Source organism: Eleginops maclovinus, chromosome 14 (genome assembly GCF_036324505.1).
Source record: "Eleginops maclovinus isolate JMC-PN-2008 ecotype Puerto Natales chromosome 14, JC_Emac_rtc_rv5, whole genome shotgun sequence".
Classification (NCBI taxonomy): domain Eukaryota; kingdom Metazoa; phylum Chordata; class Actinopteri; order Perciformes; family Eleginopidae; genus Eleginops; species Eleginops maclovinus.
Window position 1 is genome coordinate 10,235,556 of NC_086362.1, and position 72,089 is coordinate 10,307,644.

The 72,089-nt window shown below is 41.6% G+C and overlaps 1 protein-coding gene across 1 annotated transcript; it reads right to left on the minus strand.

Moving 5' to 3' along the window:
* Nucleotides 1-7,707: 7,707 nt before the first annotated feature.
* On the minus strand, nucleotides 7,708-53,930 carry dnah2 (dynein, axonemal, heavy chain 2). Its single transcript, XM_063900389.1, is given in 89 exon segments — nucleotides 7,708-7,945; nucleotides 8,091-8,241; nucleotides 9,084-9,158; nucleotides 9,585-9,761; nucleotides 12,229-12,343; nucleotides 13,605-13,756; nucleotides 14,093-14,247; nucleotides 16,283-16,355; nucleotides 16,870-17,061; nucleotides 17,274-17,465; nucleotides 17,586-17,776; nucleotides 18,179-18,362; nucleotides 18,579-18,727; nucleotides 19,105-19,291; nucleotides 19,534-19,660; nucleotides 19,814-20,013; nucleotides 20,114-20,258; nucleotides 20,347-20,480; nucleotides 20,604-20,752; nucleotides 20,833-20,983; nucleotides 21,342-21,408; nucleotides 21,551-21,699; nucleotides 21,858-21,980; nucleotides 22,066-22,230; nucleotides 22,348-22,464; nucleotides 22,825-22,994; nucleotides 23,200-23,341; nucleotides 23,588-23,704; nucleotides 23,810-24,020; nucleotides 24,116-24,255; nucleotides 24,877-25,009; nucleotides 26,072-26,211; nucleotides 26,827-26,987; nucleotides 27,258-27,425; nucleotides 28,022-28,171; nucleotides 28,281-28,411; nucleotides 28,609-28,694; nucleotides 28,822-29,010; nucleotides 29,657-29,761; nucleotides 29,888-30,112; nucleotides 30,744-30,939; nucleotides 31,059-31,150; nucleotides 31,548-31,700; nucleotides 31,863-32,021; nucleotides 32,115-32,252; nucleotides 32,411-32,547; nucleotides 32,782-32,899; nucleotides 33,514-33,732; nucleotides 33,929-34,054; nucleotides 34,288-34,440; nucleotides 35,056-35,183; nucleotides 35,287-35,467; nucleotides 35,561-35,750; nucleotides 36,291-36,394; nucleotides 36,705-36,893; nucleotides 37,094-37,204; nucleotides 37,424-37,549; nucleotides 37,641-37,730; nucleotides 38,062-38,279; nucleotides 38,373-38,511; nucleotides 38,638-38,818; nucleotides 39,591-39,673; nucleotides 39,838-39,994; nucleotides 40,175-40,278; nucleotides 40,615-40,776; nucleotides 41,048-41,211; nucleotides 41,444-41,618; nucleotides 41,763-41,919; nucleotides 42,397-42,597; nucleotides 42,696-42,888; nucleotides 43,032-43,176; nucleotides 43,285-43,473; nucleotides 43,893-44,022; nucleotides 44,204-44,313; nucleotides 44,685-44,841; nucleotides 45,218-45,364; nucleotides 45,542-45,756; nucleotides 45,941-46,123; nucleotides 46,317-46,446; nucleotides 46,624-46,829; nucleotides 47,358-47,445; nucleotides 47,564-47,721; nucleotides 48,128-48,319; nucleotides 48,471-48,706; nucleotides 49,125-49,235; nucleotides 49,355-49,577; nucleotides 49,743-49,907; nucleotides 50,059-50,112; nucleotides 53,869-53,930. Coding segments are annotated over 88 exon segments (13,326 nt in total). The 5' UTR covers nucleotides 53,869-53,930; the 3' UTR covers nucleotides 7,708-7,790.
* Nucleotides 53,931-72,089: the final 18,159 nt, after the last annotated feature.

Here is a 72,089-nt window from a genome sequence, read left to right on the forward strand (position 1 = left end):
ATGACAGTCACTGTAATGGATAATGTGATATATCTGCTAAACAAAGGACCAAAAGCTGTTTTTAGAGAAAGTCACTTTTAAGCAATGGATTGATTGTAAATATGTACCTGCATGATAGAACTACACGTATAATGGACAAAAGGTTGCATAGTTTGTTAAAAGATGTTACATTTGTAACAGTAAAGTGAGTGAGAAGAGAAATACTATTTTGTCACGGCTCATGGTATTCTTTTTCCATCAATAGGTCCTCGCTCCCTCCTTTTACTCGGCTCGGGAACATATTTCCTTACAGCAAAGGTTCCAGACAGGCTGCACTTAATATGTGTGTGTATTTGTCTGCAAGCATAATGGAGGGTGTCTACTTGGTCTTAAGCAGGAGTGTGTGTATATGTGCATTTATGTGTGTAATGGATCTGATTCATGGGCAGCAGTAAATGTGTGTAATAAAGCTGAGCAGGCGGTGTGATGGAAAACCCCAGGTGTGTGAGGCGCAGCGGGGTCTTGAGAGATGCTGACATTACAGAGTGTGTGTGTCTTTGTTCCTCAGAGGGAGATCAAACCAGTGGGTGAAAAAGGTGTGGGGGTGTGTGAGATGTGTGTCAGAGTGTATGAGGACTGTGTGTGAAAATGAAACAGAGCTGGTGTTAGGTTAGGTGTGCTACGACTAAGTAAGGGTGTTGAATGTGTACAGCTCAATTGACACCTGTGTGTGTGTGTGTGTGTGTGTGTGTGTGTGCGTGTGTGTGTGTGTGTGTGTGTGTGTGTGTGTGTGTGTGTGTGTGTGTGTGTGTGTGTGTGTGTGTGTGTGTGTGTGTGTGTGTGTGTGTGTGTGTGTGTGATTGCTTGTCTCTGGCCTCAGTTCCAATAAATGCAGTCGCTGTGGTGAAAAGGGCAACTCCTCTACAGACCAACACTAATATCTACAACAAAGACAGGGACACTAGTGTAAACCTTTTATATTTCAATACTCAACAGGTCTCGACTGTAATCCACCGACAGAGCCTTTCTAAGAGGGGACGATACAGAACCAGCAGGTAGCAGGAAAGCATATCTGCTGGGGAACACCCATCACATAAAAAGGAATCAAACCAGTTTTTGGGATGAAATGTTCTGGTAACACAGAAAGAAAATAGAAGAAAGCTTTGAGTGATGCCATCAGAAACTAGCCGTCCTAATGACTCTGCTTCAAACCAAAGGTAGCTTCTATAAGCAAAACACACCCCAAGGCCCAAAACAAGTTGTATTGCAGATACAATGGGGGATTAACCAAAAACAGTGTTAATCATTGGAACTTGTCCTTTCAGGGGCAAATGAGATGCAATCCCCTACAAACGCTTCTTTGCTGAAGCAGTGAGGAAAGCCACGACGGTTAAACTAGAGAAAAGAAGCTCCTACAGTGTGTAGGAATTCATATTTGTAAACTGAATGTTGAACTAAACGGTATCAGAGATTGCCAACAAACTTCCTGTACTCATTTGCTGGATTTTTCAATGTATTCAAGACGGCATCAAAATAACTGAACGGTCAAATCCTGGATTACTTCAGGCAGGCCATGGGAAAAGCTCAAAGGTCTTACCTGGGCAGGCGGGATCTTGCAGCTAAATACAGGTGGCTCCCCTGCAGAAAAACACAGTGTGTAAACCAAGAGTCTGATAGTGATCAGTCCAATTAGTCTGCTGTTATTTATGATCAGTTATCAGCTGCAAGGCACCTGTGGAAAAATGCCTTTCAAATGCTTAGTGAATTTGAATGACTATGTTCAAATATATTTCACTTTTATTAAAAACATCACTTGTATTTCAAATTAAAATGCTATGGATTACATAATGGATTTATTTTTTAATGTTTGCTACAACCTATTAAATGAAACATATTACAGGTTTGCTTTGTCATTAGGATTTACTTTTTGCTTTGTTGAGGTGAAGTGTACATAATGTAGATTGTTCATATGAGGAAAGCTAACCAAAATGTTCATCTTACCATTGATCTGGAATGTCATCACCGTTTTCCATTCCTAAGCTGTGCAGTCCATCTTCACAGGATGTACTGGCAATTAAAGGTCCTGCCTACAGTAGTTCAGATGTTTCACTTGGGGCTTCAGTCAGGTGCTGGTGGTTCTTCAAACATAGCACAACAACTGTTGGCCATGGTCCTCAGTCCTTCTCTGTGAATGAGGAATATATATATATATTATCCTTTGTGTTAAGAGATTACAAAAAGAATAAAAAATTGATGCGGATATGTATTCAGACACATACATGGCCATTTTAGTCATTAAAGCTTGTACCCAAATTGTTGTGGATTGCATTAATCTCAAGGTCAAATTCAGACAATGGAACAACAACATCTTTTCAAAGACCTCTGATTTCCATCCCTGCACCATGAGAAATTGGCAGCTGTTTACAAAGGTCACACACAGAGCAGTGATGGACTGCGAATGTGTCGCCATCTAGGGGTGAATACACACTTTTCTGCAGCAATGTGTACAACTAATAACTTTGTCACTTTGTAAACTAATGCATACTGTTCATGTAGTGCTAGAAAATAGAAGAACTACAGGAACCATTTATTCAGTGTTGGCGTGTTATTATTCCTACCATGAAGCACACAGAGGCTGTTAATCTATTTAAAAGCTTTAACAACTTATTGAGTTCCCTCCTCAAATAAATATCTACCATACAGCAGGAAATATATAAAGCAACATGCAGGAAACACAAGGGATTTGAAAACATTTAACTACTGAGGTATGCATAGGGAATGTATTCGATAATATACTCATTGTACATGCAATGTGCAATACATTAAAAAAAACAGGTTCACAGCATGCCAGCAAACCAGTAAAGGGATGCTTATTCAATGCTATTTTATCATGTTTTTTGTACCGCTAAAAACAGAAGAAGCACTGAGGAGGGATAGGGCTGTTACTGTGTCCACTGCAATGCAGATTGGAATGACAGAAAACTTTTGTATATAGGGAAATGTCACTGTTACTGAGGATAAAAGATTTGAAGAAATTGTCCGTTTAGCATAACGCCTATGTAGTAGACTAGTGTTTTAAATGGAGTAGTTTCAACGATGTTGCATTTCATTGTAGCAAGTGTAACATTTAATGCCAAACGCAAGTTTAATTCAACCTGAAACATCAGTCAACGTTCTCGTTTTCATATTTATAGTGAAATACAACTGTCCAGCATGCGGTTAGACTAGAATTTGTGGGGCCCAGACTTTGAAATATGCGTTAAAAGTAGATTAAACCGGGTAGCTAGCTAGCGGATAATAAGTGTTGCTGTGGGATGTTTAGAGAGTTACACCTTCCGCTACCTGGGCAGAGGCATTGTTGTGTACATTAAAATGTTAACTTCACAGTTTGTGTTGCATTTAATGTAGGAAGCTACGGTACAACAAAGTTAAAATAAAGCGTTTACCCCCACAAAAAAACACTTTTTGTTGTTGATTTGTCCTACCGGAGCTGGCCAGCCACCGTAATTAGTTTGATTTGCACCTGCGTGTAAGTCCCATAGACTACAGAGCCCCTCGAGTGGCATTGCATTGTGGGACATCAACAACACCGTCAAAACATTGAATTTTTTTTTTTCGTTTTGACATTGAATTATATTTAAAAAGTAATACTTTTTTTAATGTAGAGTAAGGACATAGCGTTGTTAATACTGTGTTTAAAAATAGTGTTATGATAAAACACCGAAATTGTGAAAAACGTGCGCAGACTGTACCAACAGTGTGGCACTTACAAGTTTCAATTGTAAACATTAAAACCCTTAATACATTCCTGCTCCAGGTGTGTATCCTAGTGTTGCTGACATGAAACATGCTGCTCTGTGGATAGCCAAAGATGCCCAATACTTAATAATGTTATTTAATAAAGTTTAGATGACGTCTTTACTGACTAATTGTATTCTATTATCTAAAGGCAAATGATGTGATAATGTCTGCGATGAAAGCTCTGGTTAAGGTCTTACCAATTGTACTACAGTCCTGGGTCGCCATCCAGTGGCAACATTTCGGAGGTGCTACAGGAACAGCCAAAAAAAAAAGAGGGGTGGGGACAAATAAAAATTCAAGGGAAGAAAATTCAAAAGCTCTTCCTGGAAATAGTGGAGAACCCGCCACAACTTCACCACATGACATTTCAGAAGGAAAATGGAACAAGACCCTTCCTGCAACGCACGCGATAGTGCATTTCATTGAAGAAGCCGCTGTTACATTCCTCCTCTAACCAGCACGTTATCAGGCCACGCGCTATATATCACACCCACAGACACGATCCATTGCCGTTTTGTGCATTTACAAACGTGTAACCGTCATCAACGCCAGTCGATTGCGACATCACCAACTCTAGACCTACCTTCCCGTAAACTATTCCCTCTTTACCGTAAAAACGTGACATCACCATACATACGGTTATATATATAACATTTGGGAAAGCAGACTAAACAGCTGTCAGCAACACACATATGAAACTTACCGCCTATTCGTGCAAAGTTAGAGTAGTATACTAATCACACAGTTTTAGGCATTATGTAATGGTCTACCATCAAACCATCCTCTTAAAAAGCACAGTATTTTGGCCTTCTGTTTTCATGACTACTGTTACTGTTCTTAGTTAACCAGATAAAGGCCTATAATAGTCTCCTACAGTAATGCAAACTGTATTTTTGCTGTTATGTTGATCGCCATATTACAGGAGGAGGATAAGGTAGTTCAGCTTGTTTTCAATGGAGTAGCATTGGTTGCAATTAGATAACACATTCTGTACAGCCTCACATGCCAGCATGTATGCCAGATAACAATATGCGTTATGCTTACCTTCTATGTGTAATGCAATATCTGCTGGGGAGGTACCGTGCTGACTGTAATAATGGAAAATCTGCAAATGTCCATCTCCTTTTCCAGCCACGGATGACGCAGCCCCCTAAAAAGCCCTCTCCCAAAAAACATGAAACCCCATTCAGCATCCATAACGCGTTTAGGTGCAAACGTCGACACGGGGAGCACTGTACACGCAGATAGATCACAGCCCAGGCTGGGGAAACGTTCAAGTGTTCGCCCATGGGCAAGGCATGACGGATGGACTCCTCACTGATCTTGCATCTTTGCACAGTCATATCGCCTTTCTGAAACATTGCACAGCTCGTTTCCTCCTCTGAAGACCATCTGGTAAAAAAAAAAATCGCCAGCTCCTGTAACCTCCAAAGCAGCAGCGGGTGTAGCAATGGGCACGGATTCCCTAATCATCAAAAAACACAACTGATCCGTTTCCGAGAGAGAACTGGTTCACGGCGATAAGGGCAGGGAGTCCTCAAAGAAATTGCGCAGTTTATATTCCACTGGAACGGAGACTCTTTCCCTTCTGTCCCCGTTGAAAGGCTCTTTCCCTTCCTCCTCCTCCCTCCTCTCTTTTTCTCTCTCTTCCCTCATGCAGGTTTATTTTCGGTGGAAGAGTCTTGGACATTGCCTGCCCCGCCTCCATAGTCACTGGCAAACACACTGTGCAACTTGCCCAAATTCCATTATTAACTACAATTCAACGGAGAACAACAAGACCCCAGTGTGTCCCTTTATAAGTGTTTAGTTCAAGAGTCAAGCTCCGTGTTGAAGGTAAAGGGGCCAAGAGCCACTTGGGGAATCAAAAGTTGTGCTTTGGAGATGTCTGGTAATCTTGTCAGGTTCCGGTCAATTCCCAAGAAAATGAAAACTAGGCCAAGAGCATGTTTGGAAATCAAATTAAAGCCCAAGCCATTTAGCTCCCACACAGATGGCTCCTCAGGGTGCCTGATGTGTTGTAAAGGGGTCCCCAATAAACTGCAGATTGATTTAATTTCACTGGTAATGCGTTCAAAAGCATTTACTGTAATCTGATTAGACATTTCCCATGCTTTTTCTCTAATGTGACAGTACAATTTCAACTACGTCGGTAGAGAACAGTTTTCCAGGTTTCCTATTACATGGGAAATGTTGGATTCCCCCATCAAAGATATTCAATAAATGTCCACACTTCTTCAATATTTTGGAAACTGCTGTCTTACAGTTTCTGAGTGGATAAGCAGATGGAAGAAGTTGGCTGGAAATGCCCTTAAATATTACTTCTTCAGAGCATTTTTAAATATTTGCTCCAAAACAACACATACCACCTATTAGAAAAAGGAAAAACAAAGCACGATGTTTAACTTTTAAAACTGAGTATACGGTTTTCCTCTAATCCAATCAATTGTCAGACAGGAAGGTTAATTACCATTGCATAACAAATATATCTAAATTGTTTCCTCACCATATTTACATTCAAGTTAATTATAGCTGCATTTAACCATAAAAAACAGAGTCTGATATCTTTGTTACCAGCATGCTTGAGAATTAGCCAATTGAAATTTTAATTCAACATGTTGCTATGAGCCCCCCCTCCATCTCCCACCCAACTTGAGACCACCAGTGTGCACACAGAGACTTGGGTCTGATAAAGAGGCTCTTAAACCCAGAGGAAGTTCGTGTTTGGTCTTTCATGGGGACAATCCTTACGTCTGAATACAAGCTCAGCCCCCCCCCCCCCCCCTCCGGTTCCCCTCTCTCATTACTGGACCATTCTTCCCCCCGGCTCACTTTCTCCAGGGTCCTTCTCTTGTTTTTCTCTCCCTCCCTTTCAGGAGTTTGGGTTGAGTCCTTTTCCAGTGGGGAAGTCCGGGCCTTCTCCCTCACAACGCTGAGCGTCTCCAAACGTCTTGTGTGAGGCTTCATTAGAATTCATTTGTTTGAAAAGGTTCATTTCTCCTCCAGGCACTCCCTCTCTCTGCCTCTGTCCTCCTTTTCCGCTTGGGGGGGGGGGGAATGCATATTAGCATAAAAACATCCTTCACCTCACCTTGATTAACTGCATTGTTTGCGTGTTGTTACTGTGTGACCGTGAGGGCCAAACCAAGCACAAATCTAATATTCACAGAAGGACATTCTCTGATTTATGAATGTACCAATAAAATACTTTTATTCACAAAGATTGTGAAACAACTGATTTGTGTTTCCAGGTCTGTCTGGTGAATTAGCCAGAATGGGATACACTATATTATGGGAATTCAGTGTATTTCCAAACAGAAGCTCTCCTTTCCAACGATGTCATTTCACTCATATTTTCAACATATTATCTAGAGGCCAGGACTGTCTTCACGCATTGCACAACAGCTCATCAGATTACCAAAGAATTCAATGAGAACAGCAGACAGTTAGATGACCAGACAGACACTTGATCCAGATGTGCCAATAAGCAAGTTTCCAGTGAAACACAGCGCTTACGAGAAGGAGACTATTCCCTGTGTGTGTGTGTGTGTGTGTGTGTGTGTGTGTGTGTGTGTGTTTGTCAGTTGTGGATGTTTGAGCAGGGTAAAAAGGGGGAACAGCGTGGAAAGAATGATGCAAGTCTGTAAGGAGGCTGACAGACGAGACTAAAAGGAAGTGTAGATAAAAAGAAACCTTACCAGAATTGAGTCAGACCAACTTCAAAGTATGAAAGAATGACTCGGCATTCATTGTCAGAGCCCAGGTGTGATGACCTGTTTCATAGAATGCGAAAAATTTGAGAAGTAACACTGTGTTTTCATTTAAGACATTTATTTTCAATGGAAGCCATTTAAATCCAGTAACTTACAGCTAAAACAATAAATAATATACAAAAGAATCAGTGCGTGTGTGTGTGTGTGTGTGTGTGTGTGTGTGTGTGTGTGTGTGTGTGTGTGTGTGTGTGTGTGTGTGTGTGTGTGTGTGTGTGTGTGTGTGTGTGTGTGTGGCCTTTAGTTGTCTAGGCTCAACAGTAGAGCAGTCCCTCTCTTGATCCAGTGGTCTGGGGTGACAGCTCCGGATTTGAGTTCTACACCGACCACAAAAGATGGCCGGCCTGCCCCCCCCGAACGCACCGGGAAGTAGTAACACGGACACAGGTACACACCTGCACGCACAAGAGGAACAGACAGAGTTGAGACAGGCACACCACAGTGCATGACATCACCGACTATAGGCAAACAGATGGGGAAAATTAGAACCAATGATGAATCATGCAGAAATCTCCCCCAGAAAAGTCCCTAACTACTCACCCTTGGCCGCCTTCTTGCGGTTCTCCACGGGCTTGAAGTGGATGGTTGGGATGGGACAAACCATCTGCATGGGCTCAGCCTCCACCAGACAGGAGTTCTTCTTGTCCCAACCAGCCCCCTCCAGGTACAAACCTCGGATAAACACTCCATCCTGTAGGGGGAGGCAGGGAGGTGAGTAGGGAAACAAGGGAGAAAAGGGAGGGGGAAATCATGAAGGTGAGAGATATTAACACTTAGTTGGAGGTGACGTTTCACAAACAGCTTTGAAGGAAATGTGTATGGCAAACAGTCAGCCGGTAAACGGTTAACGGTAAGTGGGAGGGGTGTAAACAAAGGAAAGATAGAGGCTGAGGGGAAAGGAAGGAGAGAGGAGAGAGGGAAGAGGAGGAGATGAGATGAGAAGGAAGGATAGGGAAGAGATGGTGTGGGAAAAAGCAGATTGAGGGAGAGAGTGGAGGAAGATAACTGCCAAAGAGAAAGATGGAGGGAGGAAGAAGGAAGAGACAGGACACAAGAAGAATGAGGAGGGGAAGAGAAGAAGGGCTGAGAGGAAGGAAGAGACGCAAAAACAAGGAAAGATAAGTATAGCGTCAGAGAGCTTAAAAGAAGTAAGAAGGAAATAGCACAAAAGACAGGAAGTGCACAAAGGAGAGAGGAGTGAGGAGAGGAGCTGACACAGAAGACTGAAACAAGATGAAGAGAGAAAGAGAACTGCAGTGACAGACATTCTGAGGGGGGGGGGGGGCAACAACACAAATAAACATTTTCAAAAAAAAAAATCAAATCTGAATTGTAAAAGTGCTTTGTAAGAGAATCCAAATGCAAGAGCAGATTTGAGGATGAGCTTTGAATGACAATGCGTTTTTCAGGAAGAAAACAATGTTTGAGGGGAAATGAAAAATGTGATGAAAAGTGCTGATGACAGCTGAGAGCTAATGGCTCAGAGTGTATTGAAATCTTTATGGAAATAGAAGCGTGTGTGCAGGGAGTCACCTTGGGCGGGTAGAGGAGGTTGCTGTCATCTACAGTGGACACTATGAACTCCCAAGACAGTGTGTCCACTGATATCTGCAACACCAGATGGACAAGTAGTTTATGAACAAGGTAAGGACATTTCCACTTATTGCATGCAGACACATATTTAAACAAAAACGGGTTTCTTCAAATAAACAGTGTGTAAGTGTTAATGCATGCATGTTAAATATATATTGCTGGAGGCAGCTAATGTGCAGTTAAGTGCAGTCGTTGTTGGCTGTGAGGTGCTGAGAGGCTGAGATTAATGTATGGACTCAACAGAGCGAGAGAAAGGAGAACTCAGCAGGTTCTCTCTGCCAAACCAGCACAGGGGGAGAGTGCAGTGCTTTTTTTGTGTGTGCTAGGAAATGTAACATAACTTAAACTGTTGTTATTTAAACATCTTGTTTTACAGTTCAAGCCTCTGTTGTAGAACACATATGTTCCTGCCCATGTGGATGCGGTTGTGTGAACCCTCACGTTGTGCTGTCGAGCAGAGGACTGCAGCACAGCGGTGAGGAAACCATTGGGAAAGGTGAAGGCGGAGAGCCAGAACAAGGTGGGGGGCTGGGCCGTCACTGCCCAGTGTGCAAACTGATTGACTCGCTGGCAAAGATCCCGGGTCCACGCTGCCAGGGGCTTCAGTGAGGGGTAAGCCTGAGAGAGAGAGAGAGAGAGAGAGAGAGAGAGAGAGAGAGAGAGAGAGAGAGAGAGAGAGAGAGAGAGAGAGAGAGAGAGACTTGAACATCTACAGTCATTTCACAATGCAGCTGTGGGCAGCCAATTATGATACACGGGGGGAGGTGTTGTATGAAATTGCTCGGGTAAGGTGTGCACAGAGTTAGGTTTTGGACTTTTACTTCCTTTGGTTGACATCATATTACATGATATAAAGAGAACCACAAAAGATTAAAAACACCCAATCATGATGTAGTAAAAATACTAACTGTCATAGCTCTTTAATAACTCAATTACACAGTTTTTGAATAGGTGACAGAATATAATCAGAAATGAATGTCAAAGACATGCATTTCATTCATAAATAATAAATACATAATTAAGAAAAACATGTTATCATTACTCAGCTGTTGCGTGTAGGAAGATTTTGTAACTTTAGGAAGGTAGTCATATATTCTTTTTTCTTTTGTCTGTGTCCATTTATTTATTTCGTTGACAAAACACACCAACACTTTATTGCATGTTCACACAACGATTTACACACACATTCCATACTAGGTGGACTGGGGGATGAGAGCATGTGTTTGAAACCAAGGGAGGGAGCACCCATATCATCAGTGATGTCATCACCTGCCATACATTGCAATATGTCCATGCGCATCTCTTCCAAATTCTTTACATGCACACATGCTATACAGCCCCAACAGTTACAAAGAACCCCCCACCCACCCACACACACATGCAGCAGAGCCTTGAGACGAAACCAGATACGAAATGGCCATAGACCGAGAGGCAGGCAGGCCAAAATTAAAGCCATGAGTCTGTGAGTTCAGAGCTAATGACAGGCTGCCATGCCAGGGAGGGGCGGAGAAGAGAGGGATGGAGGGATGAATAAGGACGGAGAGAGTGTGAGGGGCTGCTGTTGCTGCAGATGAGGCATATTGAGAAAGAAGAGAGCTGAATGGAGGGCAAGCAACAAGGAAGTAAAAAAAGAAAAGAAAAAGGAATAAGATAGAGACAGAGATGAAGTAGACTGTGATTAAACCAAAGTACGCAAAAAAGAAATTGAGCAGAGTGGTCTGTTTACAAGTGGTCAGGAGAATATAAAAGAGGAGCTCAGCTGGAGGCAGGGGGCCTAATAGCTGTCCAATATCGCTATAAAGAGAGAGACACACACACACACACACACACACACACACACACACACACACACACACACACACACACACACACACACACACACACACACACACACACACACACAGATGCACATACAGTACATCCAGCAGTAATAAGCCGCTGGCTGTAGCACAATGAGCTCAGGGTCTCTTTAGGAAAGTGGAGCAGTCCATGCTAGGTTTACTTTGCTTATTACACTACCATTAGTTCACAGACTGTGGCTTTGTTCTGCCACTGAGGGCCAGGGTAAGCTCCACCTGATGAACCCACACACACACAAATAGACACAAATACACACACACAAGCATCAGCGTACATGCTCTAAAGCATAGCCTATAATGAGGGCAGAATCTTGGAAGAAACTCGAAGAAAAGCACAAACTGCCCTGAATGACCCCTGCCTGGTGGACACACACATGCGCACTCACAGACGCACACACACACTTTGATGGGGCTCTGGCAGCATTCCAGCTATTATCCTCTCCGAACACTTCATTATCACTGGAGCTCTCTCTGCAGTGACGAGAGAACACAGGGTGCTGTCAGCCAGGGTCCAGAAAAGATTCAGGCTACACATAAGCGTGAGTGTGTGTGTGAGTGTGTCTGCTGTTAGATAGAGGAGGATAATAAGTGTGTGTCTGTGCTGCCAGACAGGGTGATGGCTAAATACACCTTTAATAACAGACCAGTACAGACAGGTTTCCAGCTGTTAGACTGACTGAAGGGAGATTAGTGCTGCTCACAATCACAAAGATCAATACACAATGAGTCCTGAGTGAGACTTTGAAGGGCCTCTGTTCAACCGCAGTGCACCACAGACATATGTATTCATTATCCAGTCTGATCGATGCAGGCTGCACATGTTTTACTGTTACCTTGGTGTTTCAATGATTTGCTATATTTTCACAACCTTCTTTTCAGACTTTTAATCCGTCCCTGAGCAGTATTTTTTGTGTTGAGTTGCTCAAGTATACTCTATTCTCCAGAGAGTAGCTGTCTCAATATTGTTGATCCTAGCGGCACTTCTTCATTGTAGTCTGTCTGCCCACTTTATGAAGTGCGATAAAAGGACAGTAGCAGGTGCAGCCTCGTGTCTCATTTCAGAAGGAATAAGCATCGTATATACATTCAAATTATGCCTCAAGCAGCAGAGAAAGGAGGAATGCAGGGAGCAAATAAAGTGTTAATCTATTTTCTGTAAACTCAAAATAACTCGTTTTGGAGGTACACTTTGTGTGGGTTAGTGTGTATGCGGGTGTGTTTGGTACCTTTTCCCACAGCGGGGGTACACGGGCATCATAGATGTAGTTGAAGGTCTCCTCCAAGCTGGGTGACATCACCACTAAGCCTTTGATCCCTTTCTCCAGCTCTGCCAGGGATGAACTAACACACACACACACACACACACACACACACACACACACACACACACACACACACACACACACACACACACACACACACACACACACACACACACACACACACACACACACACACACACACACACACACAGTTATAGAACAAATCAGTCACTGTAACACCCTTTTATTGTCGGCGTCTAGTAGTCACTGCTTTTCTAGTCTGGATCTATTGCAATTACTGTGCACTCAGACAGAGAGGTACACGGGCTGGGTGATTGGCCATTGTTTGCTGATTTGAATGGTTGATGGGAGGTGTAGCAGGTTTCCCTTCAGAATTACAGGTTCTGATTGTGTAGCCACTACATGTGGACATTCAGTCTTTTGTGAAATGTTAGCTACCGAGGTGCACATTGATTTGCTTTGTTCTTACTGTACCTGTTGATGACTTCCTACTGATCCCATGCTTGTCTGTGTTATCACATACACTACTTGAGTGAACTGTTTTGGGCAAGCAACCTGTGCATATACAGCATACAATTATTTCTGAATACCATTTACCAACCCAAAAAAGTGACTGAAAATGGTCTTTCTGATTCAAAATAAATTGAAGAATTTATAGAGGAAAGAAAGAGTAATGTTATTATTAAAGCTAATTATTTGTAAAAAGGCAGTAATATTTTATCATTAAGTGCTGGAAAAAATATCTTTTGATAAGTTTATGTTACAATTCACTGTAGTTTGCCATATATTGCCACATTTTCAAGTCTTTTACTAGCTTTTAAGGTTCTTTGTTTATTTAAATTTAAATGTGGTGTAAATACTATCTTTAGCATTTTCTTTTTAAATGCTAAGTAGTTTCTTAAAAATATTTATTATCTTTCTATTTACGACCTACTTTTACAAGTTATTTTCTTAGATTGTTTATGTTGGCACCACCAGAGACCGACTTATATTCCTTGTATGTGTAAACGTACCAGGAACTAAACTAGATTCTGATTCTTATTCTTCAGATTCAGAAGCGGACAGTATTTTTCTTACATTATTTTGTGCTTTTTCGCTATGTTACACTTAAGACTCTTACATAAATTACTTGTCTAACAATTTTGGCACTTATAGTACCTTAATATTTGCATTCACATAATTCCAGTCTCACTTTAAGTCGCCTAATTGCACTACTACTAATAGTCTGGCTTCCTCACATCTCTATTAACTCTGTTTAAACAGGCACATGATTTGCTGCTTTTAGAGTACCACTATCACATGAGATGTGGAGTTCATACATGATGGTGTCCAGCAGCGAGTTGTATCTCTGGATCTCTTGCAGCAGCACCACATTAAGAGGGGAGGGGCTGTCCTGGAGGAGGGACCTGGTGCCCTCGTAGTCGATCATTGCTGGGATCTTCCCACGAATGTCTGCCAACAAGTCTAAAACCTGCAATGACGTTCCAAAGAGCATACAAACGCAGATGAGACTCGAGGCTCTGAACACAAGTATGTGCAGCTGCGTAGAACTGGAGGACTTATAATGGTTCAGACTAAGGCTCTTGATAAACACACACTTACAACAACAACAGATATAAACCATGCCACAACAAACACAACAAAGGAGCGGGATGGGGAGATTACATTGTTGAAATTGTCATATGTAAACCCTTTATGTTTAAACCTATAATAAGTATTTCTGTGTGGAGCCTGAGATTGTTGAGCATCCTGTATCAATTAAATTGTTGGTCTCTTCTTATGCCTCTCTGACTTCCTCCCCCCTCACCTTATCTTCTCTACTGGGCCCAGCAGCAGAGGAACTGGTGACCTGGGGCTGCAGGGAGAGCAGGGTGTCAAACAGCTTCCTGGTCTCAGCGATCTGACTTGCAATGTCAGCATTAGAGTGCTGGCCGAACACCTCGGGGTGTCTCTTGGGCGGCACTTCTGATGTAGTCTGTCTGCCCTTGTATGAATGCGATAAAAGGACAGTACCGGTGCAGCTCGTGTCAATTTCAAGGATAAGTCGTATTACATTCAAATTGCCTAAGCAGCAGAGAAAGGGGAATCAGGGAGAAAAAGTGTTAAGTATTTCTGTAAACTCAAATAACTGTTTTGAGGTAAATTGTGTGGGTTAGTGTGTACAGGGTGTGTTTGTAGCCTTTTCCCCAGCGTGGTACAGGGCATATAGATTATTGCAGGTCTTCCTCAAGCTGGGTGACATCACCACTAAGCCTTTGCCCTCTCCAGCATCTGCAGGGATGAACATCAACACACACACACACACCACACACACACACACACACACTACACCACTTACGACACACATAAACAGAGACACACACAGACATACACACAGCACACAACACACACACAACACATTCACACACACACACAGTTATAAAACAATCAGTCACTGTAACACCTTTATTGTCGGTCAGTAGTCATCTTTTCTCAGTTGGATCTATCTGCATTACTGTGCACTCAGACGGTGGTACACTGGCTGGTGATGCCATGTTTGCTGCATTTGAAGGGCTTGATGGGAGGTGTAGCAGGTTCACCTTCAGATTAACAGGTTCTGATTGTGAGCGACTACATGGGACATTCAGTCTTTGTGAAAATTTAGCTACCGTAGGTGCACATTGTATTTGCTTTGTTCTTACTTACCTTTGATGACTTCTACTGATCCCATGCTTGTCTTTTACACATACATGACTGAGTGAAGCCTGTTTGGGCAAAACCTTTATTATCAATAGATTATTTGAATACCATTTACAACTCCAAAAAAGTGACTGAAAATGGTCTTTCAGATTCAAAATAAATTGAAGGAATTTATAGTAGGAAAGAAAAGTTATCTATTATAAAGCAAATTTTGATAAGTTTAAGTTACAATTCCTGTAGTTGCCATAATGCCAAAATTTCAAGTCTTCTAAGCTTTTAAGTTTTGTTTATTAAATTTAATGTGGTGTAAATACACTTTAAGCATTTTCTTTTTAATGTCTACCAAGTAGTTTCTTAAATTTTTGTATCTTTCATTCTCACGACTACTTTAAAGAGTTATTTTCTTAGATTGTTTCGCTGGCACACACGGACTCGACATATTCCTCGATATGGGTTAAACGTACATGGAAACTAACTAGATTCTGATTCTTGAAATCTTCATTCAGAAGCGACGTCTTTTTCTTACCACTTTTTTGGCTTTTTGGGATATGTTACATCTAAGACCTACATATTACTTGCTATCAATTTTGGCACCTTATAGACCTTAGTATTTCATTCACAAATTCCAGTTCACTTAAGTCGCCTAATTGCACTACTACTAATAGTCTGGTTCCTCACATCCCTATAATCAGTTTAAAACACAGCACATGATTTGTGCTTTTAGAGCCCCATCTATCACATGGATGTGGAGTTCTTACAGATGGGTCAAGCTCGATTTATCTCTGGATCTCTTGCAGCAGCACCACATTAAGAGGGAGGGGCTGTCCTGGAGGAGGGACCTGGTGCCCTCGTAGTCGATCATTGCTGGGATCTTCCCACGAATGTCTGCCAACAAGTCTAAAACCTGCAATGACGTTCCAAAGAGCATACAAACGCAGATGAGACTCGAGGCTCTGAACACAAGTATGTGCAGACTGCGTAGAAACTGGAGGACTTATAATGGTTCAGACTAAGGCTCTTGATAAACACACACTTACAACAACAACAGATATAAACCATGCCACAACAAACACAACAAAGGAGCGGGATGGGGAGATTACATTGATGAAATTGTCATATGTAAACCCTTTATGTTTAAACCATAATAAGTATTTCTGTGTGGAGCCTGAGATTGTTGAGCATCCTGTATCAATTAAATTGTTGGTCTCTTCTTATGCCTCTCTGACTTCCTCCCCCTCACCTTATCTTCTCTACTGGGCCAGCAGCAGAGGAACTGGTGGACCTGGGGCCTTGCCAGGGAGAGCAGGGTGTCAAACGCGCATGCTGATCTTATTCCTTGTTGTGGCCTGGGCACCGTCCCGGGGGATGTAATAGGAATCAAGGAGGACAACCTGAGAGAAAGGGGGTTTACAGAATACAAAGTCAAGGATCCTGTACGTAATGGTTGAAAGAAATATTGGATGACCATTTCTTTAGTTCCCTGTAGAGATTATTTTCCTCTTACTGAATGTACTTCAATGCCAAAATGCAAGGAAAGCATCAAAAAAGTGGTACACACCAAATAAAAAAACAACTATTTCACCTTTATTTTTGTGATTGGTTGGTTTGAAATTAAAGGAGTGAAAAGAGAATGTTAACAAGTAAATAATAAAGGAAACAGTTGCCCCGGAATAATGGTAATTAAACGTGTGCAACAATGTGTCAGCATTTTTCAAGTTGTGATCTTCTGATCGTGCACTGGGTGGTGCTGGCACTCTGCGAGCTGCATGGAGCTGCAGTTTGAAGCGGCCTCTGTCACATCGACACGGCCACACTTGCTTTCAACGGGGAAAATATCTTTTGAGGACGGTATGCATTCAGAGATTAAAATATGTCGAAATATCAGTGTAATGTGTGTGTTCCAACGTCTTACCTGAAGAAGGGCTGGTTTATGGCAGCATCACAGAAGTAGTCATTGATGTATGTGGTGAGAAGACGTCTGTCCCAGTCATCTGTCACATGACCTCCATAGTTGACCCCAGCAATGAGGTACTTCAGAGCATCCCAGGGAGTCTCTTCATACTCATCCAGGTAGAGACTCAGCAGATTCTCACTCACCTAGAGGGCATCGAGAGGAACATCTCAACAGGTTAACTTTGAAATGCGACGTACAAAACATAAATAAAGCACGTCAGAAATCCTTGCTGCATGAGTTATTAACGGGAATAAATGAATTTGAAATAGATTGTCATGATCAATTATTGTAACAAGCAGTCGCTATGACAATGGCTTTTCTAACTTAAGCTGTCAGTATCAGAAGAGGCTCTGACCTCAAAGTCAGAATCGTTGAATCCATAGATAATGTTCCAGCCCAGCTGGAGAAACTTCTTCCTTTCCAACAGGATGCTGTGAAAAAAGCAGAGGGAGAAGAGCATCCTCCTGTAGAATACAGGTTTTGAGCAGCGGCTGAATTGAGCGTCCGTCACCAGCTGGTACAGACGCTTCATGTTGGCTTTCACACCCTGAGGAGGACAGAGGGCAGAGTGAACACTACGGAACGCTAACTGTAGGATGTTTATCTTACTGTTACCATGTGTGGACAATAACCCTCAAATATTTCACGACTGCGTGAGCGCCTGCACCTTTGGTGGTTCAGTGGTCATCTTTATGCCAGCCTGCAGGATGGTAATGGGAAATTCGGGGTGTGGTGACGAGCTGAGCCAGAGTCTGAAGTTTGGGTGGGGCTTCTCCACCTCTAGCTGCTCCACCAGCTTGTCCAGCTCAGGCATCCACGAGAGAGAGAGGTGGCAGTTGGCAAGGAACACCCAGTGACCTGAGCAGAGAAAAACAGGGTTTGAGGTCAACAGGCTTCAGATGACAGAACCACACAGTCACCTGACGGGAATACTTAAACAGAACACAATAGCTCAAGTTCAGATCCCTGAAGCCTCATTGAGAAATATTAATAAGATTAAGATTAAATATCTACTGAGGCTTTTCCAGCCCATTCTCCATGAGGTTGCACTTGATATCCTCCACTGGTGTTCACATAATTACAGACTTCATCTGGAATGCATATCTCAGTAGTTTTGTGTGTTCAGGTAATTTTGTGGTGATAAGAGGAATAAATGCCTGTTCCAAGTACACTCTGTCAAGCACAAGTGACCTTTAAGACTGAAAGAAACACTTTTAAGAAACTTAATGAAACAAAAAGACAGAACAATGTGTGTCTTACCGTTCTTGGCGCCCTCCTCTATCATACTCTTGGCTATCGGAGCCTGTCCCTGGCCCAGAGAGAGAGCGTGGAAGTTTTTGCTCATACCGGAGGCCTCAGCCAGCTGCAGCAGGGATGCTGTGGGGTCCACCCCAGGACACAGGACAAAGACTAAAGGAGTCCTGCTGGTGGATTCCTCCACAACCTAGGAACAGAAAAGAGTGAGTAGAAAAAGAAGAACAGAGAAAGAAAGTGAGAATGGATGAGCCAACAAGGTGTACATTTTTAAATGAGCGACAATCAAACAGAATTACGTACTTAGAATGTTTGAAACATTTGTTTCATTCAAATCCAAAGTTTCAAAGCTAACACTGGAGACAGAAGAAGCAACAGGGGTTGATATATTACAGCAGACACTCACCGCCTTCATGTCGAGAACAGGCGGCTCCACAAAGCGAGAGCCGAGGTTGTTCACTATGAAGGAGGTGACGCACACAGAGACCCTGTCCTGACGCAGAGAGCGCACTATCAGCATCTTCTGGAGCTCATTGCAGTTAGCGTCCCAATCACCTGGGGAGGAACAAAAGAGAAGAAGGGGAAAACAGGGGGGAATAAGGAGGAAAATGTGTTATTAATATCAGGAAATCGTTCTGAACAAAGACTTTAATGAGGGCGAAGGCTAATAAAAATATAAAACTGTTACATATTTCAGCAGAAATGTTCATATTGAACCATCTCAGTCAATATAATTCTTACAAACGAAATAAAACAAGACAAGTTCATCACCAGGGTATAATATACTGTGTGTCCTTTATGTTTGCAATGATATGATATGCTGTGTACCTTCACAGCCCCTCCAGCTGTACAGAGATTGTTCCTATCAGCCCTGCCTTGTTGTATCAAAAAAAGCTGACAGAAAAGAGGAAGCTCTAAGAACACACTCAGACCTGGAAGAGTAGCATTCTCTGGCTCAGCACTGGTGAACCAATGGTTCCAGTCTCGAGGGTACTGTTCAAAGGAAGCCATGATGCCATGGAAGTTTGGCAGCTTATCCAGCTCTGTGATGTTGTCCCAGCTGGAGTCCACCAGCCAACTGGTGCAAGGGTTGTCCATCTGATCCTCCTTATCGAGAACCTGGAAGCAAACCCATCAATCAGTCCCACTTTCATCAGTGTATCAACAAATACACCAAACACTTCAATCAGGAATTCACTGGCAAAGAAAGGTAGAAAATGAATCCCCTAATGGCTGTGGAAATCTTCTGAAAATGGCTGGAAGATTAAATACACAGGGGAATGCCTTTTGGAGAAGAAAAGGTATGTCCTGTTGGATTATCCTAAATCAAATCAGGCAAAAACAGGAGTATGTTTTCTTACGAGCCCTCCTCTGAGGAAGAAGCTGTACTCATCCATGTTGAGTTTGCCAGCCACCTCCAGGATTTTAGCACACATCTGAAAGCTGAAGAGCAGCTTATGGACCTCAAACAGCCCACGACACGTGTACCTGCAGAGGAAAACACCTGAGTGAGCTAATGTCACTCATCATACAGGGTATATGTTTTCTGACAGATCATATGGAGCTTAATTAATTCAACTTCGATAGCATGCAAGCAGACACAATCCATAAAATCCGCTCTCTTAATGTATCCTTGCTTACTTGTACACAGCGTAAGTGTGGAAGTCATTGAGGTTGGTGATCCTCTCCTCCAGCTTGTGGCTCCGCTTGCTCTTTTCTATGCTATGGTTGAACAGGTTTATGTAGGCATCCAGGGAGAACTGGTACATCGGGTCTATGCGGCCCATGTCGTTAAGAATGAAGAAGAGAATGGACGCTCGCTGGGCACAAGAGCGATAGGCCTAAGAGAGGGCATTTAAAGTTAAAACCACACACTGTATGCATAAAGGTATTTGATCATAAGAGCCCCTCCGCCCCAGGCCCTTCATTCCTACACCTGACCTCTCTGGCAGTGTCGATCTGGATCTCAGTCTGTTCGCTGCTCTCCAGCTGCTCTGAAACCGCAGTGGATGTCACTTTGGATGTCTGCAGGGTGTTCACCAGCTGCACATCGTCCAGCAGAGATCCAGTGGCCTCATTCAGCAGCCTGGTAGAGTAGATACACACATTCAACATAAAAATATAACAATATACAGGAGTAAACACTGTATTATGACTGGTACTAGCCCCACAACCTTAGGATCTCGTCCTCCAGCTCCTGAAGGCTTTTCTTGCCGGCTGCAATGCTGATCACCAAAGAGTCCTTCTGTTCTTCTAGCTCTGGACGCTCTCTTCGCACCACAATTCCAAGTAGTTGGGCTTCAAGACCCTGCAAATTCACACACACAATCCCATACACAAAGTGACAGTTTAAGGCAGCAGCGTATACTCTCAAACTGTTCAGAAATAAGCTCAAATATGAACTGTAGCCAAAACAAACACAAACACACACCTGCTCCTTGACAGCAAAGTTGACTATGGTGGTCTTTGTAGAAATCTCCGGTGTGTAGTGGGGGTTAGACAGCTTGGTGGTGATGTAAAAGCGAAAATCTGGATTGTATTCCACCTCCTTATCACCCAGCTTCAATATCAGCCTGCCGCCTTTAAAAAGCACACACACCCTAACATTTAGCTAAACTTTGACAGATGCTATCTTAATTTATGTATGTACTGTGTCTGACCTATTCGTGTCAGGGACTTATTAAGAACTGGGTTGAGAGAGGGGTCCAACTCCTCCTGGACATTCTGCAGCAAAACGGGACTCCCAAACTGGATGGCTTTCTCCAGCACCCGCAGGTAGTCTGGCATCTGGAAGTCTATCACCTTCAGACCCTGGACACAGGAGGAGACGCCGGAGAACACGTTATCAAATCAAAGTTTGACATTTTGGTTGAAAGTTAAGGAACAAAGCTCAGAAAGTCAGATCCAAGTCTTTCTATTATATTATCACAAAATAACCTGTTTGGAAAATAGTGTTCTTCAGCAAGCAACATGGGCATAGCTGTCCATATATTTCATTATATTTATCATTTGACTGAATTCACTGCTTTTTTTCTGGAAAGTCTTAAGAGATTCTGCAGTTAAGATAAAAGATAGTAACAATATTTACGCAGAAATGTAACCATCCTACAGTAAAGAGACAACAACATTGAATAGGAATCAGAATATCATTGGCTGAGTAAAGACTCACTCTTTTCATCTCCATATTCTTGATCCACTTCAGAGCTTGGCCTTGAGGGTCCACCATCAGCGGCCATCTTGAAAGAAAAGTCAAAGTGTATCAACAGTATGAAACACATGTTTAGTATTGTCAACCTGAGAAACTGGACTACAGTTTATCCTAATTAATAAATAATCCCTTTGATTACAGTGTACTTAGGGGCGTCTGCATGTACTGACCGGTTTCCACGAGTCACGATGACTCCGTTCTCAGTAGAGAATGCGTCAGAGGGCAGGCCCTGAATGTTCCAGTCCCTCACTGCTGTGGGCCTGGACAGAAAAATGGCAAAACTGAACCCTGGTGAGCAGGGGATTGCCAAGTCCAGTATCTGAGGAAAAAGCAAAGGAAATAAAGATAGAGAGGAGAAAGACAAAGAGTAAATCATGGGGTTTGCTTGTGAAAAAACATTTGACGGATTTTACTTTTTAGCGAGCTGCACATGATGATACTGTGTGTGTCTATGAGGTTTGTGTATGTGCGTCTCACCCCCTTCATCCAGATGGCGAGCAGTTCCTCCCTGTAGTTGGAAAGGAAGGGTCCCATGTAGGACAGGAAAGATGCTGCTAGCAAACAGTCTCCCACCAGGTATCCCATGTTTTCTTCAAGACCCTGAGGAACACACACGCTGATCACATCCGAGTAGGATAAAGGTTATTATTTTTATTGTGTGTGTGCATGTGTGTGCATGGCTTACAGTAACTCTCTCCTCCCAGCGAACCCTCTCTCCAGCAAGTCCCGTCACCAGTTTGTCAGCTCGGTCCAGTTTCACCTCCATCTCATCTGACTTCTGCCGTAAACTCTCCTTCGTGGCCAGCTTCTCACCAAGCTCCTTTTGCAGCTGGTCTAGCTTCTCCGCCACCTGTTCAAACACACACACATCAAATAAGTTACAACCCTGCACTAGTATACAAACTCAACTGTAACTAGGGGTCTGAATGTCTGTCAGGCTGGTTTTTGTATACACTGGAATCCATACCTCTTGTAGTTTCTTCTGGGCCGAGGCCATGGCAGCCTGTTTCTCTTCAAGCTGGGACGTGGCGTCATTCAGTTGGGCCCGCTTTGGCTCCACCACCCTGTAGGTATTCCCATAAACCTGGAAGAACAACATGCACATCCATGGGTTTAGTAACTTTTTATGTATTCGATTCTATTAAGCGCATTCCAAAAAATAAATAGAACTTTATGAATAACTGAACAAAGTTAAAGATAATGTATTTCCATTTCTAATGAGAAGAAAATAGCATTACGGGACACACAAAACTTCTGGTATCCTGAACCTCAGGAAAGCGATACTAAAAACGATTTAACAAATAAGTCTTATTGTTTTGTGATAGCTCTGTTGCTGTGCTTTGTGTTTGCAAGTTATTTCTGCATACATCAAAATACTAACAATTGACACATTTATTACAAATGATATGTTGCAAACTATTACGGCCAGTGAACACCCTCTTACCTCCATGGCTCGGACCCACATGCAGAGGGACTTGGCCGCCAGCGACACCTTGCCGATGATCTCTGGCTGGAAGTCCACCTGTCTGCAGTACCGGCTGATCTTCTTCAACACACGGTCTGAGATGTTGTCCTTGTCAAAGTTAACCAACGTTTTGATGAAGTTGGACTCACCTGTCAGAAACATGGTCACAAAACGGTTTGCATCATATCTCTTTATCACATTCACACAAATACGCTTAGGTCTACTAGTTTCGAAGGCCATGTCTAGATAGAAAAAATGCTTTTTTCAGTAACAGCTTTCCATCTTCCCGTACACTTCCCAATTCTGTTTTCTTCCTTCCTCTTCTCTAAACTCTGCACTGTTGCTGTCTCTCACCTATCTGTCTCTTGGCCTCTGCCCAGGTCGGCTCTTTGCCCAGAAGGCTCATGACCGCCGTCATCACCGTCTCCACCAGGGTCGGGGGGCGGCCATACGACTTGATCTCTGTCATGTCCTTTTTATTGAGAGACTCCAGAGCCTATGTGTGGAAAAAGGAAGGAAAAGGATGAGGAATAGGAAAGAAATGTGTGGAAGTCATAATGTTTGACAGCCAGAAAGCACACACACCAATGACAAGTAGCTTAAAGTGCAGCAGAGAAATAGAGCAGCCAAATATACTGACAGGAAAAGGACCATCAAATATGAAGGGAATTATTCAACTGGTCACACTAATGGAGAAAGTGTGAAGACACAGAGGGACTGGTGAGTAAAAAGTCAGCTCTACCTTCATGGCCTCTTGCAGTGCAGGCAGGACCTTGTCCAGATCTCTCTGTGCGTTCTCAGCCATGGCTTTACACTGCAGCTCTTCTGCCTCGATTTTCTTACTGCTAGCACTCACCACCTAAACACAAACACAACAGAATAAGCAGGAGGCTAAACCACATAACTTCCTTCATCAAATGAGTTCTTTAATTAATTGTAATTGTAAATGTTGTTGGATGCTTACATCCTTCTGTTTGTTAGCCTCTCTCTTCTGCTGCACAATGACGCCCAGGTACTCGTCACACTGTTTCTGGAACTCCGCGACCTGCTTCTTAGCCTCCTCCAGCTCTACAGACATAGCCTCCACCTTCTCCCGTGTGTCACTGATCTTGAAGAGGCCATTACGCAGCTTGCTCACCTGCTCCCCCAATTCCCTGCGTTTCTCCTCCAACAACCTGCAGGCACAAACACATGAAGCAGTTGTAAGTGAAAACTGAAAATAAAAAAAGGAAACAAGAATAATTGAAGGACACATTTCAAAGGTGCCTACTTCTTGTATCCAGACACCAGCTCCAGGTAGTTGGTGGGGGTCACATAATTATGTCTCCTCAGCTCCATCTCCATCCTTTGGGAGATCTGCGCAACCGACTGGTGTGTGGTCACAAAGATACTGGCAACTTTCGTCTGGATCTACAACATCATGCAGCAAATGTAACAAGTAAATCAGGATCAGGAGACACATTTTTTATGATTCATACATTGATGTTAGTCTCAGACCAAGGTTCAGTGCAGTTCAAAGTTAAAGTTAATTGAGATAGAAGAAAAATAGACGTGTGTTTTCTACACTAGAAACCTTTTTATGTGAGTTTTTTTAAACAGTTCTTAACATTTTTGGAAATAATGGACCGAAAAACAATAAGGAAGGTGTATCATTTAACATTTTAAACAACATTAAAGTGATATCAAGTGAAATGATATCCCCTTAAAAAGGAAGAATGAAGTCATTCTTTTTTTCCTTTAACCTGATGCTCCTTCTTGATTGTGTTTCCTTGTGAAAAAATAAATATATATAAACAAAAAAAAAAAGGATTGAAGAACCCAGAGTTATGAGGTCTGGTTTGAAGCTCCTACTGTATATGCTTTATGTCATAGAAAATGTTGAGTGGGGGTCAAAAATGATGGAAATAAGGATATTCTTCATGTGAAAAAAACTGAGAAAACATCCCTCTGTCCCTGTTGAGTGTGATTTCATACCCTAACCACAAGTCTAACGGCGGAACATCTTTTGTGTGACATGCATGCATCCCTCACCCCCTCCAAGGACCCCAGATCCAGTCCATCCAGGTACCGCTCAGCGACCTCCAGCAGAGCCTCTTGGGGCCACTCACAGAACCAGTCAATTGTGGTGCAGTTTACAAGCGCTGGGTAATGGAGAATGCGGTTCCTGTTGGCAGACATTTATGATGTACTGTAATATGTGGATTTTGTGATGCCCCTTATAGCAAGGTGGTCAGAGGGTCTGTTAACTAGAGCAGCTGCTTTTGGTAGTTGGTCAGACGAAGATAAAGACATTATGAAAGCCCTTACAGATGTGTTTCAATGTCCGTTAAACAGATGCTGTCTTTTGTGACAAAAAGCTCGATTTTTAGATGGGTACCTTTAAGATTTTTTTTTTTTAAATAGAAATCCCAACGATAAGGTGCAACAGAGTAGCTGTAGAACTACAGCTGGTTAATTTGTGCAGCAGCTCTGGGGATGTGATATGGATCCTGCTAGCAGATAGTGTTCAGAGGGCCAGAGAACAGTGATTTGCTTTGGGTAATGGTGCCCGGGAGCCCAATTAGCAGGAATATCTGTGACCAATACCCTGTGCCACTAATTGCAAATGGGCCAATAATGCTTGAGTTTTGTTTTTTTTTAAGAAATGGGTTTGTGAAATCTATGTTATAAACAGAAAATGCGTGTGTCCCCAGTGTAACTCTAAAAAGCTGCTGAGAGGTACTGCAGGGATTAGTTACCCTGTACTTGACCAGCAGATTATTTAAATGACCTTCATTTACAAACATAAGTGCCTTGGATGTGTCAGCTTGCATGGATCAAAAATTCCTCAACATGCAGATAATCTTTTCCTCTTCTTCGTTACTCTTTCATTCAGTTAATATCAAATAATAGCAAAACATGTCTAGCTAGAGAAGTAAAGACACTATGTGGACACAGCTGTGAAGTCCAATATTGAGTTGTGTGTAAGAAAGAATACAATAAAATAATAACTTGTTTATATTAGTTCCTTGTTGTTAGGGCAACAATGCATGTACAGCTGCCAGACAGAAGCCGCTGAAGTGCTTTGGGATTGCAACGTGATTCATGCCGTATTAGTTTCTATAAACCCGAGCAACAAGAGCAGACATGATTCTCAAAGAGAGGAGAAAAAATAGACAAGGGAGCAGCAGATTGTGAAGCAGAATTAAGATACAGTGTGCAGAAAAGAAATAAAACCGGGCTGCACCTGAAGGGCTCTCCCACAGGGCTCATACAGAGCACGATGTGCAGGTTGTTCCGGACTCGCTCTATCAGGTAACTGAACAAGGAGTCAGGAGTCTCCAACACTTTGTCTTTCCTGGCAGACTCTGACAGAGCACTGCAAACCTGGAGGCGAAAAGGCAACAATTACATATTTTAAGAATTGGAAATAGGAATCAAGTTATTTCAGACACTGTTTTGTGTAAAAAGGATTCGGACACCAGATTACAATAATGATGCTTAATGCTCAAACAGACTTGATTAGCTATGCAACATTTTAATGATAAGATGCCAGAATTCATATTTGTTGTATTGCTGTTATTTAAATTGCTCCTTTGTTTTTCATGTGTTTGATAAATTAACTAAGCTGCAACTGCATTTCGTTGTGCAAGCATGTGTTGACGAATTACTATAAATGATCTCTAAATCTTTTATACAAACTTCAATGATCTATAGATGCACAACATCCTACAGTAGGCAAGATAAAAACATATTGGAGGCTGTGTGTTACTGTAAACATTCAGAATTTGGAATTGTACTAATTTTCCTAATTCAAATGAATCTTAATTTTATACATTTTTGGAATGTACTGTCATGATGGTGTTTGATGGAGCTACCGCATTCCTAGAAATGTATGTCAAACCTCTACAGTTAGTTAGAAACCACCGCCAAGATCATGTCCTTCACTACCTTTAGTTTAAACATTTAGTTCATCCAAAAGATTTTGAAGACAATACAGACCTCAACGAACTCGTCCTGTTTGTAGAGGTTGGGCACCTCTCCAGAGCTCAGGATGTTATTGATATCCTCTAGGAAGGATGCGTCCACGATCTGTGTGTCATTGAACAGGAACACTGTGGGCTTGTTGTCCACACCGGTCAACCGGTATAGCTTCTTTATGTCTGAGGAAAGGGATAGAGAACTCACAATATATAATGACTGAAGATGGGATGTGAGGAGCTGAATGAAGAAGAGTATACCTCCAAAAAGATATCCTTGTTCAGCCCTTCTTTAGCTTCAGTGTTTATTGTTTACATGTTCCAACTAAAGGGGCCACAGTCATGATACATAAGATAAGATGTACCTTTCTTAATCCCGGTGGGGAAATTCAAGTGTTTAATGTGCATGTATTTAATCATCTGTGAATGCAGTAGTAGTTTCTTTGATCTCACCTTCTCTAAACTCCTGTTTCCGGTATTGCTTGGTGACCTCCACCTGGAACACCTGGTATTCACAGATGTAGGCAGACATCTTGGAGAGGCTCTGTCTACCGGAGCCCCCCACACCTACAAGAAGCATGTTGCCCCTGAGCTGCCTGATCACACGCACAACTCGAGTTACTGTGGAGAGAGAACAAAGAAATTACCCATCTCATTATTTATTTATTTTTTAAACCTACATTATTATGTGAGAACACTTTTCTAATTCCATTCCCTATGAACATTGCGGAGTCTGTTTTAATATTATCGTACCACTTTATGGAGCTTCAGTATCCCTGGTTATGCCTGCACACTGACAAACCAGCAGAACACACACACTAGTGTTGCTCCATGATGTTTCTGCAGTAGTGTAGTGCTATTGATTTGCAGTGATGGGGGTAAAGTGGCAGATTGACAGCAGTGTGTGGAGAGCAGAGCCTGCTGCTGAGAGGCCTTTCTCTCTTGACTACAGGCTAGCTTTTAACCGCGCCTCACGCTGTGTTCTTTCAAAAGAGTTTTAAAGTACGCCTGAATCATAAATCTGACAAACAGTGAACACAGCAAAGACGCATCACAGGACGGCATATGAGCACCTCTTAGACTGATAGTGGTAATGTACGGGATTGACTGCACAGGGTGGGACGGAGGGAATTGACTCTATAGAAACCTTGTGTGTCTGTGTCTACTGTGTGTCTTTTCAATTGTGTATAAAAGTGTGTATGTGTTTTCAGACGCACTGTGTTCAATAGCATCTCGGAAGAGCACCAGGCTCATGGGCACTACGCCAGGAGTCAGGTTGTAGTCCTCCAGCTGGGTCTCCATGAACTTCTTGAGACCCTTCATGTCCGTTACGTCCTCATACACCTGAGAGTCACTCATGAAATCACCTAACAAACACACACATATAATCAGGTGTCAACAATCAATTATGATAGCTGTCAGAGTGTCTTTACACTCATTGGTCTAAAATGTCTGTGTGCATAGCAGTTAATGTACCAAATATTGGCGGTTGTTTGTTGGGGCAGATGCTGTGGAAGGTGAGGTCAAAGAGGGAGCTAAGTTTCTCCCCCAGTAGAGCAATAAATGCGTCAGAGTCACTTTGATCCACCAGCCGGTCTGACACAACCCTGAAATCAACAACAAAACATCAACAACAAATAATATCCAATACAAACACCTAAAAAAGCAGCATGGTTTTCCCAATATACAATTGATATATCCCAGGGCTTCAGCTTTCGGCTAACTGAGCATGACAACACTGGACTGAATATGTAGTATGACTGTGAGAAGGTAAAAGATTTAGTGAAAACATTTTCTTTGTTACCTAAAGCACTCATGGATCCACAGTCTAGTGATGCTGTTTTTAGTATCGTGGAAGTCTGGATGAGCTCTTAGCAGACCTTGAAACACCTAGAATGGGAAGAAATAAGGAGACAGAGAACCATTACTCACTACTTTCTTTAAAAAAATCTAGGTACTGTATGTATGTGTGTGATGTGGGTATGCGTTTGACCCATCTTTATGTACTATTGTGTACCTTAGAGATATCCCTGAGGTTGAAGAGGTAATGGATCTTGGCTGGAGTCGGAAGGAATCGAGCTGAAACAGCATAATACAGCTCTAAGGTGGCCTGAGTCAGAATATCTCCGATGGGCTTCACCTCCTCCTTAAAGCCCTGGAGCTTTTGGTTGATCATGGTACTGTAGATCCGCCTAATCTGGGACTCCTGCATAGAGAAAGGACAGGTCTGTTTGTTGCATCTCTTTAACAATACACCAATGTCAATTAAATACATTTAAGAGGAAGAAGAACAGAACAGGAATTGTACAAAGGGCGTAATCATTTCATTTCATGTTGGCCACTTTTTACCTTCAAGGGTCAAGGCAACTCAAGAGTTTACTTCCTGAATGCAATATTGCTTCAGCCAATTTCAAAAGCAAATCTATTGTGTTCTCTTGTGGCAGTACAGAACAAGCAGAGTACACTACAAATATAATGAAAAAAAGATGGGCTGGGAAAGGTTAAAAGGAGCACAACAAGATGAAAGCATGCTAGAAAATTGAAAAAGAATAAAACAAGACAAGAGGTGAGCTGGAGAAGGAGTGAGCAATCGAAGTACACAAATGCCAAATAGAACAACACACATAAGGAGAGAGATGATAACATGTCGGCAGATGGAGAATTACGGGATAAAATGTTCAGACATTGGCAAAGAAAAAGATAATTGCTAGAACGGGTTTATGTCTCTTAGTTAAATGAGAAAACTGTCAAAACACAAACAACACAATATTTTATTATAATTGTTATTCCATATCCAACGTTTTCCTCAGTGCTTAACAAGGAAAGGTCAGCTTTCTATCAGTAGGACTTACATGAGGGAAGGTCATATTGATGAGATTGAATCGACTCTGTAAGCGGCCAGATATGTGAGTCCTCCCTCCACCGGGGGGCCCCATGGATGCCATCAAGAACATGTCCTAACACAGCAGACACAGACAACAGAAAACAGCACATTTCAATGGCCTCAGATAAACATACTAAAGAAATAAATATATAACACATGAAAAAGAACAATAATGAAGAAGAAAAATGCCATTACTCACCTTGACAAACTTCAAGGTCTGTTTCTGGCGGTCATACCAGAAGCCGTAGTCAATCCAGAGGTGGAGTAATTCCAGCGGTGGCTGAGAGCCGAAGAGGTCATGTGCTGGCATGTTGAGGTCGTCCAGGAAACACAGCATGCGCTTCCCACCCGCTGGCACAAACACGCCTTTGGTTCTCTTCTCTATGCGGCTCTCCACGATGGCCTGGATGTTGTTAGAGGTGGTCTGCACAGTGAGGGATACACAGAGAGAGATACAGTAACATTCAGAAATGGGAGAAATATGCAGTTTATTGTGAAAATGCATGTAAGGAGACTAAACAAAATGAACCACAGGGAACTACTAGTAGCAGTGTGTGTGACGGTTGAAAAAGACACAGACCCAGAAGAGTGTGGAGGGAAATGTGGTGGGGACAGAGCAACCACAGTGGTGATGATGATGATGGTAAAAGCGTGGTGGTAATGAGTGCCTACATAATATCCCTTCATCGCTGCTATTCAGCACTGACGTCCACTGACTGTAATTGCAGTGAGGCTCAGATGGGCTATTCAAAGCCCTGATGTGGTGGGACGGAGGCCGTTTCATTCACTCACACAAATTTGCACAAGCACCACCTGTACTCAAACACATCCATGTGACTGCGTCTCATGCTGCAAGTGAAGGCGGAATATAAATGTCAATCAAAATATAAATGCATATTGGGCTAAATATATATTACCTCTTTTTTTCACGAGAATAACTAAGGCAACGGGTATATTCACGCAAAGACAAGAATCCAGAGACATGGAACACATGTTTTGAAAGTGTTAGAAGAAAAGGGAATAACACCACACACACACACTGCAAGGGCACTAACCTGTGAGGACATGTTGATAGTGAGGGCAGACCACTCTTTATCCAAGCCCTGCAGGATGCTCTGAGCCACTGACGTTTTTCCAGTGCCCACCGGCCCAGTGAGCAGCACTGGGTAGCGACCCATCACCAGAGCCTTAGCCAGGAAGTTGTAGCGAACTGTGTCCACTGTGGGAACCATAATTTTATAGAACGGAGCACTGCGGCAGGGAGGGAAACAGAAAGGGTGGGTATACCATCTTTTCTTTATTCAGTTTCAAGAGCAAGAATCAGTGGCAGACAGCTGATGTCTGATACAGAGGACCACCGGGTTACTCACCTAGCATTGTATCTCCAGCCCTTTGGCAGTTTGTCTTCAAAAGAAGCCCAGGTTTTGCTCTTGGTGTCCACATAGTACTCATAAACCGTGTCCTGAAAGAGTTTACATTTAAAGTTTAGACACGGTAAAGTATGGTATTATAATTATTTCTGATGTTTATATACTTGGGCTTCTGAAGTGATCTATGTTAACTGTGGTTCACCTTTAACACTTCATATAAACAGGTTTAGTAAATAATATTGTAATCTGTATGCGTACTTGTATGGCATTTAGTTCTTGTAATTTGTCTGTTATATAAATATTGAATAGGTTGTTTCTCCCCTCCTGTACCCTAGCATGCCAAAGACACCAAAAGCTCTACTGGTCCTCTTTATGCAAAACACCATTCAGCAGAGGAAATTGCTGACAGTACACTTAACACGGGCCAAGAAAGCAAACTAGTGCCGAGTTTTGAAAACTGATTTTGTATGTCACAAGTGTGCAAACAACCTTGATGGGGAAGGTGCCCTCTATCTCCCGCAGGTAGTTGTCTATCTTCTTGCGTCCATTTTCATCAACAGAAGCACAGACAGACCAGATGAGGCTGAAGATGAACCAAAGCTCCACCATCTTACCCAAGTTATCTGTGTCAGAAGTATTCACCTGGAGAAGAAAAAATATTGTTTTACTCACATGCTTAGGCTTAGTTTCAGTTATGAGTCTAAAACAAAATGCCATTATTAATAAATATTAAGTTATGATGGGAAGAGGTTGTCCATGAGAGGGATTACAGTGCATTGGAGGCTGCAGATTGCATTGTCTTACCCCATTGATGGGTGTGGCCAGGGAGTCATAGAGTCGGCAGAGAGACGTCACTCCATTTAGCTCAGTGATGGGAATCAGCTCCTTGCAGTTGGTCTTCTTAAAGGTCAGTATGCTCTCTGTGTATTTCTCAAACAAACGCTTCAAATGGATCACTTCAGCCTGCGGAGAAATTAAGCAATCGACAGATCAGTACATCAAAATGGAACAAAAAGGGATAATAACAAGGGAATAAAAAGTCTGTGAGCTTTGCACCTTGTCTCGCTTGTCCAGCCACGACTGAACAAAAGGCTTCCATCCCAGATCAGTGTAATCGTTGTAGACCATCCCGCAGCGAGACACGGTAGCTGGAGAGGCCTGTGCCAGGTTCTCCACTTCAAACAGCAGAGACACCTATGACAAAATCATTAGGAACTTTCCCTACTCAAGACACAATCAATATCAAACAAAAAAGTTCATTAGTTTGTTTTCCTTTCAAGCTCCTTCCTCGTGTTAAGTAAACAAACATCAGCATGTTTGTTTCCTTATTCTTTTGTTGGTTCTGTCCGCACCTGTTCAGGCATGGAGATTCGCTCTCCATTGATGAGTGTGAGCACCTTGTTGTCATCCATCACAGAGTTCATACTCTCTATCCACAGTGTGTCAACAGGCCCGTCAAATATGATCCACTTCTCATCGGGTTTCTCATCTAATGAGAAGAAAGGGAAATGCAGGGATTGACAAAAAAACAAACACTACTATTTCTTAACGTTTAGTATTACGCAGGTGGAATTTGACTTTGTTGACAAAACTCGATGATAAGATGATATGAGGATTTAAGTTGAGCTGGAGTTTCAACATGGGAATGGGATAGAGCCACAGTAAGAATCACAAGTCCTGAGTGTGATTACATGAACAGCAGTGTGTGTTTTAGTGTCAGCACCTGCGCAGGCTGATCTCATGAGGGAAGAAAGAACTCCGTCAGACCACTCGTTGGTGGAGAGGTCATTTTCTCCATACAGCTCTCCCAGACTCATGGCCTTAGGGTTCAGAGGATAGTCCTGCAGGAAACAAATGCAAAATGATGGCAGATCATAATTACGGATGTCAGCTACAACATTTGTACAAATGAGGACATATTAGATGAGTGTGAAATGTGAAATGTGTAACATGTGAAGAAACACTGTTTCTGTACTGCTTGTGTGTGTGTGTGTGTGTGTGTGTGTGTGTGTGTGTGTGTGTGTGTGTGTGTGTGTGTATGTGTGTGTATGTGTGTGTGTGTGTGTGTGTGTGTGTGTGTGTGTGTGTGTGTGTGTGTGTGTGTGTGTGTGTGTATGTGTGTGTATGTGTGTGTATGTGTGTGTGTGTGTGTGTGTGTGTGTGTGTGTGTGTGTGTGTGTGTGTGCCTGCTTTTGTTTGCATCAACATGTAGGTGAAACAAATCAGAAATAGAAGGTAGAGTATCTCTGTGGAGACAGGAACTACAGAGGAACTAAGAGAGAAGGATAATGAGAGCCAGAGAGAGGTGAGGCACCAGAAATAGATCTGCAAAAAAGCACAGAGGGAAACATGAGGTAAACATAGAGAGGAATGGGTAAAAAGAAAGCAAGATGACATTTAAGGCTAGAAAGAGAAGCAGGAAGAAAAACTTGTGTTCTCGTTCATCCACACCCACCTGGACCAGCTCAAAGTCGGGCACTCCCTTGTGTTGCAGGGAGGTGAGGGCATTCTGCAGAGTCCTCCAGGTTACACTCTTACCGCTGCCGGTTTTGCCCACCAGCATGGTGGAGTGTCGAGAGTTTTTGGTCTCATAGAGTTGGATGACCTTGGTCATGGTGAAAGGGGTCACCTGCAAACCGCTCTGATGAAGCTCTGCCTCTATAGCCTCCCTCAACTGCAACACAATCACAGAAAAAGATCGATATTATACAGATACAAATAATGATGATATACGGTCAACAATGTACCAGAGTCAAGTTGTTGATTTCTATTTGTTAACCATAGATGTATACAGTAAAGGACTGTGCTCTGCAAACAAACCTAACCAAACACTAGTTTTCTGCGAGTGCTGATCTGGACTGCTCACTGACCTTGCCATAGTCTATGACGGGTGTTTCCACAGCAGGAAACAGATCCTGGGTGATCCCATCGAACAGCGGCACGTCAGCAGAGGTCAGCTTAGCAATGTTCATGTCCTTCATAGCCATCAGTAGGATCTGTGGACAGAGTCATTTGAGTTCATTTGAACGAGAGGACAGTTGAATTAATGATGACTATTGATTTGAGAGAGGGGATGACAGATGATAGTCAATAGCATCAACCTATTTAGTTCTTGATCTGCTATGGAGTCGCACTAACTTTACATTTGGGAGAAAGCCACTTGATTTGACTCACTCAGACCATTAGACTGGTCTGTTTTAGAAAGTGAGCATGAGAAAGAAAGACCTACTTCTTCATCAGGAACATTGGCGCAAACGCGTCGCTTCTTTCCAGCATAGCGGAGCAAGGAGGTGAGGGCACGCAGGCCAAAATCATAGTGGTCCTGTTTGGACAGCTGCTGCACTGCCAGGGAGTACAGCGTGAACACTTTCTTAGCCAGGAGCTATGAGCACAAAGACAGAAGACAAAGGTAAAGTGACACAGAGTTACATAAACATCCACACCCACCACTGATCTATGTTCAGCTGAAGCTACAGTCGCGCTGATTTTCCAACAGGATTATTATTATTGGCACATACACTGATAGCAAGAATTTCTAATGAATCAGTCAGATTGATTTGATGATATTGCCTCTCTATCTGCGTAGACAAACTCAATCTCATGAGCTGATTGCCTGAGCTCTTCACATAAAAGAAGCGGGGGAATGTTTCATTAAGGCTGTGATAAATCAAAGATATACTTTAGTCCAATTCAGAGCTGCGTACAGGGTAAAAATAGCATCCATTAAACAAATACACTATACTATCTGTTGTTAGTGAGAAGTGAGAGGGTTGTGGGGGTGAAACCACTACACTAGACTAGTCCTTTGTGTACAAGTGTGATAGTATTATCCTAGGAAACATATGCACATTTCTGGGTATCATTTACTTCAGCATAACAAAATCAAGATACTCCGATGAAAAACCAGGCCATTAGTGTGCATGTTAACACAGAAAGACACAGATACCAGTTTTCTCCCAGCATAATAAGAGTATAAAAGGTCCTTAGGTGTCAGTACCTTGCAATTGTTGAAGCCTTCTCCGAACAGAATGATCTCAGCGATAAGAGTCGAGTCTGGCACCACCATGGAGATGGGTCTGAACATGGACTTGAGGTTGTCTGGAAGCTCAGAGCGACCAGCGTAACCTAGGGAAAAAAACAGACAGAAAGAAAAAGATTATAATAATAAGACCTGAAAGAGCAATTTATCCTCTGAAAACTACTATGGCAACACAATGTTTTGACCTACCCGGATTCATGGTGATGAAGATCCCACATGACCAGACCAGCCGTATGTGCTGCCCTTCAAAATGGATCTTGGTTCTTCCGGCTGAGAGAGCGGACAGGATGGAGAGGATCTGCTGAGCCACTACAGACAACACCTCGATGTTGATCCTGTTGAACTCATCAAAACACCCCCATGCTCCTGTCTGTTTAGTGTCGACACAATAAGATGCATACAAATAACACATCGATCCACGTCAACGACAAAAACATAGCCATTTTTAATCGATGTTTCCTACCTGCGCCAGTCCAGAGAACATGCGTCCCATGGACTTGTAGTCCAGACCTTCAGAGCAGTTGACTACAATGACATACATGCCGAGAGCTTTGCCCAAGTCCTTCACCGTCTCTGTCTTCCCAGTACCAGCAGGGCCTTTAGGAGAGCCCCCCCGGTGGAGATGGAGGGCGGTGGTCAGGGTCATGTAACACCTGGACAGAGGGAACATATTATACTGCAAGTAGTTTTTTGGCTTGTATATTTAATGTTAACATTTCTCTATATGTTATTGTTTTTTAAAAGTGTTTTATAATAGTTTAATTGTTTGGTCTTTTTCTTTTTTGACTGTTTATGCATTCACCAAGGCCAATTCCTCGCATGTGTGAACCTACTATGCAATAAACCTGTTCTTTCTGATTCTGATAGATTTATAAGCAAGCAAATATGATCAGATATTTTTAATTTCAACCCATAACAATTAATATATCATAAATGCAATTATCCATTCATCTGTGGATGCACAAAGAACCAATGTGTAACTAGTGATTTATACTATAGTAAAGATTCTAATCACTTGACATTTAAGTACACATAATCACAGTGCAAATATCTCCTTAGTATGAATATATAACATACATAGAAAACAATCCTTTGATGAATTCCTAATGAATTCCTAAACTGAGGTGTGATTGCTGTGCTGTAGCATTAGCTGCTTCTGTCATGCACTGATTGACTGAATGATTGATGGCTACCTGTCAGTGAGTGGAGTGATGACGAGGCGTCCGGAGTTGCCCAGGTACTCGTAGCCGTACTTGAAACGCGTGTTGGTCTGTCGGATTACACATTCCTCCGACTCCTATTGGGAGAACAAAGAAAGTAGTCAAGTGCAAGTTAAGTGGAGGTTCTCCTTTATTTCCAACATAGCTAATCTAAGCAAAAATAATCTTATGCTGCTATTACACAGAGAGTGGGACGTGCTGAAAAAAATGTGAAAAATGGAGGGTATGTGTGCCATAAAAGAGGTTGCATCAGTGAATAAAACAACACTTTTCATACCCAATATATCCAGCATAAAAGTATTGCTTCCAGCTTTTAAATGTGTAAATCCTGGATAAAGGTGTTTGCAAGTCTTTCTCTCCATACTGTCTCCTGCTCTTGGAGCTTACCTTATCCCAGTAGAATCGCAGCTGAGAGAGCCACTCAAAGGCATTAACGTCAGTGCAGCCTGCCTTGCCCAGCTTATCAATGACATCCCGAGCATGGACCTCCACTGTGACCAGCGCTACGATCTTCAGACGGAGGATTTTGCACAGGTTTCCACGGATGAGCTCTGAGTAGCAGCGAAGCATTGACACCTGAAAAATAAAGACAGTTAAGGGAATTCTTTAAATGATTATGTGGGCTATCAATGGAACTCAAAAGGATGATTAAACATATTGAAAACATATACATCTCTAACACATTTTACATGCCTCGGTAGGACAGAACTCTCATCTTGCTGGGTGGAAAGCTCGCGCTACATTCTTTTAGTTTGGTTAAGTAAAACATAGTAAACCTGTTTCTTCTTCATAGATTTAAGGGATGATTTGTCACCCCTCTCCTTGCAGGTGAAGAGCGCTTTAGTGACATCTGTGGTCCACTGGATCTGACTGGCTGTGATCAGCATCTAAAATGATAGGAGGAATACACACTTAATAACTTTTGAATTTAAAGCTTTGTTCCTGTTGATATAAATAGAGAATTGAGTTGAGCAGGAACTGGGATTAGTAAGACACAGCTTTTCAATTTAGTAAGTAAGTCAAGAGCACGTGACTGAATTAGTGCCAGACTGTCAGGATGTCAGATGTGTGACGGTTATAGAGAGAAAAGACAAACACAAATGTACCTGTCCCGGCCAATCGTCGACCCATTTGTCTCTCTGTCCTGTCGTCTTCTTCAGAGCCAAAAGGCAGCCGTTCAGATGGTCCATTAGTGTATTACGCATGCTACTCTCAACATCACACAGCCAAACCTGCGTACACACAGAACACAATGGTGCTGGAATACCTCACAACTCTCTGTATTGTATACATCGATCATGGTATTGATCATCACTGCTGTACCTCCACAGGTTTGTCCAGTCGTATTAGTTTATAGAAGCAGATATACTCCCCGTCAGCAGACACCATCCCGGTTACGTCTGGTTTATTGAACTACAGAAGAAACACACATAATAATATAAGCATGTTTCTTTCTAAGATTAAAAATAATGCACCATGATAGAACAAACCAGCCTGCATCTAATCTTAAAAATACGTATCGAAAAAAGTATGTTTAACTCATATTTCCTCCTAATGCAAAATAATTAAATAATGTCCATCCAAATAATACTTGAGCTTGCATAAAAGTCTCGTTAGATTTAGTATAAAAGTATATAAATATGTTGCAGTAAATGAGTTCAGGAAAAGAAACACAGGTAATGTAGATGTATAATAATCTAATGGTGACTTAATGGCCTTAAATGAGTCTTTTGGGGATCCCTGCCTTTTCAATGCGTAGGCTCTTGATGTTGTCAAAACACTTTTTCATGTGGGGCTGCACGGCCTCTGGGTTCTGTGACTGCCCCAGGATCTCCAGTAAATCATCATTGGACAGGAAGTAGAATCGTGGGAAGATCTGCCTCTTGGTCTCCAGGTACATTTCCAGGGCCTTCTGGATCTCCTCCAGCTTCACACTCATCTCTGACAACTTCTCCGGCAACCCTGGAAGCCAGAGAAGAACAGCTAGTTGAAGACTCATTTCTAAGTGATGTTTCGTGTGTCAGATAGTGTGAATCCAGGTCCATGTTGTCGTACCGGCGTGGTGTGTTCCCTGCAAGGCGTTGTTATTCTTGTGGAGTCGGCCCATGATGGTCTGCCAACTAGAACTAATGTCTTCGAACTCTTTGCACTCACAAGGCAGCTGCTCCCTGATGTCCTTACCTTGGAAAATGTTCTGGAAGGAGGGAAAAGTGAGTGCTCAAACTCTCCAATTAGACCACAACAGATAATAAATGTGTGCTTTCGACGAAGTATGGGAAAACCCATGGAAATGTAGTATGGATGTGAGTGCTTCCCATACCTCCAGATAAATCCACTGGCGCTGCACGGCGAGGATCATCTCGGTGACTTCCAGCACCTGGGACAGCTGCCGCTCCCAGCTGTCCACCTCCCGCTCGAAGGCTTTGACGAAGCGAGATGCCTTCATTGTGGACAGAATGACCATGTTGTCATCCAAGGCCTGGAAGACCTCCTCTGTGGCCCTGGGACAGAGCGAGAGGGAGAATTATGCTTGCTGACGATCGCTTCAAATGGATTCTGAGCAACAATTGAGTTTATTAGGTACAAGGTACAGTTAATGTAGATGTAATGCAGTTTCATAGGAACTTTATTACATAATTATCATAACATTACAAAAAGGTATTCAACCAGCATTAGTGTCAGTCATTTTATATTTGTTTTATTCAAATGTGTGGTAGATAAATATGTGATTCATACATACATACATACATACGTTTTATAGGTTTAATTTTCAGTACCTTTCACACATCCTCTCTTTTTGCATTACAACTCACTGTGTGCCAGAGGCAGACAGTAGTCTTCGCCCCTCTTTCAAATCAGAGGCAATGTCTTTGGTTGCTAATTAAACTCTGTCTGAGGTCTGTCTAGATTCTGTCTACATGCAACAGATGGCATCTGCTTGCTTTCACCAGCCAGGCGGTCATTCTTCTCTCTCTTCGCTAACGACAAACCAACTCCCATCTTTTATATGTTCTGATTTCCCAACAAGGCTTTTAAAAGATACATTATTCTGGCATCAATGTCACATATGGTCTCCATGCTGCAGCCGTGCTACAAAGGCATTCCTGTAAGAGCTAGATTGATACATCACCAGATGGCGGTTGTACTAACGTGTGGGATCTAATGATGCATGTAAATAAGACATCATGAAGACACAGATCTATCCCCATTATATAAATTGGAGTATCAGCCCGGGGTACAGCTTCTTTAGTCATTCAAGGCTTGCTTTCTCACCTCAGCCGATAGTGGCCTTTGTCTTTGTAAGGTGTGATGTCCAAGACTGTGTCCTTCCATGTCGTGGTAATGTCCTCAAGGCCCTTAATCACCAAACAAAAAGAGTAATGTTACCAGACAGGACAGCCAGGGGCAACATGTTCCTCCTTTGGAAGTACGTTTACAGACTAGAATCATGTTATGAGTACCTATTCACAAAGATATTTATGTCCCTGGGTACAGTCTAGAATAGAGGAAGGCACTGTACCTGTTCTATGGAGAGTTCCTTGCTGGCGGCTCCAGAGATCCCACAGATCTTCTCTGTATACTCGTCCAGGCTCAGAGATATGATCGTCTCCAGGGTGAATTCTGTACTGGCGTGGTCAAAGGAGCACTGCAGCTCGTCGCAGATCTGCTTCCAGTGCCTGAGAGAAAGGTGGCATTGAGAGCAGGGTTTGTCAAGAGTGGGAATTTCCATTTGCCCCAGTAGGTCAGCTGAAGTAAAAAGTAAAGAAAGCTTCCATTTCCCAGGGAATAAACTTTACAAACAAGACAGTAGTTCCGAACTATACTGTATGACCTGTGTAGATTCTTTAAGTCCATACCTGTCTCTCATGGCTGGGTTCCTCAGATCGGCAATGAGAGGGATGATCCTTTTGAACTGGTCTATCTTATTCTTGGAGAAATCCACGATGTCCCACTCCTTATCCTGCAAGCAGACAAAGATCAGGTCATCTGTACTGTTTAATATCTATGTTCTAACTGCTGCATTTGACCAATATAGTCATCAAATGCTGTGTGTCCTGAGAGGAGGGCATGTCATGTTTTAGCTGTCATTGTAAAAGGAGTCAGTAAACAAAAGGCCTTATTCAGTTTCCTTTTAAGTGTGACCATAAATAATGTCCGGCTTCTAGATGGTGTACTGATTAAATTGTTTTAGCATCAGTGCATTAACGTAAATGTCATAACTGACACAGATAATATAGTACAGCTAAACCGTGAGCTCATCTGCAGCTGTTAACAAATTCTTTGTGACAGGACTGACCTTTAGTTCTCTCTGGAGTTTGTGGAGTGTTTTGAACATGTCCTGTGCTGTGCTTTCCATGCTGTCCGTCCGCAGGGTGGCAAACTGACCGACCTTCCAGATGTTCCAGTTGGCGTTCCACTCCTCTGTGACCTCCCAGACCTGCTGCAGGTGGTCTATGTCCTGTATAAACAACCATTTGAACACACAAAGTGTTGATATATAATCATGTGCCCTGCATTACGCATTTGCAAAACAACCCTTCCTTTAATCGCAACATCCTCGGTTGGAATTTATAAACCCGTCTAAGATATGTCCTGAGAATAGCATCTACTGTCCAAACATGGCACCTCACTTATGCTAAGCCAGCCTATGTCAACCAAACACTTCCCACAGGACTGTATAAGCTTGTTTATAAGTATATAAGGGCTATGAGCTAAGTGCTTTGTCAGACCTTTTCGAGCGCCCGGATCTTCTTGGAGGGGGGCTGTTCTATTTTAAAGAAGTTCAGCCCTTGAATGATGGTGCTTTCTTCCTTTATCAGAGCCTCAAGTTGGCTGCGATGTTCGGCTACTTGGTTTAAGGCAAACTCAGGGCTGAGGGAACTGTCAAATGGACCTGGATATGAATAATTCAAATGAAATGAGGTCAATAATACATGAAAAAGCATAAAGAAACAGAAAAACATACAGATTTAATGTCCACACACCAACAAAGAAAGGGCAGAGTAGTATTCAATGCGTACTGAATACAACCTTTCAGCAAGTGCTCACACACATGAGGTTAATGTATGAACGGGTGATAAAAGAGGGAGTGAGAGTATGTGTGTGTGGGTGTGTGTGTGTGAGACCTGTGCTGTTGAACTCCTGCATAGTGCTCTGGGTCTTCTTCTTGAGCTCTTCAGAGGAGAGGAGGAGGCTGTTCTTAAACTTCTCCTTGTCCTTCTGCAGCAGGATGTCACTGTCAATTAACACCTGCTGGAACCACACCCAGTCCTCGTTGAGCACCTTGCGGAACTCCTGCACCTGTGGATGAAGAAATGTAGTGTAGTGTGTTTGTTCGACATCGGAGTTTTTACAATGTCTACATCAGGGGAAATTGACATGTGAGCTTGAGTACATGATATGCATTTAGTTCTATACACTCTCTATATGAAGCAATGTTCTTACAGGCTGTTCCACTGGGACGTCGTATTTGTCCAGGATAGCAAATTGTTCGTGGATGACAGGAATCTGAGCCTCTGTCTTGGCCAGGTTGCCCTGAAGGGTCTGTAACAGCTTCAGGTTCCCACTGAGCTCTGCCAGTGTCTGAGGAGGTTTTTTCAGCCTAAATACATAAATAGAAATAAACACAACAAAGAATCAGACCACCTTTAGCACAGTAAATATTTTCCAAATGTTTACAGGATCTAAATCTGCCCCATGGCTTTCCAATTGCGTATTCTATTCATCCCAAGAAATCCTCAAAAATGATATATATATTTTTAATGGTAACAGTATTTTTAATTTTTCTCATACATAATGTTTCGTTTTATCGTTTGTATTTCTCCTCTCTTCTATATGTATATTTCTTGCTTTTATTTAAAGTCTAATGTTTATGTTTTGCATAAATACAATAAATCAAATTCCTTGTATGTGAAAAACTATTATGCAATGATACATATTTTGCCTGAATGACTGAAAACTCCAGGGTTAAAGCAATAAATCATTTTGCCGAGGAATTTTGTCGGATCTCTCTCCCGCTTCACCTGTCATCTTTACTCAAAGCACATCCAAAATAAACTCATTTTAATTGACTCCACACCTGTTGGCATTGTCCTGCATGGAGCCATGAAGTTCTGTGAGGCAGGTGCTAGCCATATGGCTGAGCAGCTCCGTGAACTTGGTTTGCCACTCGCTGCAGAGCTGCGCCAAGGAGGACTTGAGAGGGGAACAGTCCAGCATGAAAAACTGGATGGCCAATACCGTCTCTTCCTGTTGAATACTGTAGGCCTTCTCCGTGTACCTGGGGGGAAAACAAAACAACAACTTACAATGTACTCCCATGCTTTTGGAGGATGAAAAGATCTATAGAAATGAAGAATCAAAGAAGGATGTTCCTGCCTGTGTATATCTGCATCAAAAGTAGTGACTGGAGGGTTTAGTCTCTTGTAGCGTTGTATAAAGGAATCCTGGTTGTTCTCCCAGATATCCCTGTATCTGTCCCACGTCTTTAGATAGACCTGCAGGTGGTTGGCATTGTCTGCCATCCCTTTGGCAACTGCAGCCTGAATCTTCTTTATCTCCTCGTCTTGCTCTAAAGGATTGAAGATGGCAAGGGTGACAAGGGAGCCGGGAGCGTTTTAAGGTCTACATTTGCTCAGCACGCACTAAAAACAGATCACATATCCACATTGCTACTCTAGTTGGAAATGTAGATTTAGAAAAAGTTGCTCAAACCTATGTTGGTGTATATGGGATTCCCCTCTGGCTGCTTGCAAGACAGAACTTCAGGCAGTCGTTTGAACTCTGAGATGGTGTTGATGAGCTGAGGCATGATGTTCACACTCTGAGCGAGCATTCCGAGCGTAGGGGAGATCTCGACCTGTCAAAACACACGCAGAACGCATGAAGAGAACTAACCTAACATACATTTTGATATTTTATACTAAACGTACGTAAACCAGATGGATAAATAGGGGATTGATGTTACCTTTGGTGTACTTGTGGGAGTTGCCTTGCGCATTGCTACCATGACTTTGAACAAGGGATTAGGCATGGTCTTGTTGTCTCCATTGATGGCCCTGGAGAGCTTCTTCATGGAGTTCTTGATGTTGGTCCTCAGAGCTTCTTCTACCATGTGATCCACCTTTTCGGTATAGATCACCCAGTGCTCCTGGACCTTAAACACCGTGGAACAAACATACACACATGACATAAGACTGCACATTTGTATGTTTGCCATACATGTAACAAATAAAACATTTTAAACATGTAAATCTGGATCGAAATAAGAATTTGAACTAGTTCAAATTCCAACTCCCATTGAAATGAATGAGAAAAACTTTGCAAAACTCACTAGTTAAAAATGAAATTGAAACTAGTTGTAATGTGTATTTCTTATATCAGTGTATTTCTGATATTCTTATATCAGAAATACACATTACAACTAGTTACAATTTCATTTCTGATATCAAGAATTTGCCTTCTAACTAGTTCAAATTCAATTTCTGATATCAGAAATAAACAGTATTAGGAGTAAGAACTGATTGTTTGATATCCTCCAGAAATGCATTAAAGCTAAATCGGTTTGCCATATACCTCAGGCCCATCATTGGAGAAGATGTTGTGGATGCGAGCCATAATTTCAGCAATATCCTGGTGTGCTGAGCGCAGTATTTGGAGTTGGCTCTGCTGGTAACTCTTCTGGTCCTCCTCAAACTCCAGGTTCCTTAGAAACACCCAATATTCAACCAGCCGAGAATTAACATTTTAAATACATTCACACAATATAAAATGTAGGAACAAAGTGGTAGGAAGTGACTTCGAACACGATTAATAATATCTGCAACATTGTCTACTTTGTGTTTTTACTGTCTTAGCGTCCCATGCAGTGAGGAAGTGAGCGGTACCTGTACACAGTCTTTCCATCCAGTCTGACCAGCAATGTTTCGCTGATCCGGCAGCAGAGGTTGGAGATGGATTGGTTGGATAGTTTGTATTCATCAACCAACACCTGAACCTATAGTGTGATGAAGATGAGAGAAGAGGATAGGTGTTTATCAGTGACCAAACACCACTAACCAAGAATAGGATCCACATCTGTTGAGGAAACTTTGAGTCAGTTTTATCCTGTTATCTGGAATTTTACTGTCTGATGAACTAGGATATGTCAACAATGTGTCCGCATTTACAACAAGTAAACTGAATATTTGCAAATCAAATGTTCCCAATATGTCCATTTAATTCACATTTTCTTCTCCAGTCATCTACTTTTATAACCTATAGCACACCAATGCTGCCGTTGTGAATCTAAACAGACAGTCAGGAAAAAGTTATTACAGTAACTGTACAGGTGGCTACATCAGTTATGCTTGAACTTCGTGTCACTACCTTGTTGACGTGCTGGAGACATTCCCGGATGAAGACATTAGCAGCCCCTTTAAAAAACCACTCGAGCTTAGTCAGCCCCGGCAGAGTCTTCTTATCAAGGAAACGAATCCGCTCGCGAAACAGACCTATCTCACCAGGAGACAGCAATCCAAGGACCCTGATTCACACGCACCGTACACACACGCACACAGAAAAGCATTTAGTCAATATTGGTGTGCTCTGTTAACTGGATAACAACTACTGAGACTTTGTATGAATTTGGAGTGAATGTGTTATCGTTTTTCATTATTTTATGTCCTATATTACCAGCTAAGAACTTCAAATTATAATGCTTGGTAAAAAAGGGTTGATAGACTAAACTACAACAGGTTTGTGGTATCAGTCTCTTCCAAGAGTCATTTCTGATGATTACAATATGATGATACCATACATCAATTGTTCAGTGCATGTTTTTTGTCCTCGTCAAAAAACATGTCGTGTGTGTGTGTGTGTGTGTGGGTGTGTGTGTGTGTGTGTGTGTGTGTTAGTCAGACCTGTTATAGTCCCTGACCAGCAGCAGTGCTCTCTCTCTCAGGCCTCGGAGTTCCTCCCTGTCCTGATAAATGTCAGACGCACACTGGGGGATCTCAAACTTCAGTCGATCCCAGTAGTGGATCTCAGAGAACAGGAATAACAGGTTGCTGGACAAGAAAACACACACAAAAAATAAAATGAATAAAGAGGTCATGTATGTGTACATATCTATTTAATAAACAAGTGATTAGCCTTACAATTAATATATAGTGTAGGAGCATATCATATATCATGTATTTTGATTGTGAATGCGGTCCTGTGTTAGTGATGCTTGTTTCACACACGTGTCAAAGTTGACGTCCAGCTTGCTGCTCCTGTTCTTGCAGCGCACCAGGAGTGGCTGCTCCAGTCTCTTGAGGTTCTGTGTATCAAGGTTCTGGCTCCACGCACTGAAGTTCTTCCTCATCCTCTCGTCCAAAACCTGAACCATCTGGGCATAGGTGGAAGCCACCTGCTTGCTGCTGTTTGACTCAGGCATGAAGTGGGCCTTCAGAAGCACCTGGAGGGGAACGAGAGAGAACACATGAGCAGAAAAATCAAGGAACACGCTCCAGAAGGTTTAGAAAGATACCATCTGTTCACAGTCAGCATATGGTTATAATTCAACCGAAGCAGAATCAGAGTTATTACTAAACGCAACCTGCTTATGGTGGTGGGATTAGCGTATAGTCTTATGGACTCACCTCCATGGGCATCTCTAAACGATGTTTGAGGGCTCTCAGCCAGTGGGCCTCGCCTGCCATCTGGGCCATGTGGTCAGGATAAGACCTGGTCCTCTGGTTCAGCTCTTTGTTGACCATTTTGAGCTCCTTGTGAAAGATGTTGTACACTTGCTCCATCTTCTCTTCCATTGTCCGCTTAATGGCCTGGAATGGAGGGGATAGGATGGGAGTGAATGACTAAATGAATTGTCCAAGAGTAAGTAAGAAACCAACAAGCACCCTGAATAGTTATTTGTAAAGGTTTAATAATAAAAGGGGATAAAAAGTGTTAATGTATTGCTATATGTCCAGTGGGTTAAAAGTGAATTGAGTAAATGTATGTTTGTGAGATACACACCTCTCTAGTAGAAATTGGCCTGAAAATGTCAAGAAGCCGACTTCCTTCCTCCACTGTGGTCACCGTCTTAAACACTGAATTGATCAGGTTCTGCTTTAACATTTCCAGATCCTTCACCAATGCACGAAACCTGTGTGTACAAACACAAATACACACACGCAGGATCCCCTGGTTATCAAAATTGAAAAAATGTGGACGTCATGACAATTTTTGTTTGTTTTAAGAGATTTAATTCGATTTGCAGCCTATACTTTCATAAAATGATACTTAGTCTAAGTTTAAATGTGTTAATGAGAAATACACCTACTTTTTGAATTCATTGCCCCATGCGGAGCTCTCAACATCAAGGACGCCCTGGTCAAGAGAGTGCAGGTTCTTGAGGCCCTGATGGAAGTTACGCTCTATATCAAGGACGGAGCGGGTGAACTCAGGTCCCTGGCAACCGCTGAAGCACGGCAGGCTCCTCTGCTGACCATCCTCCCAACGCGCAAACTGATACTGGCAGTCACACACCTGCACAAAGCAAGAGAAAAGTGTATCCAAAAAGTTAACAATTGGTGAAATTACTGTTGATTTGAAACAAACTGAAGGTCATATACCATTAATTTATGGAGAATTGAATTCCCAATGAGGTTTGTTCATTAATAGCAGGGACAGGGTAGACACAAAACATATTCCCACAAAAGAAATAGGAAAGAAATGAGAAAGAAAGTCTCCAAATGCTATTACTGTATACGTCTCAGATCTGTTGAAATTGCAATGACAACACATTACACATAATACAGTTGGACATTTCCTATTGTGGCGTAATGTGTGTCAATGCAACCTCACTCCATTAATACTTGTACCTTTTTTTTTTAGCATTTGTCATGACATAACATTTGCAGAAAGATACTTTCAGAGAGTGAATGAAGAAACATCGCTTGCAGAATTTTTATTTTTTGGGGGTGTATAAGTAAGGAACCTCAATAGCTTTACAGAAGCTAAAGACTCTGAAGACGTGTGTGTGTGTTTGTGTGTGTGTGTGTGTGGAACATTTACCTCAAGCAACTCTCTGAACCTCTGAATGGAAACGTCAAACACTACAAAAATGCTGGTTTGGTCCAAGTCCCATCTTTTTGAAGAATACCTGGTGTTAAAGCAGAGGTGGGGTTATAATATTAGAAAGTGACCATGTAACTTGATAGGGAAAAAAACTGGCTTACAGTTCCAAAGTGTATATCTACAAATGTGAGATATTCTCCTACTTTTGGTGAATCTTTGAAGCATGCAGGTAAATTTCCTTCCAGGCCAGGCAGCATTCGATACAGTCTGTGACGTTCTGCTTGCTTGAAAACACATAGCCCCCAAAGATCTTGTCCAGAGAGAGGCTATTGGAGCACAGGCGGATGATCTCATTACTCATCTGAAACACAGCAGGAAAAAAAAACACTTAGTCACTTTCTGTCATCAGCTCCAGAACATTTACATTTAGTGCTCACCCTATCAGGCAGGTGAGCACTGTAGCATCCGCCACAGCAGCAGCCATATGCACTCAAACACTCACAAAATAATTAGACCCAATATTTAAGAGAGGGCAAGACCAATGCGTCTGCACAGCTTGCAATTGAAATGAAAGGGTCCAGCTCTTCAGGTAATGAAAACTGTGATCAGGCCTTTAATTCAGAGCTCTCACTCTCAGGGTGTTGTAACTGACGTGTGAACACAGGATGAGTGGAAATGGTTTTCAGTGATAATGACTCATTAGAATATGTATTTATGTGTGTATAGAAGCATGTCATGATTGAAATGATGCGGTTAAATGCAGGCACCTTGCGGAACAGTGCAGTGATCCTCTCGCTGCTGTTGTAGTCCGTGGAATTGACCCAGATGATGCGAATGAGACTGACAATGTGTCGCAGCTTGGGAGCCACTTGGCTAGGCTTGAGCTGGGCAAGCTCTTCACATGGCTCCTTCAGTATGGACAAGAAGAGCAGGTTTGATTGGGCCTGTAGGGAGCATTCCTAGGCAAACACATAAAAGGAAAGATGATAATATGCCAACATTTTCCAATAGTTGGTAGCATTAATGTTGTAATAAAGAACAGAAGCAATGAACACATTTCTAGTCTGTGAGTGAGGAAGAATTAATAAAGATATCCTAGACATGTAGTACCTGTATTTCCTGGGCCAGATTGCTGAAGCGCTGTTCGTAGAGAGACTTGGAGAGCTGCAGTATGTTCTGGATGTGCCTAACCCCTGGTTTTTGTAGCTGCTGGCTGATGTTCAACAGCTTGGCAGAGCGACTCTTCCAGAAGGCTATCTCCTCCAGAGGGCCACACTTGTCCTTCATTGCTATTGCTTTTGCATTCAGTAGCTCCTTGATCTGATCTGTCCAGCGGATCACAACAACTGATAACAAAGAGAAAAAGGTGTAAGAAAAAGGGAAATAGAGGGAGCGAGTTTTCTCCTTATTTTAAGTTAAATGAATGAATATATAAGAAAGAAAAGACAAATAGTCCGGACAAGACAAACACAGAATTACAGATGCAGCAAAGGATGGAAGGATGTGAATATGATAAAGGGAATGTTCAAATCAAAGCATGGATTTTAAGGAGAGTTGATGAGGAAATTGAGAATAGAATAAGGAAAACAACAATGAAAGAATAAAACTGATGTGAGAGTGAATAAAATCGTAAGAGTTGGAAATTCAATGTTGTTTTGAACAGAAAAAAGTGTGACCTCCTAGATACAGAATCCACAGAGACAGGTGAAAAACAAAGACACCCCAACCCACTTCCCAAATACGCAAACTGTATCATTATCTTACTCTCCATTCTCTGCACAAGCTTTTTGTCTTTGCTTGTCACTTCTGGGCTGCGCTGTAGGCCTTCCATTGGGATGTATAGAACTGTGAAGCCCTCCGTCTTATACACATCATCTGTAAGAAAATAAAACAGTATTACATGCAACACTGGAGCGCATGTGGCTTTGTGAACATTTCAGCATTTATGTTATGTTGTTCATTTAATTGCGACCTGTCTCCTCTGAGGAACCCACCTGTGATGCTGGCAAGATAGCAGTGAATGTCGTTGGTATAATCATCCTTGGTGCTCCTCCCCCTGTAGGAGCTGAGGGCAATTGGGGGGGCATGCAAACAGGTCATGTCATGAAGAACCTTCTTGTTGGAATCGCACTGAACCGTGCTAAACTGCACCGCCACATCAAACGTCTCTGCTGTAATTATGGCTCCCTCCATGCGGCTAAAAAAGTGCTGTACCGCCTGTTGCAAAATATTGTTTTGAGGTGTTTTGGTGAGAAGAGATGAAAAACACAGTAAGGGATTTTTAATACAATGAGACATGTACAGGAAAAGAGATCACTTGGACAATGGTGCATTTAAAATAAAATGAATGGTCATAAAAGTGAGAAGAAAATTGTGCCAAACCTTTTCGGGTATGGAGTACTCCACATGCAGCTCGTCATGCTCGCCCATGTAGACCACCATGGTTGTGAGAGATGTGTCCACAATAAAGGGATCCAATGCCAGCTCATTTTTCTCTGTCCAAGACTCTCTGGTTATACCAGAGCAAGCCACACATTGGATAAACAACTAGAATGAAGGGAGATTAAAGGAAGGGTCCAGGCAGAAAAATGATAAAGAAAAATAATGTAAAATGTTGTTATTTAGTCGCATAATGTCTGTGTTCATCCCACAGAGATAGAAGAAATTTAAATCTTATACAACCAATAGCCAGTTTTACCAGACGAATGGTCTTTATGTACTCCTCATCCTTTTCTTTCAAAGCCTCCTCCATCTGTAACGACAAGGAGCACATAACAACTGAAATGCAGTGACACCACAAACACATTTCTTAAATGTTCCTGTTTCCTGACTTTTTTGCAGAGGAGGAAGAAGTACTCAGATCTTGTACTTGAGTAAAAGTACAACTACCAGAGTGTAAGAATACCCTGTTACAAGTAAAAGTCCTTCAATCAAAATGTTACTCAAGTAATAACATTAGTGCCAAAAGTAAAAGTAGTCATTATGCAGATTGGAGTATTTCAGAAAAATATAAATTGTATGTTTTGTTTATAATTATTGATGCATTAGTGTTATCAAAGCTGGTAAAGGTGTAGCTTGTTTTAATGACTATGTATACTGCAGGGTAGCTTGTGAATTTTATTTCAGATGTAACTAAAGTCGGATTTAAGTGTTGATTATATTTTACATCATTAATCCAGTCTGCAAAGTAACTAAAGGTAATACATTAATGGAGTGGAGTAAAAGTACAGAGTAGCAAAACATGTAATACACCAAAGTAAAGTACAAATCCCCCCCAAAAGTACTTGAATTAATTTACTTAGGTGAGGTAGGTTAGCTAACAAGCGCTAGCCAGATGACGTTTGCTAGCAAATGTATAGCAACTAGTTAGCTTAACGGCAGTTTACCTTAATTACCTCTCGGCTAACTGCACAACCGTGAAGTCCTCAAAAGCTGAAATACATGACAACTGCCAAAGTACAACTACTGAATCAACAACTTACAATATCCAGCTAAACTCTGTTATTGACAGCTATTTGCAATAGCTACGTGACTTTTCTTTTATGTTTCGCGTTTAGCGTCCCTTTAGTGAAACCTGTAGTTAGAGTGTGCATGTCTCCATGGTAACGTTTGGTTGTCTGGGTAACGTTGAGTGGGGTTGGGCATTACACGAGCAAGCTCACGAGACATGCGGAGTTTTTAGGGGGAAGATGGAGGGGGCATATTTCCCACTGCAATAGTTTGCTGTAGGTCTGTGGTGCGGCAAAAATAGTGAATTCCAAGCAGTCTCAAGTTTAACTTTTTCAAAACCAATAACAGCTGTTGTCCTGGGTCGCCATCTTGTGGCAGAATGACGGAAGTGCTGCAGGGATAAAGGAATGGAGAGAAATGAAAACGTTGACACGAGACACTACACGCCGATAAAAGTTATAGAAACATGATGAAGGCATGACGCAAAGACTTATCACTGATATACATGTCTGTACTGTCATATCACCTTTCCAAATAATTCCACGGCTCATTTTGCTCCTTATGTTTGCATCTAATGAAACATAGAATATTGGCATCCATTATAAAACAGCTGATCCAGTTAAATTAATGTAGTGCTTCTCAATATAGGCTTCTACAATGAGCCAATAAACAGTGAAAGTAATACACATTACTCCCCATGAAATGGCTGGCAAACACAAAGTATTGCTTGTCCCAATTCCATATTTAACTACCATCCCATGGAACACAACTGTATGCCATGTTTGAAACATTATGTTAAGTAAGTTAATGAGAACTAATTGTCATTAAGAGGAATGACACGTTTGTTTTTGTTTTTTTAAGATATCTAGTTGGTCTAAATTGCCTTTCCAACATTAAAATAACTGGCAATTTTAACATAGGCCTTTTCAGTTTGTAAGTCGAAAAGAAAAAAAAAAAACGACTGATTTGTAAGGCAAATATTAGACACAAAACACAGTGGGTATCCTACCGAGAAACACAATTCTTATTCTCTTATAAGACAGAAAAGTTGATTATTGCCCTATTGCACATCCGAAATATTCAAATTAACTGTGTAATTTCAAGATCATTTCAGATGAGGCTACAATGCATAAAGAAAAACAGCTCCTAAATCTGATATTTATGTTACAACTGATACTAAACCAATTTGAATTTGAATTCAAAATCCTTACATCTGAATACAACCTAGAGCACAGTCCTCCCCCCTCTCTGGTTTCCCTCTCTCATTACTGGACCATTCTTCCCCCCCGGCTCACTTTCTCCAGGGTCCTTCTCTTGTTTTTCTCTCCCTCCCTTTCAGGAGTTTGGGCAGAAGTCCGGCCTTCTCCCTCACAACGCTGAGCGACTCCAAACGTCTTGTGTGAGGCTTCATTAGATTTAATTTGCTTAAAAAGGTTCATTTCTACTCCCGTCGCTCCTTACCTCTGTTCTCTTTTCAGGTTGGGGGATTTCCATATTAGCATTAAAACATCCTTTACCTCACCTTGATTAACTGCATTGTTTCTGTGTGTATGTGTATTTTGTTACTGTGTGAACGTTTATGTTTGTCTGAACGGTCAAATCAACAGGATAGGATAGGTGCACAACAGCAACACACACTAGCTGTTATCTTCTTTGGTTGTGCCATATAACTACATACTGATCACACAGACGTTGCAGAGCCTTGTGAAGTAACCAGATACAAAATGGTCAGAGACACAGAGGCAGGCAGGTCAAAATTAAAGCCATGAGTCTGTGAGCTGAGAGCTAATGACAGGCTGCCATGCCAAGGAGGGGCGGAGAAGAGAGGGATGGAGGGATGAATAAGGACGGAGAGAGTATGTGGGGCTGCTGTTGCTGCTTGGAGCAGATGAGAGGAGGCCGGAGATATACAGCATCACTTAGTAAAATGAGAAAAGGGAGGGGGGTTTGATGAGAGCCACAACTACAAATAAATCTTAAAAAGATACGGTGTAACAGAGTTCTCTACTTTATAAGTGGTCGGGAGTACAGAATAGAGGAGCTCAACTGGAGGCAGGGGCCCTATTAGCTGTTCAATATCGCAATAAAAGAGAATACACACGCACGCACGCAAACACACACACACACACACACGCAAACACACACACACACACACACGGTACATCCAGCAGTAATAAGCCGCTGGCTGTAGCACAATGAGCTCAGGGTCTCTTTAGGAAAGTGGAGCAGGCCTTGGTAGGTTTACTTTGCTTATTACACTACCATTAGTACACACACACACACACACACACACACATGCAGCACACACACACACACACACACACACACACACACACACACACACACACACACACACACACACACACACACACACACACACACACACACACACACACACACACACACACACACTGATGTTAATTTCTATTTTGTTCTGGCAGAAATGTATTGGACAGTAAAGCGAAAGGTAAATATCTAATTGATATGAGGGGAGTTACATGGCTTCAACCCATAATGGTGTTGTCACAGCATAAACAATATCACATCATCTTATCTGCTCAACCACCAGAATTAGACCTTAAATCTTTTGAGCAGGCATTTGGAAATAAAGTGAAGGGACATGGACGCCTTTGTCCATTCCTGTAAGTGATTAAATGGAAAAAAAGAAATGACTAAGTGTTCCTGTCAGTGTTCATCAGGTTGCCATTGTGTCTGTTTCGCAAGCTGCAATACTCTGACAGTCCACTTGGTGGTACTGACACTCTGCAACCATGACGATATTCAGTTATTGTGCAGCCGCAGTGCGCTTCACCAGGACAAGTCTTTTTCAGTCAGTGGACTGTATGCATTTGGACAAAATAAATGCTTGTAAATGTAAGCAGTGTTCATTTAAATATAGCACCTGGGTATTTATAGTGTGGTAAAGTGTAAAGGTGCAGGTCACAATTTATTCTGTCGACTGGTTTAATTACCTCATAACTATCGGGACACGTTATGTCCATATACAATAAGTTCTGGCAGAAATATTAGAGTGTCAGTGTGTGTTATGGTGTCTTACTTGAAGAAGGGCTGGTTTACTGCAGCATCACAGGAGCAGTCATTGATGTATGTGTATAAAAGATGTCTGTCTGAGTCATCTGTCACATGACCTCCATAGTTGAGCCCACTAATGACCCCAGCAGTCCCAGGGAATCTCCTCCAGGTACATATTCAACAGACTCTCGCTCACCTAGAGGGCATCAAGAGGAAGATCTGAACAGAGTGACTTTGAAATGCACGATACAGATCAAGAAAAATCTCTGCTGAATAAATTAGACGGAAACAGTCAGGGATATAAAAGACAGGAAGACATTGTTAGAATTGGATTTAGTCTCATACATTTCAACATTTTGTCCTCATCCATTAGTCTAACTGGCCCTCACTCTGACAGGGTATGAAATGGCCTTTGTGCTTGAGATAAGACTACATTGTGTTTTATTACAGATTACTGACAAAGAGAGCATCAGCCACGCATAAATTCCAATCAATCATCACGGCCATAACTGCTACTACATCACAGTCATTGCTGCTCAATCGTTGAGCAGGGCCACCATCTTCACCGCGTTGATGGCATACAATCTGACTGCAGATAACTGTCACTGTCTCCTTCAGTATCAGATGAGTCTCTGACCTCAACGTCCCATAGACAGTGTTCCAAACCAGCCTTAGAAACGTGTTAATACTATGAACAGAGCTTTGTTTAGTTCCATAAATGTACATGTTTTAATGAGTTTATATTGATTTATGGAGCTCAAGAAAAATGAATGTATCCAAGAGACACAGATGGGACAGCTCCTGGTGCTCAAATTACATCTGATAGTCACAGAGCAGATGAAGAGCAGATTTAAAATACAGACACGAAACATGGGGAGTAAGATAGAGGCATGACATGACACAAAGGTCCTGAAACAGCTTTGCTATCCTTGCACATTTTCGAGTAACACAACATTCTTAGTACGAGCTGGCTTTGACAGCATCCAAGCTTAATGAGACACTTAATGAATCAATCAAGTGCATAATGTACAGTAAATTACTGAATGTTAAGGGCTAATCAGAAAGACGTACATGCCTTGCCTTGTTTTATAAATACGGACATTTTCCTTTCAAGCTAAGCAATTGGAATAATATAAAAAGTAATGGGTGAGGAACTGTCTCTTTGCTGAACCAGCGCTTTCAGACATAAAACAAACAGTGAGAAACAGTAAGGAGTAGGAATGTGTAGTTTATGATTTCAGTGGGATCTCCAAACCCTAATGAGGTCACATTGTTTGCATAAGCAGGTTTTATTGAACATATTAGTAATAATCAATCTTCAGTTGCAAATCACAGAAAGCTTCAGTTCCATTTGGACCCAGGGTGTTAGGACTGTTATGCATATAAGGCAGAGAAGGAGGAGGACATGGAAGGGTGAAAATTAATCAAAGAAAAGACAATAAATATTGACTTCCCCAAACAAACAAACTGCTTGATGTACAACAGTGACATTTCCCTAGTTGCAGAGAAGCGTGTCTGAAAGGCAACAAACCATAGAAGCTGACAGTCAGGCTTCCACTGGTATAATAAATAGCTGCAAATCATGCTGATGAGCATGAGGGAGCAGGGAAACAGTGGGTCGATACAGGGAGTGAAAGATTCATCTGAATAAACCAAATCAATCAAATATTCATAAAGTATTTTGTGCACCTTGTCAAGCGCAAATGACACTGGAGCAGAAAAAGAAAGCCTTGTGGGAGAACCCCCCCCCCCCCTCCTCCCCACTGCTAAGCAACAGAACAAATCAGAGACGGGAGAGCAGGCCGGACGTCAAATCAAAGATGGTGTCGTACTGTTCTCCACTCACTCCTCTATTATCCTCTTGGCCCTGTCCCTGGTCCAAAGAGAGAGAATGGAAGTGCTTGCTCATACCAGGGGCCTCAGCCAGCTGCAGCAGGGCTCCTGTGGGGTCCACCGCGGGACACAGAACAAGGATCAGAGGAGTCCTGCTAGGGGGTAGGACAGATAGAGTAGAGTCAGCAAAGATGGAAAAAGAAAAGAGAATAGATGAGCCAAGACGATATAACTGACTTCACACCTAACAGTAACCCTGTGGTGGGCTTTGTCAATTTCAGCATTTTTAGTCTCAATCAAACAGAATTAGTCAATCGTTTGCTCTCAAGTTAGAATTACAGCACCATTGCGGCATTGCCTCGGTCTCTGCAGGCCATTTTAGCCATGAAACAGGCTGCTTATGGTGTGGAGTGTGGGTGGGCTCAGTGAGAGAGGCAGAGACAGAGAGAAATGGGCAGCCACATGGAGAGAGGAGAAGATGACAGAGGAATAGATAGAGATGGATGGGATAACAGCTGACACTCACTTTTTTTTAGCTTTCAGAGCAGCAGAGAGCGATAACAATAAACAATGAAGTGGTGACGCAGCAGGAGATGCAGTATTGATGCTCTTAACATCTTAATACAGATAATTATCCCATTACATACATACAGGGGGGAAATTGAGGGATAAGGTGATGTAAAGCAAGAGAGGGCAGGTGAGAAATTAATGAGAAGTAATGCAGTGGAAAAGGCAGAAATATATACAGTAGAAATACAGAGAAATATGTGAGAAAGTATGGCTCATTGTGGGTTTTTGTGAAGAAAACTTTTATCAAAGTCTCAAATCATGACATCATTAACTGAGCTAAATAAACACTAGATTCTAAGCTGAGGGGAAAATACATCTTGGCAGCAGCAATAAAAACTCCTGTGATCATATTAATATTGAGCTCAACTTTGTCAAATCTAATTCCCACTGATGGAATAAAGCGAGTGAAGTGAGTGACAGATATCCACAAACCCACACACTCCCTTGCTCTCTCCTCTCCTCAGTTATCAGCCATGAATAGATCCTCGGCTGTCAGAGAAAGCAGAGGAGTATTCAACATCACCGAGGTATAATACGTACATGCTGGCAGGGGGACTGTTGTGTTAATCAAATACAAAAAGCATACAGCTGTTCTCAATTGTCAAGCAAAAGCCTTGAAACGTTCCAGTACACAGCGAGGAGAGGCAGAAGCTCTCACACACCTGCCCTCACACAGGACTTTGTGTTCATTGTTGATGGGGGGGTGGGAGAAGATATTTGTTGTAGCAGTAAAACAAAAACAAAAAACACCTCATACAAACCTGGTGGTAAAGGCAAAGTTTTAGAGGGTTCTATTTGAGGAAAGTTGACAGATTATTGTTGATCTTAAATGTTTTGGAAGCATGAAGTCATCCCAACAATCCTACTTGATGCAGTTCATCAGTCAGCATAAGGCTATTAAAGGGGCCCTATTATGCTTCTGTCCCTTTCCTGTAGTGTGTTATATAGGTTTTAGTGCAAGTAAATGGTCTGCAAAGGCTAAAATCCCTAAATTCCCTCCAGAGGGAGTTTCTATCCCACATCCTCCCGCCGTGCCTGAAACGCCTTGAGTGCCTGAAACGCCTCGATTAGACTCCTTTGTTTAGTTCAATAACATAGTGAAATCCCTGTGTGACACGCTTCTATTGGCTAGCGCTCCAACACATTTTTTGTGACAGGCTAAATACAAATTAGCATAATAGGGCCTAATAGAAATGGCAAGAATGTAATGTAAGTAAGTTACGGGAGAAGTAACCTTCTAATGGAACTCACTTGGGAATGAAGGGGCTGTCTTTGAGAGGAAGCATAACTTTTACACAGTTCTACATTTGAATTCACAGTGGAAAGCCTTTAAGGCATCACATTTGTTCCAAGCCTTTGAAAGTAAAATGTTTGTCCTGTTGAATTATCTCAAATCAAAAAGGATAACAACAAGATGTGTGTGTGTGTGTGTGTGTGTGTGTGTGTGTGTGTGTGTGTGTGTGTGTGTGTGTGTGTATGTGTGTGTGTGTGTGTGTGTGTGTGTTCTGTGTTTTCTTGCAAGTCATCCTTAGAGGAAGAAGTTGGACTCATTCATGGGGAGTTGGCACGCATCTGGAAGCTGATGAACAGCTTTTGGACGTCAAACAATCCACAGCACCTGTACCTGTGAAGAGTAGTACACACAGAAAGTGTTATTTACAGTAATGCCAAAGAAGGATGTATTTTAAGAAAGTAATTTTCACCATGGGCTATATAAGGAGTCTCAAACATGGATCTGTGTGGTTTACATGTTAAACACCATTAGACAAAAACCCACATGACTCTGTTAGGATTCCCCTCTCAGCTTGCCTTTTCTATATGAATAACTGTATAATTTTACATCTCCAGGCCAGTCGCATAAAAAAAGCACTCTTTGGTTAACCTGCTCGCAACCCATTGCCATATGTAACAAGTAATGATGGATCTGACTGATCCGTTACTGCAAAGCCAGATTATACTTTATTTGAAGATTTAAAAAAAAGTTACATTTTTATCAAACTGGAAGAAAAACCCTCAACATTTGAAGATTTATGACTTATACAACTGCATATTTGGCTGTTTATCATTTGCTTTCTGTCATTTCAAAAGAATCTCAGCAAGCCCAAACCTACAGCTCAGACAACTATTAACATTGTGCGACAAAGTAAATGAAAAAAATAGTGTAATATTAAAATACGTCAAAATATATAAACCCAAACCATGGCAAATCCAATCCAGGGATTAGACAAAAAGTAATTTTTCTGAGTCTGATCCACTGATCCTAATGGCTCCTGTAGTAAGTAACTTTGGCTGGTCATTAGTACTGCCAAAGGTCTAATCATGGCATCTATGAGCATGCATGTTCTTAGTGACAGTGCCAAAAGCTTGTCCTGTAACGTTAAGAAGAATCTGACATAGAACAAAGTCTGGAGTAAAGTTAGATCCCAGCAGAGAGCTTAGGAGAGGCTGAGTTAAGGGGGAAAGGAAGAAAGGTAGAGAGGCAGGGAAAGGGAACAAAGGGGAAGCAGCTAATAGTTCGGAGGACTAAGGAATAAAACATTTATAGGGTAAAATAAGGTTCCTTTAGTCCATCCGTCAGCATGCTGCAGTGGAAATTAGTCTTTGCCCCAGTCTGCTCTCCACCTCCACAGCGCTGCTGCTATACCGAGCTGTACAGAAGAGTTATTCTCTCCGAATATTCGGCATTTATTCTAGTCACTATTTCCTCCTGTTTTGTGCATTTTTCTCTTTAGTCTGTGCAACAATCACAAGGAAAGTGCTGTTCTATGTTATATTTTAAAGACTTTTTTTTGATGTATAGTGTAGTGTACCATTCTTTATCAGAGAAGCATGATAAAGAATTTGTCATGCTCATTTGTATCTTAGAAATGTTTAAAACCTTTAGTGTTCCCCCCTCAGCTCTTTGTCTCTGTGGCTTTTGGAACTTCTTTTCTACTGACCTCAGCACTCCTTTTCATTTTCAATCAGTCCCCTTTCCTCACGTTTTCACTTTCTTTCATCCCTCTTCCTTCCCCATACTACCTCCTGTCATGGCTCCTTGCCATCCTTGCCCTCTCTCCTCCTTCCCTTATTTATATTTTGATTTCCTACTGCTTGTTCATCCCTTCACCTTTTCCTTGGTTACCTCAAAAAAAAGCCAATGGGATTTTTCCATTGAAAATAAGCTCTGTGTAATAAATAAAGTTTATCATAATTAAATAGTTCAAAGGGTTTATGAAATTATAGGTTTGGGTAGAGTACGAACTATACTGGAATGAGATGAAAAAAACGTCATTGTGATTTAACACTAAAGACATCATAATCTATATTCATTACACATCTGATATCATTATTTTATTGTTATAGAGTAAAAGCATTTATAACATTTTTCAGTTAACTACCCATATATGTTGCCTGCAAGGATTGGACATTATCCCACCCAGTCTCTTCATTCCTTCTAATTTAATTTCAGGTCAGACACTAACTTCTTTTGCACATTTTTATTTTATATTTCTTCTACCTATTCTCCACGTATTGTTCTTGCTCATCTTTAACAACAAAATCGTTCAGCCTTCCATTTCCTATTCTTCCTCTACTCGTCCTCTTTACAACATTTCCTAAACTGATCCTTTCGCATCCCTATCCTCCTTCCATCCTCACACCTCACCTCTCTGGTAGCAGGTTGATCTTGACTTTGGTGTTAATGTAATTTTCAAGCTGCCCCGACACCTCAGCGTGAGCCAGTCTACTGCCAGATTTGTACAAAGACATAAAATGTCAAATATATGTCAAGCATTGATACGAAAAAGAAAAAAGCGTATTACTACTGTGTTTGCTTTATATTATGTATTAAAAAAGTGAAGTACATTGTGTTTCCAATAATCAATGCTGAAGTGAAGCACAGCAGGGTCCGCCTCTGAGGAGTTTGTTCATTTTAATAATCATGTTTTTAAAAATTGAATTCCACTCCTACTACTCTTAGCACCATGAGGGGGTATATGGATGAACAGAGAGGCAGAAAGACGTATTGATTATTGTCAGGTCAAAAGGAACAGACGACTCAGCTATTAGACAAATACGGCACTCTGAAACGCTGCAGTCTCAATCTATATCTGCCACCACTCAATTGTCCCTAAATGTCACGCTGTGGCTCATTGTGAGCTGGCAGCTGAATGAAGAGCGGGCAATGAAGCAGAGCATTGACCTAGAGAGAGGGAGAGACAGAACGAAAGGTCAGAAAGACCAAGAGACCGTCTGAATGGCACATGCTGGGAAGAAATTGTCCATAGAAAAGACAGTAAGGTTCTTTGGAGAGGAAGGACATTTTGACGACAGGACGATTAGAAGAACGATGACCTAAAGATCGGGAAGGAAGAATGACCTATTCTCTCACTTTGTCCTATCACACTCTATTTTTGATAGAGCATACATCTTTGCAACTTCAAAAGACACAATTACGACATAAAGAAGTTCACAGTTGGAGTTGACACAACAGCTAAATATGTTTTTCCCGCAGTGAGTAAGGGATCAAAACCCCATTCCTTTTTTTAACTATCATTTTAATGCATTTTAAGCAAGGCAAGTTTATTTATATGCCTTTCAACACACAGCAATTCAAAGAATACTTTTAGTTGTAATAATTCGGAGCTAAATGTACACACAATTGTTTGTTTTCCTTGTAAAAAATAGAGTTTCTTTGTAAATGTGTGTTACCTGATTAGCAATAGCTAACAACTTACATTTTGGTTGAGTTTTAAATGAGTAAATAATGAAAGGATATTTCAACGTTTCATTTCGGCAGCCTGATGGATTTTCCTTACATTTGGATCAAAAGGTCTGCCTTTAAAGTGTCCTATCTCTAGCTATCAGTAATCAGAAATAAAGACTCTTAATTATATTCATCAATTCAATTTGACGCGCTTTTATTTTGCTCTATAGGATTATTGCTGAAATAACCTGCTCTATGTTAACGCAGCTACAGACCTAACAGAAGACACAAACAGGCTGTACAGGCCAGACACACGCATATGAAAAGATTTAAAGGTAGAAATGGTTTAGAGAAAAAGAGAAATCAGAAGTCAGTCGTTTTTGGAAAACAGGAAGGATATCCCTCCTGAAAACAATCTTTGTAGCTTTCTCTGGCTTTCCACTCCTGATGGCTTTATCTGACATCCAGTCAAAGTAAATCCCTTCAAATATCACCAGCCCTCGTCAAATGTGACCATAATGCACTTTACTGCCATGCTTCAGTTGATAACGGCTACAGACAGTCTGGTTTCCATTACACATGTCTGTACATGGGCTCAGGTTCTCATGTCTGGCAACGTAGCTTTCCTTAACCTGCTAATGTTTCAGGCTAAACTGCTTCAAAGAGAGAATGCACGGGGAAAAAAGAACATGGGAGTTAACCAGTGGCAGAGGCATTGGTGATTGCCTGCAGTGGTACATGGAGGCAGGGTGGTGCCCCTCTGATTCAACAGATTGAAGCTGCAGCAGTTTCTAGAAAAACACTCAACTGCTCAAGGTATTTTTCTATGTGTTGCTCCCTACTGGCTCACGCTGGGAATAAAACTGTTCTGGGTTGTTAAATAACAAATGGAGCAAATAAAATGCAAAGACACATTTAAAGATGGCAACAAATGCAAAGGAAGTCAAAGGAACTGTTCCACCAGAGGCAAACGGGCGTAGAGGAGCCCTACAGGGGACACCATTTCAATTGTCATGAAAAAGAGGGAAGGTGCGGCTTGGGTCTGCAGCAATGTAACACAGAGCAAACACTGTCCCCAAGAAAGGGATTATATGCATTATTTCAATGCATGCTGATGGGTGTGATTTTGAGACCCTGATTCTGACTTTGAAGACCCTAAGACTTCACCCAGCAGTCTCTGTGTACTCTCTGTTTGTAATGATGTTAGAATCAATGCTAAATAATCAAAACTGTATGAAAATGTTAATAGATTGCAACAAATCTGTTGTGTTTTGCTATATATAAATTTGAGACATACAGTAGATGATAGTCCATGTCCTCATTTTAAAACATCCCTGCATTTCCCAAATGGGACACTTAAATGTCCATGATTTTGCTCCCTAAATTGAAATTTGCATCGGTATAGACAGAACATTTGAGATGGATTTAGCAAGGACTTACTGCTTTCATCCCCACTGCAGGGCATGGTGTTGAGGGCCAACATCAGCTCACATCCTGAAAAATATAAAAATATAATGCATACACGATGTAGATCTAAAAAAAGATAGCCAAGAGAAGCACAACCCTTCATTAAAAACATACAAACTCCACAGAGAAAAGCAAACATGAAGTCCTCAGAGAAAGAGAATGACCCTGACCAGAATGTACAGTCACTGAGACATGGGTAAGCTTTTATTAAAAGTATATGGAAATAAACCTTGTAGTTCTCTTCCTGTCCTCTGTTATGTTTTCCTGCTCTGAGGAGAGAATATTAGAACATATTTGAAGGTCACAATAAGTTGTGTCGCGTATCTCTGTTTGCTCCTCTGATTACTGTTTGAGTTATATTGTTACATGCAGGAAGGTCAGAGTACCTCACAGTGGACCCTCTGTTTGCTTAATTTTAAAGAGTCTTTTCTTTAGTGTGCTCACTGGACTACAGCTAATCTCAGTCAATAGTCCTTTAATGACAACCTTACAGTACTGCGCAGTGACTCAGGAGACGATGTGTTAGAGGGCATGCCCTGATGCTGCAGCCCATCACCGCCATCACCTTAGATAGGAAGCTGATCCCAGCGGACCACTTTGATGTGATGACACCTGAGGAAAGGGCTAGTTGTGTTTGGATGTGTGTGTTTTCTACAGTTTCATCCTTTGAAAACATGCAATTCTAGCTCATCATCTATGACACAAAATCCAATCCTTTGTCAGCGAGTATTAACATTTGAATGATGTTTACACCACTTGCGATACATTTCAAGGCCAAACAGACCAGGTAAAGTTCAAGTATTTATTTTCTCTGTTTTTATTTAGACTTTTTTATACTCCAAGGAATGTTTCCTTATACGGTGACCTTGCTCAAAATCACCTTTATGCTTTTTGCCTTTTATCTGAAAATGAGAATGTATCTCAGTGAGTTTGCCAGTAAACTGTATTATACTTTACAGCACTTGAGCAACATATTTTCCACATATCGCATCTCTTCTTTTGTAAGCATCTAATTAAAAAAACAACCTTAGGTGATATTTGTGTGCCAGTGTAACTTTGAATGTCTTAATAGGAAACTTTCAGCTGCTGTAATCCTCTTAGATAAGAAAACATTTAAATATATAACGTTTCAACCCACAGGCAAGGGTAAGGAAATGTAAAGGCTCAAAAGGTGTCAAACACAGGCAAAACAGGACGAATATGTCAGAAGAAGTTGTGTACAGAGAAAGGGATGAAGAGTATTTGGAGGCCTTCTGTCTTTCCTAAACTGACGGATAGTTCTCCAAATGAAAATTGGTACTTGGACAGATTTAATATTAGCAACAATATTCCAATGCTTAACTCACACCCTCAACTCTTGAACCTTTCCATTTATCAACACATTTCTTGGGTGAAGAGGAGTTCAATGAAAGCGATCCTAATCTCAGCCAATCATTCAGATGACATTTTTGCTTCTCCTCCAACAGAGATAATAGCCTCAATAATCATAATCATGATTTGGCCATGCTATGCTAATTCAGAAGGCGAGAAATAAACCCCAGTTTGAAAATATTACAAATGATTCTTTAGGTTGGATAAATATAGAGTAGTTTGTCCTGTTTCTCTGTGACTGTATGCAATGCTTATTTTTAAAAGGCACTTTAGCCCTTTTTGCCCCACTTCCATCCTCCTCTCTGCCAGCTCCAAATTGCTGTCTCCCTGCATCCCTCCTTTAATTTCTTCCCGTATTCATCCCTTCATCATGCTGCTGTCTCTCTCCCAGCTGGCGCTTGGCCTCGGCCCAGGTGGGCTCTCTGCCCTGAAAGATCACGATGGCCTGCATCACTGTCTCCGCTGCGCTGGGGGACGGCCATGGGAGTTGATCTTTGTCATGTTCGTTTTATTCAGACTCTCTACAGTAAATAAGAAAGGACAGAAAGCAGATACGTGGATGACCACAGGGTATATTTCTTGTTGAGTTTAATTTATAAATGTTTGTTGTGGAAAATAAAAGGCTAGACACCTAACACAATTGAATGGCTTTTACATTTTGGCTAGAGAGCCGCTTGGCCATGGCAGGGAAATCCATTTGCCATCCAGGATTTTATCAGTAAATCTGAATGTTAGTGTCTGAATGCTGTTAAGAATGATTAAATGATTTATAGATTAGGTCTGAACCTTGCTTACACAAGGACATGTTAAAAATGTGACCTGATTAAAGCCCTATATGACACGTTAGGGGAAACTTTTTTCACCGTGTCCTGGAACAAGAATGGGATTAAATCTATCTTGTAGTTATTGAGAAATTTAACTCAAAAATGCAAATGTCGTTAAACCTATGGTGCTGGAAGACAAGGCAACGGGTCACTAAAGTCAAAAGGATTCATTGTCTGGTTATTATAAATATCAAAACACAACATTTCATGACAATCCACAGAACTAAGCTTGGAAAAAGTTGGACATTCAAAGTATGCTATCCAAGGCTTACCTTCTGCTGTAGGAGGATAGACAAGTATTCGTCACACTATCTCCGGATCTCTACCACATGCTTTTCTTCTCTACAGACACGACCTCCACCTCCTCCTGTGTGTCCCTGATCTTAAAGAGGCAGCAGCACAGCTCCATCAACTGCTCTTCCCCCTCAGTGCCTTTCGCTGGCAGCAGCTTGGAAGGACACTCTCTCTATAAACACCCACACAAAATCAGATGAGTGACAGCGGTGGTTACAGAGACAGGTGTTTCAGTAATTGAAAAGAGAGACAGAGAGACTTATTTACACATGATTTGTACATATTAGGGATATCAGACAGGTGGCATTATAAATGGGATTGAAGAAAGAACTCAAACTAAAAGGGCCAGAGGAGAGAGACTTTGAGAAGATATTTCTGTAGGTGTGACTTACAATACTCAAATGCTGATAAACAGTTACTGGTTGCTGTAACTACCCTCCTGCTCCTGGCCTTGGGGATCCATTCCTAATAAATGGAGGAGGGAAAAAGCAGTGACTCTTCTTTAAAATGATGAACTTGAATTAAAATAAATTAAGTACTGATAATAAAATGGAATTCCAGCTCGGCGGTATGAAACTCATATAGGTTAACAAGTATACTCTGTTTAAATTGTTTAAGTTAAAACCTTAATTCTGTATGGAAAATTATTTTTAAAAAATCCCAAAAAGTATGCTATATAATTCTACTCTGTAAACTGAGGTAAATCAAAAGATGACCAGAGAAAAGAAAGACATCTAGGGTTGGGCTACATGGGAAACAAAGGCACACAGATCAAAAATGGATTAGGGCGGTGGTGGCAAAGTCCATAGGGACTTGGCTTGGGAACTGGAAGGTCACCATTTCAAGTCCCCGGACGACCAAGTGCTACTGAGGTGTCCCTGAGCAAGGCACCATTCCCTACACAGCTCCCCGGCGCTGTACATATGGCAGCCCACTACTCCTAACACTAGGGGTCAAATGCAGAATGTGGGACGATTAAGGGTTCCGTCTATTCAAAACAACACCGCCCATCATTCCTTAATAAACTTGTTTGTATTAATAAGACGGATCATTTATTGTCCTCAGGTAGAGGTAATATGTTCCCACAGCCTGAACGCACCTAAGAACAATTACAAAACATTAATCAGAAAAACATTGCCACAAGGAACACAATGCTGTCAGCTTATTAAATTATGATTAACCATTATGGGAACAAAAATATAAAAAGTCTTTCCAACATAACAAGAAGCAAAATCAAGCTTTGTGGGAGAGTGCTGCAAACCCTTAATTTGAAATGAGGTCTGGTCGAGAGGCCTGCGAAAGCAATTAAAGTCAGGTCAGCTTTAATGGGCACAGAAATGAAAGGGTCCTGATGTGGAAAGCAGAAACAAAACGTTTGCTATGTTCAGGTTACTGCCTTCTCTCCTCTCTTTCTCTCATGGCTAGCCTTGAGCTCTGATGGGCCAGATGCATTGTGAAAAGCTGTTAAAGTGCTTGTTAGGGGAAGGGGGATGAGGCTCTAGTCACACTGATCATCTGGTCATCTTCTACTAGGACGGTTGTAGGTTCAATCGCAACTTCTGCAACATGTATCCTTTGGCAAGATACTTTACCCGGGGTTTTACCGATGGCTTGGCCAATGTTGTGTAAGGTTTCTTGAGCAGCTGGCACTTGCATGGTAGCCTCTGTGTCTGTTTGAATGTGTGACTGCTGATTTGTATATGTAAAAGCACTTTGAGGGGTGTCAAGTGGTGCAGGTAGTAATGCAGTGAGCATCTGACTCAAGGACGTTGTGAGATTGGCTCGCTTTAAATTATAATTTCCTCTAGAAATGATGATTAGCATGATGTTTTAATATAGATTCCTTGATTCGTTGTTAATCGTAGCCCGATTTGACCTATCTTCACCAAGGCTTTGTTCCGTTTTTCCGAGACGGACCCAAAAATATTTCTTAAGAATTCAAGGTTCCACATGGTAAGTTTTTGATATAAAAAGGATCATTCTGGGGGTGTTGTATGCCTTTAAGCAGCATGACCCAATTCAAAGGCACTACTTACAAATATGTGAACACAGAGGGAGTGAGTTAGCTGGTTAATTGGGAGTAGCAGGACCCCCTGAGATCTGCTGATGTGATATGGATCCTGCTTGCAGCGGGTGGTCAGGAGGCCAGGATGCCTTGTCACCCAGAGAACGGTGATTAGCTCTGGGTAATGGTGCCTGCCAGCCCAATTAGCAGCATTATGTGTGACCAGTACCCTGTGCCACTAATTACAACCGGACCCTGAAAATGGGTGAGCGAATCAGAAAAAAGACAGAGTGAAAGAGGTGTTCTGTGAGAAAGAGCGTGTGTGTGCAGACAGCTGACCCTCTCTGCCACGGCATCCACCCTCTCATTTCCAATTACAGTGAGCCTCAGGTCTTTGCCGCAGCATCGCCCAGCTTACTAGACCTCATTTGCTCGACACCAAGCGTCAAACACCCATTAACACACTGATTCATGGTGGACACGACCCACTGTCCTCAATGTAATATTGAGCAGCTGAGAGGGGCTAAACAGGCATAATTATATGTATCTGAGGGACTTAAAACCACTAGTGTACTTCAATTGATTCTTTTTATACATCATTTAAAAGGATATTAGTTTTACAAAAGTCCCAATGAACAAAATGCACACAAAGGCAAAATCAATAAAAAATAAACACAAAACAGAAGCTCTAATTGGTGCAACAATAATAGCAATCAGTATTTTTTTAAGGTTAAATTCACAGAAAATACTGCTTTCATGTAAGCGTATTCCTAAGTTAACATACAGCCGTGGGAAAAATTAAGAGACCACTCACATTTTTTTCTTAAATCTTTATTTGTATGGCAGCCAGGCCGGTGTCTGTTTAATTCCAAAACAGAGAAAAATTGCCAGTAGTTTATAAAATACAAAAAATAAATAAAAATAAAATTGAACTGAAAAGACGTGCCTATGAAAGATAAAACAAAAGAAACTGATAATGCTGAAGTGGTCTCTTAATTTTTTGCGCGGCTGTATTTGCAGATTTTTCTCTGAGTTTGTGTTCCGGATCGTCTCTCTTGTATTTTTTATTTTATTTTGTTTTTAAATGATACAAGGCTAACAATTGTTTTGTTTCTTTCACATTTGAATAGATTTTACCGAACTAATCATCAGACCTTGTTATTTATTGCGTACAGATGGAACTTAGGAACAACATTACAATGACCTTGTCAAATACCACCAACATAGACTTATACGTTCTAATTAAAATTGATTATTTATTTAACAAAAACAATTACCGGTACTGTATTTGTTTTCCAGTTTCTGCCGGATGTTGTATGGATCAGGACGATGCACTTCACAACAAGAGCCTACTTCATCACAACATGGCCATGTAACGGGAGTTTTTCTGAAAGAGAGAAAAGACTGCTGAGAGGTGTTTGAGTTTGTGCTTTTGTGTGCTGCTTTTTTCACCCTTGTGTACCGTGCGAAGCGGATAAGTTGTTTTCGTGTGAGTTTTAATAGAATATAAAAGTGCAGCACAATGTATCAGAAATATAGAACCTTGTTGTTAAGGAAACAATTCACAAAGAGCTGCTAGCGGGGAGCTGAAGTGCCATTAAGAGCAGGGGCTCTTCAGCCTGGAAGCACAGAAACATGATTCACACTGTGCTCCTTTTCATGAACCTGTGTGTGGACCGCTTCGAAGTTGGTGTATGGCACAGTGAGTACCTAGCAAAACACATTAGCAGATGAAATTTTCTGCCCTAATTATGGCTGTACAGACAGGGCTATTCATCTGTGTTAATGTACTCATTGAGGACTACAGGTCAGGACAGTGTGAAACAAGAGAGAAAAGGATACTCAACAGGATGACAAGATAAGAGATGAGAAGGGGGGGCAAGAGGGGGTGCAGGAAAGTTTTGTGTACCAGACAGTTCTGTTTTTCATAAATTGTATTTCCAAGAGTTCATTAATCATTTAAAACTATAACGGGAAATAATGGAAATGTCGTCTTTATCAATATTTTATTCCACCCTCGTTGTGTAAGTTGTTCAGGCAGGAATTGATGAAGTTTGTGAGAAGCTATTGCATCATGATCCATACGCTAGATGCCTAACAGTTTTAGTATGAGATGTAATTTACACAATAAATCTAAAGCATTACAGTTAGGCTAAATTTCACTTTGTCTAGAGGACTTTAATAACTACCTTTCAACATTGTAGATCACAACTTTACAGCACCATATGACATTTGGGCAGCCAGCAGCCTCAGCTGTGTATTAAACTAAGCCGTAAAACAGTTTGTCTATGATATGTAGCTCACCGTGTCAGGATGAGTCACACCTGTTGTTTTAAGCTCTTAGAACGCTCCCTGCTTTAAATTTAAGGCCCTTCCGGAACAGAGAGATAGCCAGAAAACCCACATAAAAACACGTTTTTTACAAATGTGTACAACATAGGATGGGTCAAAAGCAGAATGTACATTTCCCGTCAGTGGGACGATTAAGGGTATATTCTTCTTTTTCTAAAGTGGTTTGTTTTTGCATGATTTATGGTAACTTGGAAATGGTGTCTGCCTCTGTAGCAATTGTTTAGTAAGCCTTGTGTAGTTTACAGCTCCGTCTACTTTCTGCAGTGTGGCAGAAAATGCAAAGCTGCTGATAAACAAACCTTTTAATGACCACAGAATTACTACCTTGGTATTTCAAGGAGCCAATTTCTTCATTAAGATATTGTGTCCCAAGTAGTTCCATGCTACTTAAAGGTGCCATAGAATGCATCTCTTTGGTATTTTAAATTGTTCTCTGATGTCTACAAAGAAGGTATGTAACTTTGGCTGATCCAAAAAAATGTCCAGATGTGGTTTTACAGGCCCATTGAAGAATGAAACAAGCTGAATTGCCTTATTTGGGGCTCATTTAAATAACTATGATGAACTCTGCTCTGATTGGCTGGTTTACAAGGAGCAACCCATGGCTGCCTCAGAGCCCACAGAAGTAAGTGAAGTTTGCGAAAGTATGTGAGATGAACCATGGGGGCATGTGGCATCCAACCTTACATGTTTGAGCCTTTATCGGAGGAGGAAACCGATGAATTTGAAGAACAGCCAGTTGGTCGGAGATTGGAGAGCAACGATACGGAGTGGTAAGTGTTAGCGTTAGTGTTTCCAGCTGCTGGTGTATGCAAATGTAGGGGCTGGACTACCGTGTGTGATGTCACACACAGGGATTGTTGTAATTCACCCGTTTTACCGCTGTGATATGCATATTCATGATTTGCACGTGAAGGAGGAAACAATGGTGTTTGAGGTTCATGGTATGTCAGTTCAATGTACCGAACTCTCCTTTTTATAACTATGCCAAGGTAAATACAGTTTTCCATTCTATGGCACCTTTAAACCAAATTGCTCTAGTTGCTGCTCTGATTTTCCCAAATCCTACTTTTTTGGTACTTTGTAATTCCACAGTTACATAAACTTTTTGAACATGCGAATAACAATAAATCTGCTTCTTGATGTCTGTAGGTAATGGCTGGAAAAACACGTTGTGTAATGCAATTATATACAGAGGGTAAGAGGAAATTGTATGATGGTAGAGGGTATTCATCAAAACCATAATTGAAGACATTGAGTCAGAAACCAAACCTCTTTATCCTTTTTTCTCTCCAAATAATTAAGGAAGTCATTTACTACCAATTGTGTCAATGTACTATTAGGCAGCTTTAATGGATTGGAGGAAAAGCAATCCGTTTGTGGGTTTTGGACAGTCTGTACCTCAGAGCAGCTGGTAAATCTCAGTAATATTATTCCTGTTTCTTTTACAGTACTGAGCTGGCTTTTAGCGAGCTGGTCACAACATGAAAAAAGTTATACGAGGCACAGTTGTTTTCAAAAGTTTAAAAAGTGTACACTATGCTCCGTCAACCACAACTGGATAAATAAAACTGGAAGGAAAACAGTAAGCTTGATTATCTCAAACAGATGAATGAATACAAATTACCTCTGCCTTCACATTCCAAATGTCATTTTGTTGTTATTGAAGTCTGGAACAAAGATGAAGAAGGAGCTTATTTTAGTCGTGCACCAGATATAAGATGACAGCAAATAACTGTGACAAATGGCATCTGTGTAAAGTGTTCCATTCAGTGGAGATCAGCACCATAAGGGCGGAAGTCTGAGACAATTAATATTTAATGTGCAGACAGTCACAGCAATATTATTCACCGCACTCTTTTACTCAATCCGAGGAACAACAATCTCTATCCTTCTGCTGTTTTATGATGGTCTTAAATCCATGGTCTTTTTGGATAACTATTGCAGTTTAAATTAGGTGAAGCAGCACCATGTTGGGTGGAGCGATGGTCTGAAAAAAACTTATGGAAGCTTTATGAGGCCCTGTTTCGATCTAATCTATTTCATTTCCGTCTTGTGTTCCAGTTTTTCCTTGTTTTAATTTCTTAGAGGTTAGGGTGATATCCTGAGTAGAGGACCTCAGATATAGACAAGTTGTGTGTGTGTGTGTGTGTGTGTGTGTGTGTGTGTGTGTGTGTGTGTGTGTGTGTGTGTGTGTGTGTGATCTCACCTTGTCTGAACTGCGGCTTCCTGTACTTGTTGTTGACTTCAGTAAATAAAGGAGGCACTTCTAGACGAGCTTTGTCACACGCCTGTGGAAAACACACACAAACACATGGATAGATACACAATTACACACAGACGGAACAAGCATGCTGTTACAAATCTGAGCAGAAAACCGAACAGGTGCACACTGATTTATTCTCAGGAATATTATCAAAGAGGGGCATATCAGCAGGAGCCTGTCATGCTGTGAATGGAATGTGAGCAGAACAATACCATTGGACCTTATTCGCAGCCTGGACAACGAAATAAACACAGTGGGTGTTTTGGAAAGACAGCACAACTAACAAAAGGATCTAGCTTTTATTTTAGCCGTTAGATTATTGCGCATACTTCTGCTGGATTGAAATCAAACTGTTCTGATCCGCTGTCAAACTCTATAATTTCTTCTAGTTAGCATTTTCACCAACCAGTCAATGTTAATGGATTTCCATTCACACCTCAACAAACCCACAATTCCCACTGCCATGTTACAAACTAAATATACGACAACATAAATGTACCATAAATAAAGGCTATCAGAAGAGTGTTGCTCCATGATGTTTCTGCAGTAATGTAGTGCTATTGATTTGCAGTGACGG